General features: G+C 37.5%; 1 long non-coding RNA gene across 1 annotated transcript; it reads left to right on the top strand.

Annotated features, from left to right (window-relative positions):
• The first annotated feature begins 30,182 nt into the window (after nt 1-30,182).
• On the top strand, nt 30,183-59,211 carry LOC307186756. Its single transcript, XR_013828457.1, has 3 exons — nt 30,183-30,406; nt 39,583-39,700; nt 57,840-59,211. It is a non-coding gene; the product is annotated as an uncharacterized lncRNA (long non-coding RNA).
• Nucleotides 59,212-62,281: the final 3,070 nt, after the last annotated feature.

Raw genomic sequence — 62,281 nt, forward strand, 5'->3', positions numbered from 1 at the left:
ATTAGTCACAACCAGTTTATTTTCTTTTAGATTAAAAAATATGTAAATGTTTACCATATGTTCCATTGTACAATTACACTTACATAAAAAGCATTTAATAATTTTGTTTCGCAACTTTCCTCTATTTGTAGAGTAAGGAAAGGTAGCTTTTAGGAAGTATATTAACATAGGTATTTTTTCTGGGTGAATATTTATGAGAGAAATAGTGGAATTTATATCTTAAATAACTTTAAATAAGATCCATGATCTGACTTGCAGTGTTTCAAATTAGTTATTTCATATATCCATAGTGCTTTCTTTGTTTTCTCAAGACGCAAACTTCATAATGAAAATATCTTACTCCTTGAGCTTTCTAAACCATTTCCAGCTCTAGAACTGTGGGCACTGATGAATAATAGCAAAAGAATATTGGGTGAGTGCAATAAAGCTTTTGCATATATTCAGTCTCATATGAATCTGAGCTTATTCATTTTTAAGTTTCAAGGAAACTATGATCATGAGATAAAGACAAAACAAAGGATTCCTAGACCACCAAAATAACCCTCCAGACCTTATCACATCAGGACGCACCAAATCAAAATATGTGGTCTCCAGAACACATACGCAGCCACGCCAACTACACAGGAACAGCCATTTTCAATATGAAACTTCACCATTTTGTATTAAGATAATCATGCCCCATAAATTCATAGATTCCATGTTATTTTGCTATTGGTAATTCAATCAATTCTAAACAATTAAGCAATTCTTGCTAAAAGAATTCCTAAGATAAAAACTCTCCCGTCAGAAAATGCTATCAGTTTGTTTGCCAGCAAGTCTGTCATTAGCATGTTTACAAGTAGGTTTGATTGGGTTGCTTTCTTCCCCAATGAACAAACTCCAATAAAGGAAAAGAATGTAATTCATGCCTGCTGTTTAACTATTTATTTCCTAGTTGGGAAGTACAATAAAAACAAAAGTTTGCACATAGTAGGCCCTTTAAATGAATGAAGAGCCAAGAGTGAGCCACATATGGAGACATTCAGCCCACGAGGCTGTAGATAAATTGTGATCACCAAAATGGTGCAGAGTCAGGACCAACACCCAGAGCCGAGATCAAGACATGGCTGGAGAAGAGGCAAGTATGCAACCAGGAATGGAGGTTATACCAGAAATGGAAAATGAGACGAAGAAGTATATCTAATTAGGCAAAAAAACCAGGAAAACTAGAAGGACATTGGCATAGGAAGGAAAGACCAAGGATCTAAAGAAGTCAGAGGGTATATCAAGGTAGTGCTCAAGCCACCTGGGCATCAATGGCACTAGAAGCAACAACCTTCTGCTCTTCATGCTGCTAGAGCAGGAGCCCATATCAAGCTGGTGTGAGCAGATACGCAATCACTCCAGCCTGAGAAGGAAACAGTATACATAGAAACTATGCTTTTATTCCAAGCCTTTTCAACCATATACCATACAATCAGCAACGAATAAAACTGAGTTTGGGGAAACCCCAAAACAGAATTTTCCTTGATTGCTCCTCCTTTGCTCCTGTTTCCTATCTTATGCCTGTGTTTAACTGTATACCTCCTTTTCTGGTAAGATTTAATCTTATTCATAGTACGTTGCTAATCATTCGACCTTTACAATAGACTCAACTTCTCTAGTCTTCCATAGAGGTTGACACTCACACAGAAGGTCCTAGCCACCTGGGAATCTGTCCCATCCTACATGCCCCATGAACCTGAACTCCAATCTATATTTAATTGATGGCATCTCTTCCCCCAGAAATGAGATTTTCCCAACTGCCTTTGAGGAAAAATCTGACTTTGGCCTCAGCCTGTCTACGTAGGCTTTGATATATTTATTAAAATTATAGCTGTATAGTCTTAGGTGAGATGATTCAGAAACACACCTTCACTGAGACTCAACTAAATGCCAAGTTCTAGCTACTGCTTTTATGTATATTATGCAGGAGCTCATTTTCTTCTTTTTTCTCTTAAGGAAAGAATTTTGTGATGTTTTCCCCTGTTTATTAAATTAAATTTCTAAGACATCTGAAATTCTGTGTGAATTTTGATACTCTGGGGACCCAGGACATGACACTAATTGAATAGATCCCTCAGAGACCTACAAGCTGTCAACTGCATATAGATTTCTTTTTGTAATGCGATGTTTCAGTTCATTGCACACAACATCAAAACCCCAAGATCAGAGAGAATGCGAAATATATTTCAACTGATACTTAAGAAAAAATACATTCAACCCCTCAAAGTGTTTGAAGAAAAAAAATTCAAAATGTTTTGTAAACTCATACCCAGAGTCCTGTGGTTAGCCTTCACTTAAAATAGGGACCTGGCAATTATCACCGACTCTTTGGTGAATATTTTTCTTTTCACTATTATTATACAATGAAAGCCTAAAAATATATAAAGTCATCTACCTACAAAAGCAAAAACGAATTGATAGTATGAACCCAAAGGACTACCTGGAAGAAAGTCAGAAGCACCAAACACATTTGCATGCATTTGACTACCTAGTGAGGCAGGCCAATTATACAGTTCCCAAAAGGTAGCTTAGTGACAGAAAACTACTTCAAACAGCTTTTTGGTCTATTTGATTGATTATGTATGACCCAGTGAGAGTAGTCTCAATTTTAGTCTAGATTGAAAAGTAAAAAAAAAAAAAAAAGACAAAAGCAAACTCTGAGATACGTTATTCAAAGCGCAAACATATTGAGGTCTATATATGCAATTACATAATGCTGAAAATTTGTTTTTGATCAACCACAAAAAAAATTTCTTTGTATTTTCATACACTGATTTTAATCTGAGGAATTGAATGACCTTGTGTCAACCTGGAGGAAACACCAAGTAAATAGCATCACTACCACCTCAAAACTCAAAGGAATTTGCATGCAGAATGGCTTAACAAAGATAGACGCCTGTACAAAGAGAAGTTAATTCCTTTGCTCATTTTTAAGTTATAGACTTAGAAGAAAATTCACTTAAGTTCCTGGATAGTTTTATGCCACTTCCAGCTTTCATCCTCTCTCTGCTCTGAAAGCAGATTTTGAGGACCCAGATTCTACTTTAGGATTTCATTTGCCAGAGGAATTACCATGACTCTTCTCTTTACCTCACAGGACCCAACTTCACCACCATTCTAGCCTTTTCTTGGTTCAACTTCTATTCTTTGTTTTCACTGAAGAGGTTAAGGAAATAACAACTGTTTAAAAAATAAAGGACAATAGGCCAAAAATGGTGTCGCTTACGCTAACATTTTTAAGAATTAGATTTTTGGATTGTGACTTGTGAATTTGCTCTCAGGTACCTATTGACTGTGAAGGCTTTCTCTCTCGAGGACATCCATTGCCTTCCTGTTTGTCTCATTTTATGCTTGGCAACCGTCAGGTTGGTGTAGCCCAGAAATATGACCTACACTCTTGATCACTATACCAAATTGTCTTGAATATCGGTCAGGATATGAGAGAGATAGCATAATGTTATCACAATAGGCATAATAAAAGAAAATTTGGTAAATATTGTTTCAAAAGGAATATTTTAATTTTGTTTGTAAGGCAGAACGATATAAGTAGACTGTAAAGAGAGAAAGGATTTCAAGCACGTATTGATTTTACCTGCTGTGATCATTAATTTTGTGTGTGAACTTGATAGGTCCATGGGGTACCCAGATTAAACATTATTCTGTGTGTGTCTGTGAGGGTGTTTTTGCATGAGAGCAACATTTGAATCTGTGGACTAAGTACACTGCCCTCCCCGTTGTGGGTGAGCATCATCTAATCCACTGAAGTCCTTAATGAAATGAAAGGCAGAGGAAGGAAGGATTCATTCCCTTCCTGTCTGTCTGACTGAGCTAGAACATCATTTTTCTCATTCTTCTGCCCTTGGATGGGGATTTACACCATTAGCTTCCCTGGTTCTACAGTCTTCTGACTCAGGCTGTAACTATACCACATTTTTTTTCCCCCTGGGTCTTCAGCTTGCAGAGAACAGATGGTGGAACTTTTTAGCCTTCATAATCATGTGAGCCAATTCCTCATAATAAATTCAATATATTCTATTTTTCTTTTTTGGTTCTGTTTCTCTGGAGAACCTGGACTTAATACACCTGCCTTATTGGGGATATGCATCTTAAATCCTTGTTCTTATTCCTTTTTCATCTTGGAGAGAGGATTCTAATAACATCGGATGTCACCGTCCTTTAGACTTTTCCTATTCATTACTTTTATCAATGGAATAAAGATATGAACTGCAAACATGTTAGATTATTTAATTCAAGATTCAAAAATAATATGCCTAAGTATAATAAAACCAAATTTAGTTGCAATAAGTATCAAGTTCTGTATTTAGGTTTAAGAAATGTAAGTATTTAAGATACCCAAACTTGAAACATGTGTCACCGTGTTTGTATAAGTTTTGGTTCATTTGTCTTGTTTTCCCTCTATATAGTAAGTATAAGATTTTTATATTTTTTTCAGTATCCTTAGCAGCTCTAATAGTAATTATTACCTAGAATAATTGTTCAACCATAAATGTTGGATGGGTTAATGCGTTAATAGATGAATACAGGATGGAAAACTTAAAAGTATTTTATTTTGCAAAGGTCAGAATGAATTAGCTCACTGTAAGCTAAATTTCTGCTAATACTGCTAAACTTAGTATTAAAGGATAAAACTGCAGTAAGCTTAATAAAAGTATTTCATCACAAAAGAGTGATTAAAAAGTTAATACACTGTCAGAGCACAAGCCAAATATTATGATCGTTTTTTGGCCCTCTCTCAAGGGATATGCTAACACAATGCAGAGAGTGAAAATGCTTCAAAATACGATGAATGCTTTGAAATTCATAAAAGATGTACACAACTTTAGGGCATTCCATGTTTAATTCAAAGAAAAGAATAAGAAATTGGTCCATGCATATGTAAAGGCAATTTGTCCTGGCATATTTAACCCAGAGAGGTTTAGAATTTTGTGGATCTCTTAATTTAAAAATGATTGATTGAAAGTTGAAATTTAAGAAGAAAAAAATGAAATAAATCTCAAAAAGCCAATTAATCTCAAAATATGAAAGTCACTTCATAAAGAATATTAGTAGCAATTATATCGCTATTTCAAGGTTGTGCAGTTTTTAATAGGATTTAAGCAGACCACCTTTCACTAACGTCACAGATGAGATCTGTTTTCTACTAAATGACCTCTAAATGCCTCCCAACTCCATATTCAAAGTTGTGTGATTTCATGATCTGAAAAAGTATATAGACTCCTAATGAGTTCATTCTGCAGCCTATGGTTAATACTGGTACTTAAATGTTGTGAGATGAAGGCAATGGATTGTTGGTGTGAGTACAGTAAGTAAGAGAACATATGGTTAAAACAGCTTTTAAGAGGAGTTTTTAATATACGGGAAAGTTATGGATAAGGAGTGTCATGAACCTACAGATAATGATGTGAGGTCAGAGATATGGGACCTGACACAGAGATGTGGACAATAAATAGGGGAACAAAATATTTTTTAAATGGTAGTATGGTAAATGGTAAAACTATTCTACTAACTGCAGATTGGCAGGACTAACCATAAGGAAGAATGAAAGCAGAAAATTAAGCAGTAGCCACTATTCCTTGACTGAACATTTTGAACACAGCACTGGAATAACACTGTAGTATAGTATACATCGAGGTGTAGTACCCATGTGGGGAAGGAGGTGCAAACTAGCTCAGATACAATATGAGATTAAATCCCAAATGATATTACAAAAGTAATTGTAATGATTTCAATCACCAGGTATCATCTTTCTATAACTTCACATTATAATTGATTAATCTTAGTCAGTATCAACTAAAGGCCAAATAAGAACTGATAAACCTCACTGGGTTAAGAGAGTCAGGAAAGTTTTACGTCTTTGAGTCCGAAATGGCATGCGAAATGCTTAGGATACTGCATGACACACAGTAAGTACTTAATAGAGTATTAGCTCTCCTTACCATTACTGTAGTGTTTAAGGAAATAGGTGACCAAGCCTTATATCAATATGCGAATAGCAATAATGGAAAAAACAAAGAAAAAAGATTTGAATAGACACTGTTTGTAAAGAAAAACAAGAAAAGTGATTGATTAAAAGTTGAGGCTTAGGAGAGAAAAAAGTTAGAAACAATAAAACAAGCACACAAAATCCAAGTAAACAAGCAGAAAAGAAAAAAAATCAGTAGTTCCGCTAACAAATGGTTAAGAGGGACATAACTTCCTTGTTTGATATTCAGTGTTAAACTCATAGGTTTAAGTAAATAGATTCTGAAAACTGGCAAGAGGGATAGTCTAAAGGTGAACTTGAAAAAATCAGTCTCTCACTAGGTACTGTCGAAAATGCCAAGGAGTGAGTGACACTAAATTTATAAGGAAGCTGAGACCAGAATTTTGTAAAATGACAACAGTAAGTGCAATAGCATCCTCAGTGGTAACAAAACATGATGGCTCAGGATTTAGTCAAAAAAAAAGAGCATGAATGAGACCAGTGGTAGAACAAGAAAAATGCAGTACTGAGGACACAGCCGTTAAGGATTCCTGAAAGAAGGGAATGGTTAGGCATACCAAGCATATGACATAAATCATTTTATTTCTGCCTGACTAATTTTTCTTCTAATCTATCAAAGAAGCAATGCTGACCTCCTCCCAAGAACATGCTCTGGAAGTTAAAGGCATTTAAATCTTTTTGAAGTATAATGAAACACACTGAACTAGATTTTGAAAAAAAAAAAAAAAATAGAGCTATAGGCAATTGATATTTACATGAATGTTGTTTACTTCAAAGTATTAATGTTTAAATCTTGCCAATGAGTAAAATAATTTCTGATGAACACAGTGCAAATAAAAATGAGCAAAGATTTGTTAATCTAACCAATGAGTATGATTAGAAGTATGAGTCAGAACTGTACTCCTGAGATTTCAGTAATAAAAGTAACTTTTATTCACTTATTTTTAATTTTTGAGCACCTATTTTGGGGTCAGCATCATTCTCAAGGACCTTACATTCCAGAGTAGAAGTGAGTGAATGAATGAATAAGCAAGTAAGTAAATATAAATAGGACAATATTGTATGATATTCCATGGGGAAAATAGAGCAGGGAGACAGATCAGGTAGAAGGGGCTATTTTCAATGAGGTGACCAGGGCAGGCCTCTCTGAGAAGAGTTCATTGGAACAAAGGTGTAAATGATGTGAATGAATGAGCCATCAGGACATTTAGGAATAGCACCTATCAGATACTGTGAACAGCAAGTGCAAAGGCCTTGAGATGGAAGCATGTTCCGTACGTATATGATCAATGTGCTGACAGGAAGCAGGTGGCACACATGAAAGGGTTAACTTAGAGGAATTTAATGAAAGAGCTATGTCAAACTAATGAGCCTTGGTGAGGGACACCCAGGGACTAACAACCATGTGGGAAACACTTAACACTCCTAAATCTACTGGGTCAAAAAGGAGAAACAGTGTCAGTGGAAGCGGCAAGAGTCAGTGGCTTGGGAGAAAAGTTCCAAGAGCTATAGCTATAAAGAAACACAGCTATGCCAGAGTGAGGTTAGGGAGGAAGAGTAGGGGGATAAATATCCCAGGCTCCCTCCTGTCCAGTCCTCTGTTCTCCTGCTCTGGCCTCCTATTTGCTGAACTTAAGAGAAAGCCAGAAGGCAAAGGAGCCCAGGTGACTAAATCACAAAGGGCAGCCTAGAGAGCAGGGAAGGGAGAAAAATGTAATGTACTGGGGAGAGAAGCGGGGGAGCACATTCAGCACAGGAGTGTGAAGAAGCATCAGAGGCTACTGTGGCTGCAGCTCAGGGAGCAAGGGGCGTCCTCTCGGGCAGGAGCCAAAGTAGAGCCTTACCATCTTGATGGGAAATCACTGGAATGTTTCATTTTAAAAGATAACTTTGCCATGGTGTCAAGAAAGAACTGCAGAAGGACAAGGTTTTGAAAGCAGACAGACCAGTTAGGAGTCCATGGCAGGCTACAGCGAGCAGGGGAGGTGATTAAGAGGTGGGCTGGACTTTACTTTGACATCATCTAACCCTAAGTAAGATCAGATACAGAATTCTATTTTGTATAATACCTTAAAATCGGCTTAAAAATCTTTTAATGAGTATCTACTCTGTTCCAGGCAACAGGATACAATGAGGACCTCAGAGCAGAATAAAACAGAAACACTGTTCTTTTCTTAAAAAGGAGCTCACAGCCCAGCAGAAGAGAGAGATAAAATGTAACAAATACAATAAAGTGTACATGCTTCAATATATATATATATATATATATATATATATATATATATATATATATATATATATATATATATATATATATATTTTGCAGTATGCGGGCTTCTCACTGTTGTGGCCTCTCCCGTTACAGAGCACAGGCTCCAGACGCACAGGCTCAGCGGCCATGGCTCACGGCCCCAACCGCTCCACGGCATGTGGGATCTTCCCGGACCGGGACACGAACCCGTGTCCCCCGCATTGGCAGGCGGATTCTCAACCACTGTGCCACCAGGGAAGCCCATACTTCAATATTTAAAAAGAGAAGTCAAGGGCATTCTATTGCCTCATGTGGAGGTGTGTTAACGACACTGACTTTTCAGCTGTTTTAAATACAACTGAAAAGCAGATTACTGAAGAAGAGGGACAAGAAGTGGGAGGATAACCGAGAAGAAAGGGTGTGTTGGCCAAGAGTCAAGAGTGAAGTCACAGGGGCCTGAGTAAGTGGAGGAGCATTCAGGCCCCTATGTAACAGCGGGGGGCGGGGCGTGGGAAAGGTGAAAAAGGACCGAATCAGAAGTGCTCCACTCTTTCTGCCTATTTGGATCTCTCGTGTGTTTTAGAAATACTGGTGCATAGACCCTACCCCAAACCAATTAAACCAGAATCTCCGGAAGAGTGTCCTGGGAGCCTATGTGACTAAAAACTTTCTCAGGTGTCTTGGATGCAAAGCCAAGGCTGCTAGCTGACAGCTCCAAAGCCTAAAAAGCCTGCATTTCAGAATAAGAGCCTTGGTTTTATTACCAAGATTTGAGATAAAAGGTTGTAGAAAAAGGTAGACTGTAGAGGAGTAAAAATGGAAAAAAGAATCAGATCAGTTAAAAGGGTACATGATACGATCCAGGTGAGAGGCAATGAGGGATATGCCAATAGCAGGGGAAAAGAGGACAGACGGGGTGAAAGATCTCAGAGGTAAAACCAAGAGCATTTGGTGGCTCACTGAATGCAATGAGGCAGGGCTTGAGATGAACGAAAGGAGGTGATCTTGAAGCTGGAGTGTCTCGTGTTGATGACCAGGTGTGTGGCCCCAATAACCAGCAGGTGGAAAGGAGGAAGGGAAGTGGGCTGAAACAGAGGTGTGGCGGTGGGACAGAGGAGTTCAGTATTGGCATGTTGAGTTTGAGAGCAGCCTGGGAATTCCCACTGGAGAGATCCAGAAGCGAGTCACACTTGGGTATCTACCTGAGATGTTGAAAACACAGGTACGGATTCTAGAGTCTTAAAATTGCAGGTGTCTCTGAATCATGATTGTAAATAAAATCTCAAAGGGAGTACATATGATAAAAGTAGAGAATGGAGGGCCAACTCTGGGTGGTGCATGGGGAGGAGGGCGGGGGGAGGGAGGTTCAGGGCATCACAATTTAAGAGCAGATGAGGGAAGAAAAGACTAGAAAGAAGAATGATGTGTGGCTTTAGAGGCATACAGAAGCCAAGCCAAAGTGGCATCACAGAAGCTTAAAAGTGAATTTAAATGAGCGGCCAACATCCATTTATTTACTTACAAAACAGAAATTTGAGTTTGTAAACAAATGAAGCCAGGAATCAGGTTTGGCTAACATTTCAAGGCTGGCATTAGGCATCCTGGGAGGGACAATGTTCATATCAGTTGAAACTGTCTTCTGATTTACCAGGAATTCAGCTACAGGGCACGTAAGATCAACTTCAAGCAAACTAAGGTCAATGATTTTTGAATTACTCTGTTTTGGCCTGTCCCCTGTCCCCTCAATATACACCAGAACACCTGACGTATGGTGAGTGATTAATACATCTCTATAACTTCTGTTTTTCAGTGGCAGAGTGAAATGGCCAAAGGAATAGATCCAAAGTGTTAGCCCTGTGAGCAGTTATTTCTCATTCTTCCGTCCTGAGAAACATTTTTGGAAACTTCAGCTAGGAAATCATGTATTCCTGATCTTAGGAATCTGAAGTTACAGTAAATAAGAAGACTGACTTGCCTAGAAAGTGAAGTGCCTGTGCATGTTTCATGTGGCGGAGGGAATAAAGAGAATTGTCTAGTTAGAATTTGAATAAGCAATATGGCTCATATTTTTATACAGAAGAAACTGCTCTAAGACTTCTCGGTAAGGATTTAACTCTGATTTCTTGAGCGCACTATAGTGAATGAGGAGGACAATTCTTTCATACCAGTCATAGGAATGACTCTTGTAGAAGGAGCTCTCTTGAAATTGAAATCCTACCATCCAGTATGCTTTCAGAGAAATTTAGCATTCATTAAAATGCCATGCTAAGTCTTCTATATGGTAACAATGATAAATGTATTTGTCACATATTTCAGCGTTTTAGCAGCCCCCCGCCCCTGCAATGTTTGTTTCAATCCATTCTGGTCCTCAAGATATTAAGAATTTTAAGGCATGTTTATGGGTTTCTTTTTGACCAACTGACCATGTTTTTTTAGTTTTTTAAACTTTTTTGTCCATGTATAGTTACTATTTGTATTTTTAAACTGGAAAAAAAAAGAATTGTGAATTATACATGTAAAGACTCATTAATCCATATAAATTGATGAGTTTAGAATATCAAAATCAAAATATGGATTAATATTTAGAATATTAATCCATATAAATTGATGAGTTTAGAATAGTTTAGAGTTTATAACTCAAAGTTATAAATGTAAGAAATAAAGTGATAATTTATCTGCTGAATCTCTTTTCCAAAAACAGAGCAATAAATTCTATACGATTGTGAAATAAATGAGCTGGAAAATGCTTCATGTGCCTTGAATAAAATGCTGCTTAAAATTCAAGGTATAGTCTGTAACAAAATACGTTTTCCAGATTCAGTTTTATGGCAGGATGCATTCTCACTCATTTATATATTCTCTGCATTTTCTGACTCGAGATATTTTGTAATTCTAAAGGAGAACCAAAATAGAATAATTACAAAATAAAACAAAAAGAAATTGAGGACAATAATTGAGCAAATTACTCTCAGCTACTAGATTTTTAAGAAGCAAAAATGCACTGAAAATGCTGTCTAGTTATTTAAAATAGGCTAAGATCTGAGTGTATGCTCTGTGTGTGTCATAGAGAAAAAAAAATTACCTTTGGGGGAAGAGAGCGGTTAAATTTCTAAGATTTACTGTTTAACCTCAGGACGACTTTCAGTAACTTTGTATAAAATGTATATGTTTAATGGAAGGCATGCTATGCTTCTTATAAGAATTTGTTCCAAGTCTTTGTGTATAATTAAAGGCTTGCCTACATATTTTTTCAATAAAACTATCCATGCAGAATTTTAAGTAGGTATTTTCAATATGAGAATGAATGTATCTTTGTGAAGATACCATTTATCTACCATAACATCCAAAGCATAATGAGGAGACTTTGATACACTACGGATTTAGAAATGACTTGGAAATAATTTCAAGATACCGTCCAGTCAGCAAAAAGTAAATAAATTCATCACAGTAAGTTGAGATCTAAATTCTCAAACTTACCAGCAATGAAAAATTAAAGTGATTTTTTTATAAGTTTCTTGACTCCAGATTATATGGTTAATAAGAATTCACTTTCTAATCAATTAACTGATGCATATAAAACTTGAAATGGAGAGTCTTGCCTTTTAATTAGATACACTATAAGCAAAGAATCACTGAAGCAGCATTTGAGAATTACCTTATTCTTTTTTGGCTATTCTTTACATAGAAGACATCTAGAATTTATTTTTATAACAGTAGAGCAGAAAATTTCAAATCTTCAATTAATTTAACTTATAATTTTGTACTTTGACAAAATTATCAAAATATGAAAAGAAAAATTTGCTTTTTCAATACACCAGCAAGCAAAAGTTGCTCTTTTATTCACATTATCTGATAGAAATAATGGTCAAAAAGAGTCCCAAAACTGGAAGTACAAAAATCATACATAATCTGTGAAAGAAAACTAATATTTTACATGGTGAGCTTCAGGAAGATGAGGAATATACTATTTGGAGATGAAGGCCCCTTTCTTTTGACAGTTCCTTAGTTCCTCTGAGAAAGTACAGTTGTTAATGCTGCAGCTAAATATCTGGCCCCCCAAATATGAAAGCCAAACTGCTGAGATTAAGTAGTAAATTAGCATTTGTAAGTCATAATGCTTAAAACCTTTAAATTACAAGGACACACAGAAAGGGGACTCTTAAACAGGGATTCATCAGTAGAACGGCAAAGGCTTGTCAAAATCTGTTTACAAGCATTTTTTATTGTTTGAGGGTACCAGACTCAATACATGTTCAAAGATATCCGTGCCCTAGTAAAAGTTAATAACTGTTTTCTGCTTTGTGCTGGAGCTGGCTTGTGCTGGCCTGTACCCACTTGTGTCAGCTGATAATTAAATTTTCAGCAATTTTGTGAGCTGGTTGTTAAACTACCAGTAGCTTGAAATTGGGCGTGGTGGTAGTATCCACAGCATAGAAATGGGCTAGCTCTGTGAATCAGGGCTTCCTTCCTCTCCTAGCCAGTTTGCCAGCACACCACTGATTGCTCTTCATTTTCAGAAGAAAAAAGAAGTCTAATATGAATAAAGTTAAAATATATACTTTTTTGTTTCATGCCTTTCCACATCCACTTAAGTTTAATGGCATTTTAATAATATCTAACTCAATACATTCACAGTTAGATGCAACTAATAACAACACATCTTTGTTAGTTATTTCCCGAGTGGGAGAATAAAAATATTGCACCAATGGCTGCACTGAACAATAAAAGAATGTCAGACAACTCCCCAGAGATTTTTTTTTTTTTAGGAATTTGTACACAAGGTTTTAACCTATAAGCAAATATCTCACAAAAAGTAAAGGTTTTTTGAAATTATAAATAAACTATTCCACTCACCAAGCTGCTGAGACATTTTACATTCTGGTATTTTAAAATGAAAACAAAACACAAGAACGTGTCAATGAAGCAAGTGAAAATCAAAAGGGTACAGACTTTTGCAAGTTTCATGAGCTAAAAATAAAATGAAAAAGTTTGAAGTCTTAAAAACAAATCTGTAAGGGAACTAAAAGCCTAGGCAGATACAACCACAGTAAATTATGAAAAGCTAGGGGAAAAAAGGAAGTGACAAACAATAAAGTGAAAATCCCTGATAAAGCCAAAAAAAACTGGATGACAGTCAAAAAAAATGGAAGGAAAAAAATAAACCTTACAACAAGGCAGAACTATGGAAATGCATCCTCTGGAGAAATGTAAGAGTTGTGAATTAGTGGAGGTGGATGGGCAATGCTGGGTGACTCAAGGCTGTTAACATAATTAAAAGAATGGGGGAATTCTGCAGCTGAAGATGAAAAGCCTGAAATATATTATGATATTGTAAAATGAATGTCAGTTCAAGTATATGCATCTATTTTAAGGGTTGAAAACACAAAGTAAAAAATTAGTGCATAATGTTAAAATTTTCCATTTGTCAACCAATTTATTTCTGTAAGTATTTTATAGTAATTAAAGAGCCACCAAAACAGAGCAGACATTCAGAGTGTCCAATTTGCATCACTGTACATAAATCTAGATAGTTTTTCAGGGTATAACCAAAGTCAGAGCCTATGTAATATTTTAAGAAACTAGAGAAGATTTATTTTTAAACATTAGACTACGTATACATTGATATCTGAGATACTTATTCTGAAATTCAGTTCAGAAGTTGCATTTAACTAGATTTGTCATTATATGACAAAATGAAATAAAACCAAAACCGCCAGCCACCAGTGGCATTGTTGTCATGGAGCATGTACATTTGCATAAAGTTATTTATATGTAGAGTTATCTGACAATATTTGACAGTTTTTGCATTTTAAGGATGTGTTTTAAAGATTTTGATTGATAAATTTCTCAGAAACAAAACTTTAAGCTCCTGTTTGAAAAGAGCATATACATTAAATTATTGCTGAACACATTGACAGATATGAATGACAGTTATCTTCACACCATCAGTTGTTCTTGCATGGAATCAACATTTTCTCAAAAAGATAACACTTTTCAGGTTTATTTTCTATGTCCTCAAGATTCCCTTTCTGAGCCCTTTTCTTCCATGGATATAAACTTTTCCCTAACTTCAGGCATCGGGGAAAGTTCTGGGGTCCTTCCCCACCCTTCCCACTGTTATGGATTGGAAATGATCAGGTAGCAGACAGTTATTAAAACTGCATTTGACCAATGAAGTATGTTTTATTTTTTTTCTTTAATGTTAACTCAGTCTCTTTTTATATAAAAATATGTGTTATGTTCCCATAACATAGCCAATAACATCTGTGCTTTTAAAAAAAGTTGGTCACTCAAGGCTATTAGAATACATTTTAAGGATTTTAGATTATCAGAATGTACAGATATAACTCCATATAAACTGTAGTCAAAGGGATTTAAATGTCCTTAAAATAATGGGCCTGTTAAGCCTTTTATCTCTACTTTCTGAGTGAGGGTATTTGTTCATTGAGCTTAGAAATCTCAAACCCTTGTCAGCTCTCCGGAGTGACTGAATTTGGTCCAGATGAGAATGCCAAAGGTCTATTTCAAGGGGCTCATAGAAATAAGTGTTTTCTCAGTCAGCAGATTCATCCAGCATTTTTCCAGCACTGGTTTTCTCATAGGTCCTCCCCTTCCAAATGCACTGATTTTCAGCCCCAGAAACAGACTCCATGGGTTTGAATCTAAGCTATGTTATGAGAAAATAACTTTAACTCCATTCTCATTACCTCCATCTGTAAAATAAGGATCATGAGACAATGTACAGGTAGGGGCCAGGTAGTTCATGTGTAACAATGGAGAGAAGGCAATCTATATGGGTACAGATATAGTAAAGTTGGTATAAGTGGTTTTAGGAGTCTATGAAAGTTCTCTTCTGCTTGATTCAATGTTCTCAGGGAAGCAGGAACCAAAAAGAATGGTTTCTGGGGAGGTGCTGAAAATGTAAGATACAGGAAAAGATGCAAAACTATTACCTAGGTGAATTAGACAGTGAATGGATTGGGGCATATCTAGATGATTGACTGATAGGCAGCTCTGAGGTTCTCAGTTATAAATTTACATGCACGATTACAGCATGCTTTACTCCATACATCCATTTTCTCAGGAATAAAGGAAGGTTAGATGGAAATTTGGATCTAACTAGGACTGATTATTTTCCAGGCTGGTTCAAAAAAGTGAAAGAGAAACATGGAAGTTGAAGGTATATGCAAGGGAATGACTGACCATGGAATTCAGGCAGGAAAAGAAGAGAGGACATCAAAGGAGTAAGGGTCATGTTGACGTGTTAAGAGAGTAATTTGGAGGTCTCAGAGAGATTGAAAGATTGTAAAGTAAGTACTAAAAGAAATGATTAAAGGAAGAGCTCTGAGACTGGGCTACACATAATTGTGAGCATGGGGAGTTACTGTTGAGGCAATGTCTTAGAGAGTCATTCTGAAAAGTGTGGCCTCTGGACACGCAGCATTAGCATCGCCTGGGGACTTGTTAGAACTACATATTCTCAGGCTCCCACCGAGATCTACTGACCCAGAAACTCCAAGGACAGGGTCCAGGAGTCTCTATTTTAACACAGTTTCAGGGACACACACACACACAGTAATTAGAACCACAGATCTAGGGTAGGTCCCGTACGAGAGAGTGAACAAGATAGGGTGGTGTGATATTTTGATACAGTAAGAAATATACAGTTGGTTTCTGTCCCTAGATCCTAGCATAGAGATCCTAAAACATTGTAGTTTTCTGAGTGATAGGGGTAAGAAGACTATTTCAACCATAGGTGAGGTTATTCTAAGTTTACATCTAATGAGATGACTAGTATAGCTGGGAGGCCTCTAGACAGCTTCAGGATGAGTGCTGGTCACCAGAAAGACCAAGGCACAATCAGAGAGTGTTGGGATTTTCATCCCTGCCCCCTGAACTCTGGAGAGGTCATTACCTTGAACAATGATTTAATCAATCACACCTATGTAATGAAAACTATAAAACCCCCTAAACAATGGGGTTTGGAGAGCTTCTGGGTTACTGAACACCTCAAGGTGCTGGTAGGGTAATACACCAAGACTAGGCATTATCAAACCTGTGGAGGGAGTTGTAGGAACCCCTGATTTATAGCTGGTGTGTCAGAAGTACAGAAGCTCTAAACTCACCATTGGTGTCTGAAATGGAGGGCAGTCTTGTGGGGCTGACACTAACTGCAAGTAAGTAGTTTCAAAGTTGAATTGAATTGTAGGACACCCAGTTGATCTCTGGAGAGTGGAGAATTGGCTGTTGTGAGGAAAAAATCCCATACAGCTGGTATCAGAAGTGTTGTGAGTAGTAGAAACATTGTCATTGGAGTAGAGGAATTCAAGGAACTAAGACAGAGATTCAGTACATGCAAAGGGTCATCCATGACAATACCATATTGACATAAACTAGAATTAAGACAGGAGTGTGTGGGACAGTTACATTGAGCCAGGATTAAAAATTGTTAATATATGAGGGACAGATGATTGGATTTATCAATTAGGATTTAGTGATTTTAGGATTTGGATTTTTTTTAGTTTCTTAAAAATTACTTCCATTTTGACTTTAAATTTTAAATTGAAAAATTGCTATTTTATCTAAATCATCCTCATTCTAGATCTCTCCAGAAGTGGAAACTGCAAGAGAATAGCAAAAAGCTTTGACAGAAAATCTGCCATTTTAATTCCCAAGAGGAAGTATGGCCAATTACATTGTGCACAGTTAAAGACATTTTGTAATTTTTTCAGTTGTCATATTTGATAACATTGAGCAAGATGAATTGTTAACCAGACTCCCTGGAGAATAGAGTTCTCTGTTTAATATATTTTTCTTATTATTTAGACAAGATCTTTGTTGTTGACAATCTTAACCTTCCTTTGATAATTCAGTTTCAGAGACTGATAATTAATGATTCATGTAACTCTCACTAAATGCAGCTGTACATACGATTTGGGAACCATGAGGGAGATTTCTGGCCAGGTATTCAGAGCAATCTTACACTGCTGTGTCACTAGACATATGTCCTAGATACTCATGTCACTACTTTTAAATTTAGTCATGAGTTGAGACTTTGCTATTTTATCTTCAAAGTTTAAAGATAATTAATTTTTCTGATTGAAAATTTTGGTTCTCTGCTTGCACAAAATTTTGGTTCTCTGTTCAGTACAAAGATATGAAAGCATGTGACTTGTTGAGCCTGACAAACCTGAGTTCCGCAAACCTGACTTCCACTGTGGTCTGTGAAATCTACAGCCAGATTAGTGAATCTTTCAAAGCATGGAAACAATAACACTAATTGGAAAAATGAGTACGATAATTAAAAGAAATAGTATCAATACAATTTTTGGAACATATGTCAGTCCTTATAAAGGAAGAAAACTAACATTTATGTTTCAACATCTAAGGATTCTGCACCCAATCCCAAAGTGTGAGTTTTTGCCCACACCAAGCAATTCTGACACCAGCTAGGCATCCTACAATTCAACTCAAATCTGATACTACTTACCAGAGATAGCATCAGATCCCACCGGCTAAGGGCTCAGTCTCACAAAACTGCCCCCTAACTTCAGATGCCAATTGCAAGTCCACATTGTCACCCATGTTTCTGACCAACTGGCTATAAATCAAAGTTCTCATGACCCCCTCCCTTGGTTTCGACTAATTTGGCAGAAAAGCTCACATAACTCACATAACTCAGGAAACCAATTTACTCACTAGGCTATGGGTTTATTACAAAGAATATCAAAGGATAGGAATCAACAGCCAGATGAAGAGATGCAGAGAGTAAGGTATGGAAAAAAGCTTTCACGCTCTCCAAGTGCACTACTCTCCCCAAATCTCCATGTGTTCACCAACCCAGAAGCTCTCTGAACCCCATCCTTTATTGATTTTTTTATGAGGCTTCATTACGTACTCATTCTAATGGCCATTAGTGACTGAATCAACCTCCCAGAAATCGGGATATGGGACTAAAAGTTCCAACCCTCTGTTCCTGGTAAGTTCCCCCGGCAACCACAGTCATCTTTAAGGGGATTCCCAGAAGTCACTTCATTAATCTAAACTCAGGTGTGCTTGAAAGGTTCTTGTTATGAATAACATGACACCCATTTCACCTTTATTGCTCTGAAGCAATTTCAGGAACTGAGGACAAGAGACCAAATATAAAAGATGCTCTTATTGGTCAGGAAATTCCTAGGGTTTGGGGAGCTGTAAGCCAGGAACCATGGACAAAAACCAAAATATATTTATAAATCACAATATCACAACATCTAAATAGAAGCCAGCTGGCAACTGCAAGACAGTATGAAGATAAAAGTTTGTTGACTGACCTTCAACCGTTGAGACCTTACTTTATAGGAAGCACAATTAACAAACATTTTTTCCTCACAGTCACATAAACTCTAAGGAGACAGAGAGGCAGTGCTCCCACCAGAATGGAGACAGTATTCTTCCATGTACTCATAAGGAGAAGATTATGAGAGAAGAATGGTTTTATTATCAGGTGCTCTCCTTTTACTGGCAATAACAACCGAAGAACTTAAGGGCATATGAAATAGACCTTAAATGCACTTAAGTGCTGGGAAATTTTCATAAGGGTGTTTTATTTCTTCTATGGTAAATCTGAGAACCAATAAAATTGCTCTGATAATTCATTATGTTCTCTGTCGAAGTGAAGCTATTTATATTCTAAACGTTATGCTATGTTTTTACATTAATAATTATAATGTACCTCATTCGTGAATGCATGAAAACTAGCTATATAACAAGGGAAATGTAATTTAGAGACGTCTTCAAGGACTGCATAATGTAACAGATAGTTATGAATTCCTGTTGCTACTGTAAAAATATATATATATCCTAAATATGACTGAAGTAAATGATCCCCTTAAGGAACGTGTGAAATATGTTTTTATTTCCAAACAAACTGTAGCTGTGTTGTACTATGATTAAAAAGAAGTCACTTAAAAGTGAGAATAAAGATGTAGCTTATTAACACCTTGTTTTGTGAATTGGACGTGCAAAATTAAAGCTTTCTTCCAGGGACAAATTGAAGTTGGTTGTGTATATGGGGTGTAAATGAATAGTGTCCATCTAATTAAAGAGAAATATGTAATTTTCTTTTCAAAATCCCATTCCAAATTAGCTGTGTCCTAAGCGGTTATTCAGAAGCATTAACGTTATCATTAATTATCATATAGGCCCTTGGCTCATTATAATGAGATGTTCCTATGATCCAAAGTTGCAAGATAAAGACAGATCTAGGATCTTCAACCTGTGGAAAATCAGCAGTCCTGAATAATTAGAGCAATACTTCCAGAATACTATTTCTACTCAAGCGTATTTTCATTTACAATGCACTTTTAAATGTTAACCACACACGTGTCTGACTAGTAGGAACAGCTGTTACAACTATGTACAATTATTCAAAAATAAACAATGTAGATTGAAAAAACTTTCAAGGGTCACAAGAATAAAATTTATATCAAGAATTTCTTGATCTAGTGATATATTTGAGTACCATTTTCTGAAAATTAAAAAAACATGAATAGCTTGATAGCCAGTTACGTTATCAAAGGAAAAGATATTCAAAAGCATGACTATTTTAATAAATGACGCATATGTGTGAATCAAGAGCGTGAAACCTGCACATTTAAAATTCACTTTAAAAAAGAAAGGAATCAGGGAGAGGACTGGGGTTGGCAGCGTGAACACAGCCTGCAGGGGGTTAGTGCACCACGGCTAGCCGGGAGGGAGTCCAGGGACAAGTCTGCACCTGCCGAAGAGGCAAGAGACTTTTTCTTCCCTCTTTGTTTCCTGGTGCGCGAGGAGAGGGGTTCAAGACCGCTGCTTAAAGGAACTCCAGAGACGGGCGCGAGCCGCGGCTAAAAGGCTGCTGCTGCCGCCACCAGGAAGCCTGCGTGCGAGCGCAGGTCACTATCCACACCCCTCTTCCGGGGAGCCTGTGCACCCCGCTACTGCCAGCGTCCCGGGATCCAGGGACAACTTCCCCGGGACAACGCACGCACGGCGCGCCTCAGGCTGGCAACGTCACGCCGGCCTCTGCCGCTGCAAGCCCGCCCCGCATGCCGTGCCCCGCCCCGCCCCGCCTGAGTGAGCCAGAATCCCCGAATCAGCGGCTCCTTTAACCCCGTCCTGTCTGAGCAAAACACAAACGCCCTCCGGCGACCTACACGCAGAGGCGGGGCCAAATCCAAAGCTGAGCCCCTGGGAGCTGTGAGAACAAAGAAGAGAAAGGGAAATCTCTCCCAGCAGCCTCAGAAGCAGGGGATTAAAGCTCCACAATCAACCTGATGTACCCTGCATCTGTGGAATACCTGAATAGGCAACGAGTCATCCCAAATTGAGGAGGTGCACTTCGAGGGCAAGATTTATGATTCTTTTCCCCTTTTCCTCTTTTTGTGAGTGTGTATGTGTATGCTTCTGTGTGAGACTTTGTCTGTATAGCTTTGCTTCCACCATTTGTCCTACGGTTCTATCCGTCCGTTTTTTTTTTAATTTTTTTCTTAACATTTAATTTTAATAACTTTATTATACTTTCTTTATTCCTTTCTTCCTTCCTTCCTTTCTTTCTTTCCTTTCTTTCCTTCCTTCCTTCCTTCCCTCCTTTAGACAACGAATCATCCCAAATTGAGGAGGTGGACTTTGAGAGCAAGATTTATGATTTTTTTTCCCCTTTTCCTCTTTTTGTGAGTGTGTATGTGTATGCTTCTGTGTGAGATTTTGTCTGTATAGCTTTGCTTCCACCTTTTGTCCTAGGGTTCTATCTGTCCGGTTTTTTTTCTTAATAATTAATTTTAATTTTAATAACTTTATTATACTTTACTTTTTCTTCCTTTCTTCCTTTCTTTCTTTCTTTCTTTCTTTCTTTCCTTCCTTCCCTTCTTTAGACAACGAATCATCCCAAATTGAGGAGGTGGACTTCGAGAGCAAGATTTATGATTTTTTCCCCTTTACCTCTTTTTGTAAGGGTGTATGTGTATGCTTCTGTGTAAGATTTTGTTTGTATAGCTTTGCTTCCACCATTTGTCCTAAGGTTCTATCCGTCCCTTTTTTTTCTAAATAATTATTTTTTAATTTAATAACTTTATTATACTTTATTTTATTTTACTGTATCTTCTTTCTTTCTTTCTTCCTTCCCTCCTTCCTGCCTCCCTCCCTCCCTTCTTTCTTTCTTTCTTTCTTTCTTTCTTCCTTTCTTCCTACTTCTACTAATTCTTTCTCTCTACTTTTTCTCCCTTTTATTCTGAGCCGTGTGGATGAAAGGCTCTTGGTGCTGCAGCCAGGAGTCAGTGCAGTGCCTCTAAGGTGGTAGAGCCAAGTTCAGGACACTGGTCAACAAGAGACCTCTCAGCTCCACATATCAAATGGCGAAAATCTCCCAGAGATCTCCATCTCAACACCAGTGCCCAGCTTCACTCAACTACCAGCAAACTACAGTGCTGGACAACCTATGCCAAACAACTAGCAAAACAGGAACACAACCCCACCCATTAGCAGAAAGGCTGCCTAAAATCATAATAAGTCCACAGACACCCCAAAACACACCACCAGACGTGGACCTGCCCACTAGAGAGACAAGATCCAGCCTCATCCACCAAAACAAAGGCACTAGTCCCCTCCACCAGGAAGCCTACACAACCCACTGAACCAACCTTAGCCACTGGGGACAGACATCAAAAACAACAGGAACTACAAACCTGCAGCCTGCAAAAAGGAGACCCCAAACACAGTAAGATAAGCAAAATGAGAAGACAGAAAAACACACAGCAGATGAAGGAGCAAGACAAAAATGCACCAGACCTAACAAATGAAGAGGAATTAGGCAGTCTACCAGAAAAAGAATTCAGAATAATGATAGTAAAGATGATCCAAATTCTTGGAAATAGAATGGACAAAATGCAAGAAACATTTAACAAGGACCTAGAAGAACTAAAGATGAAACAAACAACGATGAACAACACAACAAATGAAATTAAAAATACTCTAGATGGGATCAATAGCAGAATAACTGAGGCAGAAGAACAGATAAGTGACCTGGAAGATAAAATAGTGGAAATAACTACTGCAGAGCAGAATAAAGAAAAAAGAATGAAAATAACTGAGGACAGTCTCAGAGACCTCTGGGACAACATTAAACACACCAACATTCGAATTATAGGGGTTCCAGAAGAAGAAGAGAAAAAGAGGGACTGAGAGAATATTTGAAGAGATTATAGTTGAAAACTTCCATAATATGGGAAAAGAAATAGTCAATCAAGTCCAGGAAGCACAGAGAGTCCCATACAGGATAAATCCAAGGAGAAATATGCCAAGACACATATTAATCAAACTGTCAAAAATTAAATACAAAGAAAGCATATTAAAAGCAGCAAGGAAAAAATAACACACAAGGGAATCCCCATAAGGTTAACAGCTGATCTCTCCGCAGAAACCCTACAAGCCAGAAGGGAGTGGCAGGACATACTGAAAGTGATGAAGGAGAAAAACCTGCAACCAAGACTACTCTACCCAGCAAGGATCATATTCAGATTTGTTGGAGAAATTAAAACCTTTACAGACAAGCAAAAGCTGAGAGAGTTCAGCACCACCAAACCAGCTTTACAACAAATGCTAAAGGAACTTCTCTAGGCAAGAAACACAAGAGAAGGAAAAGACCTATAATAACGAACTCAAAACAATTTAGAAAATGGGAATAGGAACATACATATCGATAATTACCTTAAATGTAAATGGACTAATGGACTAATGGACTAATGCTCCCACCAAAAGACACAGATTGGCTGAATGGATACAAAAACAAGACCCATATATATGCTGTCTACAAGAGACCCACTTCAGACCTAGAGACACATACAGACTGAAAGTAAGGGTATGGAAAAAGATATTCCATGCAAATGGAAACCAAAAGAAAGCTGGAGTACCAATTCTCATATCAGACAAAATAGACTTTAAAATAAAGACTATTACAGGAGACAAAGAAAGACACTATGTAATGATCAAGGGATCGATCCAAGAAGAAGATATAGCAATTGTAAATATTTATGCACCCAACATAGGAGCACCTCAATACATAAGGCAAATACTAACAGCCATAAAAGGGGAAATCGACAGTAGCACATTCACAGTAGGGGACTTTAACAACACACTTTCACCAATGGACAGATCATCCAAAATGAAAATAAATAAGGAAACACAAGCTTTAAATGATACATTAAACAAGATGGACTTAATTGATGTTTATAGGACACTCCATTCAAAAACAACAGAATACACATTTTTCTCAAGTGCTCATGGAACATTCTCCAGGACAGATCATATCTTGGGTCACAAATCAAGCCTTGGTAAATTTAAGAAAATTGAAATTGTATCAAGTATCTTTTCTGACCACAACGCCATGAGACTAGATATCAATTACAGGAAAAGATCTGTAAAAAATACAAACACATGGAGGCTAAACAATACACTACTTAATAACGAAGTGATCACTGAAGAAATCAAAGAGGAAATAAAAAAATACCTAGAAACAAATGACAATGGAGACACGACGACCCAAAACCTATGGGATGCAGCAAAAGCAGTTCTAAGAGGAAAGTTTATAGCAATACAAGCCCACCTTAAGAAGCAGGAAACATCTCGAATAAACAACCTAACCTTGAACCTAAAGCAATTAGAGAAAGAAGAACAAAAAAACCTCAAAGTTAGCAGAAGGAAAGAAATCATAAAAATCAGAGCAAAAATAAATGAAAAAAAAATGAAGGAAACAATATCAAAGCTCAATTGAAATAAAAGCTGGTTCTTTGAGAAGATAAACAAAATAGATAAACCATTAGCCAGACTCATCAAGAAAAAAAGGGAGAAGACTCAAATCAATAGAATTAGAAATGAAAAAGGAGAGGTAACAACTGACACTGCAGAAATAAAAAAGGTCATGAGAGATTACTACAAGCAACTCTATGCCAATAAAATGGACAACCTGGAAGAAATGGACAAATTCTTAGAAATGCACAACCTGCCAAGACTGAATCAGGAAGAAATACAAAATATGAACAGACCAATCACAAGCACTGAAATGGAAACTGTGATTAAAAATCTTCCAACAAACAAAAGCCCAGGACCAGATGGCTTCACAGGCGAATTCTATCAAACATTTAGAGAAGAGCTAAGACCTATCCTTCTCAAGCTCTTCCAAAATATAGCAGAGGGAGGAACACTCCCAAATTCCTTCTACGAGGCCAACATCACCTTGATACCAAAACCAGACAAGGATGTCACAAAGAAAGAAAACTACAGGCCAATATCACTGATGAACACAGATGCAAAAATCCTCAACAAAATACTAGCAAACAGAATCCAACAGCACATTAAAAGGATCATACACCATGATCAAGTGGGGTTCATTCCAGGAATGCAAGGATTCTTCAATATACGCACATCTATCAATGTGATAAACCATATTAACAAATTGAAGGAGAAAAACCATATGATCATCTCAATAGATGCAGAGAAAACTTTTGACAAAATTCAACACCCATTTATGATAAAAATTCTTCAGAAAGTAGGCATAGAGGGAACTTTTCTCAACATAATAAAGGCCGTATATGACAAGCCCACAGCCAACATCATCCTCAATGGTGAAAAACTGAAAGCATTTCCACTAAGATCAGGAACAAGACAAGGTTGCCCACTCTCATCACTCCTATTCAACATAGTTTTGGAAGTTTTAGCCACAGCAATCAGAGAAGAAAGGAAATAAAAGGAATCCAAATCGGAAAAGAAGAAGTAAAGCTGTCACTGTTTGCAGATGACATGATACTGTACATAGAGAATCCTAAAGATGCTACCAGAAAACTACTAGAGCTAATCAATGAATTTGGTAAAGTAGCAGGATACAAAATTAATGCACAGAAATCTCTTGCATTCCTATACACTAATGATGAAAAATCTGAAAGTGAAATCAAGAAAACACTTCCATTTACCATTGCAACAAAAAAAATAAAATATCTAGGAATAAACCTACCTAAGGAGACAAACGACTTGTATGCAGAAAATTATAAGACACTGATGAAAGACATTAAAGATGATACAAAATAAATGGAGAGATATACCATGTTCTCGGATTGGAAGAATCAACATTGTGAAAATGACTCTACTACCCAAAGCAATCTATAGATTCAATGCAATCCCTATCAAACTACCACTGACATTTCTCACAGAACTAGAACAAAAAATTTCACAATTTGTATGGAAACACAAAAGACCCTGAATAGCAAAAGCAATCTTGAGAATGAAAAACGGAGCTGGAGGAATCAGGTTCCCTGACTTCAGACTATACTACAAAGCTACAGTAATCAAGACAGTATGGTACTGGCACAGAAACAGAAAGATAGATCAATGGAACAGGATAGAAAGCCCAGAGATAAACCCACGCACATATGGTCACCTTATCTTTGATAAAGGAGGCAGGAGTGTACAGTGGAGAAAGGACAGCCTCTTCAATAAGTGGTGCTGGGAAAACTGGACAGGTACATGTAAAAGTATGAGATTAGATCACTCCCTAACACCATACACAAAAATAAGCTCAAAATGGATTAAAGATTTAAATGTAATGCCAGAAACTATCCAACTCTTAGAGGAAAACATAGGCAGAACACTCTATGACATAAATCACAGCAAGATCCTTTTTGACCCACCTCCTAGAGAAATGGAAATAAAAACAAAAACAAACAAATGGGACCTAATGAAACTTCAAAGCTTTTGCACAGCAAAGGAAACCGTACACAAGACCAAAAGACAACCCTCAGAATGGGAGAAAATATTTGCAAATGAAGCAACTGACAAAGGATTAATTTCCAAAATTTACAAGCAGCTCATGCAGCTCAATATCAAAAAAACAAACAACCCAATCCAAAAATGGGCAGAACACCTAAATAGACATTTCTCTAAAGAAGATATATAGGCTGCCAACAAACACATTAAAGAATGCTCAACATCATTAATCATTAGAAAAATGCAAATCAAAACTACAATGAGATATCATCTCACACCAGTCAGAATGGCCATCATCAAAAAATCTAGAAACAATAAATGCTGGAGCGGGTGTGGAGAAAAGCGAACCCTCTTGCACTGCTGGTGGGAATGTGAATTGGTTCAGCCACTATGGAGAACAGTATGGAGGTTCCTTAAAAAACTACAAATAGAACTACCATATGACCCAGCAATCCCACTACTGGGCATATACCTTGAGAAAACCAAAATTCAAAAAGAGTCATGTACCAAAATGTTCATTGCAGCTCTATTTACAATAGCCCAGAGATGGATACAACCTAAGTGCCCATCATTGGATGAATGGATAAAGAAGATATGGCACATATATACAATGGAATATTACTCAGCCATAAAAAGAAACGAAACTGAGCTATTTATAATGAGGTGGGTAGACCTAGAGTCTGTCATACAGAGTGAAGTAAGTCAGAAAGAGAAAGACAAATACCGTATGCTAACACATATATATGGAATTTAAGAAAAAAAATGTCATGAAGAACCTAGGGGTAAGACAGGAATAAAGACACAGACCTACTGGAGAACGGACTTGAGAATACGGGGAGGGGGAAGGGTGAGCTGTGACAGGGCGAGAGAGAGGCATGGACATATATACACTAACAAACGTAAGGTAGATAGCTAGTGGAAAGCAGCCGCATGGCACAGGGATATAGGCTCGGTGCTTTGTGACCACCTGGAGGGGTGGGATAGGGAGGGTGGGAGGGAGGGAGATGCAAGAGGGAAGAGATATGGGAATATATGTATATGTATAACTGATTCACTTTGTTATAAAGCAGAAACTAACACACCATTGTAAAGCAATTATACCCCAATAAAGATGTTAAAAAAAAAGGAATCAAAATAGACAAGTGTGCAGCAAGTTATGGGTACTATTATAAGACTACCCTGATCATCTAATAACAAAAGGATCTTTGATACTAAAAAGTCTAATTAGCCACTTTCCCCATGACGGCCATCATTGCTGCCATGATGTTTTATTCACAAAGGCAGGTAGTAGAGATAGAGACTGATATGGGATGCCATGTGTATTTAAACCAGAGATTTACCACTTAGCCCTTAAAGCCAACTTAGAAGACACCATCTAGAGATTGGAAGATTTGTCCTTCTTCTGGAAAAGCTTCCATTGAGACAGGCAGTTCTAAGTCCACACTGGAGACTCAATTTACTATTTGGGGTTTTAAGGTCGTTCACTCTTAAATCTCTTGGAAATGATACACATTTTTGAGAGAGGAGAAATTATCCAACTATCCTTGAACTATTCTAGGTTTTGTATTAATACATTCAAATGCCAAGTAGTTTATCATTATAGATGCACACATACCAAATTAGCTCTTGTTCTAACCTCAAAATCTGGGATAACTCCTGGCAGCTGAAGAAACGTTCCGTGGTTAGGGATATGCATTCAAGGTTGATGACTGGCACTTTCTAGTAAACTATAGATGATGGCATATGCCCTCTCACTGCCTAGATTCACCTTATAAAACATTGTTAAATAAAAGTCAGAGCTGAGTGACTTTTTTAATGACAAACTATTACACTGAAAAAGTAATGTAACCATTATTAACACCTGAAAAAAATATACAACCTCTCACTATATGATTCTGGTTTTAAACACAATTTTTAAATTATTACTTCTCTTTTATTTTCAAAAAGCCTTAAGAGGACTCTGAGAAAGCATCTAGATAATTTGATAAATATGAAAATAAATTTAGGCATGCTGAATTAAGTTAGTAATCCAACTGGTAGATGGTAACTTACAAGTTTTAAAGTCATATAAACTGAAATAAAAGGAACATTTTCCTGAAAATGTTAAAATGCATGAAAATTAGCTGGTATATCCTAAAACCCACACAGCCTGGTATATTCTATAGCTGTAATTTAAAAAGATAACTTTATATACCATCTGGAATTTATCCTTACACTGAATTTAAGTAAGAAATGTACCACTTGTTATTGGAGGAGGATAATAAACTCCCACCAGAACTGACTTACATGAATGCCTATTAAAATATCACTGATGTAGAAATTAAATAATTTTTCAGCTCCAGATGTGTGAAAGACAGAGACAATTTTCAAAGGAGTTTGGCTACTAACTTCCGCCTCCCAAAGGTCTTTGAATCAAGACAACTTTAGCCATTACTTATCCTCAAGTCTCACGTTCCAAACTACATACCATTGCAACTTTAAGTTAACCAGACATTTTAAAATGAACAAATATTTAGGTAGATAGTAATGGTGAGGGAGGTCCATCTACAAGTGGGCTGGCCATGCCAGGGGTAGGGAGTGAGCCAAATGATAGTAGGTTACAAGAACATGGGGAGAGATGAGCAGCAGAGTCCCAGTTATAATTAGAACCCAGGTATATGACATGGGATCCCTATTTCTCTCAGCAGCTAGGATTTTATTACCCTGTGAGGCAGAGAGTGTGCCCTTCATTGTTTAAAATTTTAATTCTCTGCATGGTTTAGGACTGTGAACTTAATATCTGTTTGTTGAATAAGTGAATAATTAATGATGACTAAAATCTGTCCACAGGTCATGTGTAGTTCTGAGGAAAGACTTCAGCTATTAAAGGATCTATTAGAAGTCTTACTTTCTAAAAAGACTCTAATTAATTATTGATATATATTGCTGACCATTTCACTCTCACATGGTAGAGAAAGCAGTGAGGTTCTCTTGGCCCTCTTCCTCTGCGTTCCACAGCCCTCTCCCCTGGTCCACGAAGGGGCAGTTTTGTGGATCTCAGTTCATTTGCACTTCTGCTAGAACCTCCTTCCATTCTCCAGTGTAGCCACCTTCGCTTCTACCCAACATTCACTGGGGGAGTGGGGTGCGGGGAGCAAGAAGAAATCACCCTCTAGATGTCAAAGGGAAGAGAAGCATCATTTGGGCCACCATGACTGTCTCCTAAGCGCCAACAAATATTTCTACTGGATCTCAATGCTGTTTTCCATTGAGCCCAATCCCAAATCGGCCCCAAGTTACACAGAGGAATAAAGACTGGGAAATCATTTACCCAAACTTCCCTAACCAAACTACCAAAATGAAAAAAGTAAATGCTCTACTCACGTCCTTTTTTCTCCGTCGCATGGCGGTGCCTCCTGGTGTCGGAAACTTGACTGACAACAACCCGTAGCTCAAAAGCGTTGGTAATTTTGCCGAACCTTCTCACCTTGTCCAGTTACACCTCCAGGCAACCCCTGAGCCGGTCAGTTTAAAGCCCAGATGAACAGCCAACTTTAATTATGACCAATCAAGACTGTACCAGAAGCTGGAGTTCCTGACTACCTGATTTGCAGCCATCAGGAGGGCTAAAAATAAGAATTTGGCATCGAGAAAAGCTGATATGTAGGCAATGCCCAATGGAGACCATTTTTTTTTAAGTTTCAAATGTATAATATCATCAGGTCCACACACCTGGGATAAAACCAGGCTTACATTTAAAGAGGCTAAAATTTTTTGACGACAATGGTAACTAATTTTACACAGGAACTTTCTTTTTAACACGCTGCTCTCCTTTTGAAACCGTGGGTTAAAACCATTTCACCTGCCTTCACTAATCAAGGTCATTTTACGACTTGCAAGTACTCGGAGCTGCACGCAGATAGCTTAAACAATAAGATGCTCGCCGGAGTTACTTTTCAGGAACTTGGAGTCAGCTGCGTCTAGTTCCAGCGGAGCTGGTTGAAACCAGATAGGACCACCAACCCTTCTACTGAGCATGCGCGGGTGTCCGCTCATTGACCTTTTGACGTCAGAGGGCCGAAAACTTGATGATTAGAAAGTGCGGAGGCCTGTAGCCTGGTTACGCATGCGCAGAGAGCGATTACGGCACCTTTTTCCAATCACGTTTTCTGCGCTTCTGAAGGGTCAGGGTGCCCTGCTTCGTTAGTGTTATACCCTGAATACTTAGAACCTCTTACCTTCAGAGAGGCAGATTTGAAATTTGTTTTCCTGGTTCGTCGCTTGGCTGCTTTGCGAATAATTACTATCTTTGCTGCAAACTTCGGCGGCTCAACATCTTGTGTTCCTGTGAGTCGGGCAGAAGGAACCTGGTTCAGGTAACACTTGTGCCTTAAATTTTGTGAGTTGCTAATATGATGCTATCTTTTTTAATGAAGTGTCCTTTTTTAAATAAAAAGGGAGTGGAAAATATACTATAATGTTTACATTATCAAAGCTGTAGGAAGGCTGTGTATATATTCCATAAGTCCCCATCATCCACCTGGTGGCCGTTTACACAAGTCGAAATTCAAATACCAAAAAAGGTAAATAAAATTTGTGTTTTCCTGGCCTTACTGGCTTCTGAGCCCAAATCTATAAAATGAGGAGTAACTTCCTAATTACTCACACTTTGCTCTGTGGAATCAAAACAGATGGATTAGAAAGGTGATTCCGTAGTAAACAACTAAATGTGATCACTACCTTCTGTGCTTTCTTGGTTCATGTTTTTATTGTTTTGGGGTTTTTTTCCTTTATAAGCAGATAATACTTTTCCATAGCAATGTAAAATTTGCAGCTGCATTAGAAATGTCAATTTATTTTTTTATTTAGGTGTCTTTTCCAAAAGGTGTACAAAACAAACGAGAAAGTCTGGTGTTGGAAAGGATAAAGAAGAATAAAGCTTGAAAAGGAAGGAAAATTAGTTATATGAAACAAAAGTTCTTGAGATAAGGGAGCTAGTTACTTAGATTAAGGTTCTGTTCTAGTTTTTATTGTTTGTTCCTCTCTTAGAAGACAATATTGATAGCAGATAAGAAAGAAGCGTTTAAAAAGAAAATACCAAGGTGTATTGAGATTGACAGTTTCATGAAGATGTTACAGAAGGTGTCCCTTTTCCAGCATTTGTCAGCATGGTGTTATATATGTGTGCAATGTGGAGAAGAGTTCACACACATTGCTGGGTGGGTGATCAAATCGTGATTCCCAGAATAGAATCAGACACTGATTCATTTTCCTCTTGAGATTCCATAATCTTAGTATCAAAAGCTGAAAATTCAGAGGAGGTGAATATATATATAATCTTTGTAAAATTAAAAATCAGGAGCCTATTACAGATAAATGTGCTTTGCTTCACAATCAATACTTAAGAACATTATAGATTTAAACAATATATACATGGTTAAAATAATATAGTCTAATATTGGATGTGTAATGTAACATTGTTCAAAATGCTTTTTAACCATGGAAATTGATCGTTAAAGCGATTATCATGGTAATTTTGGAGGTAAATGGTATTGTGGGTTATGGCAAAATGTCTCTGTTCAAATTACATGATTCTTTATTTTTTTGGCCATGCAGTATGTGGGATCCCCAATCAGGGATCGAACCCTCGCCCCCTGCAGTGGAAACGCAGTCTTAACCACGGGACCCCCAGGAAAGTCTGAACTACATGATTCTTAACAAAATAATTACCTCAAAGAAATATCTGTATCCCATGAGTACAAAAAAAAAGAGCATTCTCAAATTAAGATAACTTAAATCTTGATTTAAAAAGAGACTACTTACAAAGGTGTGGGGTGATAGGAGTAGAGGCACCACAGTAAGTAGTACAGAAACTCTGTCTTAGTAGTGGCAGAGAATCCTGGGGAAGAAGCCACCTTGAGACAAGAAAGGAACATGACCTTCTTAAGAGACACAGATTGGCCAAGGAGACCTAGTAGGGAGGGACCTTGTGGAATAACCCCTGACCCCTCTCTTCCTCCCCACTAATCTCTTGAACACAGACAGAAGCCAAAGAGTAAGGGAGCCCACTGTTATATTCAATACAGGTCATTCTACTTGGATAGAAGCGGGGTAAAGTGTGGAGTACAACTCGGAATAAGAAGCAAACAGAATATTTCACATGTGCCAGTCTAGATCAATCATGTCAACAATGGGGATTTTCAGTATTTGAGTTCTCCAATGAAACTTACATGCATCGCTGTATTGTTTTGCATTTACAGTGATTCCAGATATGGGTGCAGACATGAAACTTTTATTACCTTCATTGTGCTTAAGTATGCAAAGGCTTTGGCACAACTACATACAATTTATCATATAAAATGTTTTATCATAAATTGATTTCAAATTACTTCTTCATATTAATTGGGACATCACATTTTTTAATGACTTGAATACATATGTTATGCCTTCAGTAACATTTTAGAGTAGTGAAGAGGCCATTTAAGAACTTGTTATGAAGTGGAGATATTGGATCAGATAGAGCTGAGAACCCTTGACTTAGATTTACCACTATTCATTCTAGGGCCAAGGAGGGCCCACTGAAGCTCATAGTGTCCAATTCCTACATAAAATAGGGGTTCTATTAACCAGAGGAATAAAGAATGTTTCTTATGAAAGTAAAAAGTATATCCTCTATGGCTTATAACCTATGCACTGTCTAATAATCAAATAATTAAAAGTTAAAGCCTCATAATGTGAAAGACATTTGATAAGTACTTTGAAACAAAAATATGGTCCCTGTTTTCAAGTAGTTGGCAGTCTGATTGCTGAAGCAAAATAACAGGTCTTTTGAAGAACATTAAATGGAAGAGAATGTAAGAACATCTTCTCTGTGTGTCTGCAGTGTGAGCTTTTTTTTGCTTCCTGTTAAGGGCACATTCATATGATTTAATAACTGAGCATAGAGCACCCTAAAGGATAGTTTATTATTTTATTTATTTGCCAACCAACAACTTTCTAGATCAAAAATCAGCCATCCTTTCCTCAGGAATCAGCCCTAGGAGAAGCTGTGGGCAAAGGCAAAGGGCAATTGTAGCCCCACAATAACTTTACTCTGGAAATATCCAGGCTGTCAGTGTCTAAAGCCTACTTTTTTCTATCAGTCAGGTAACGATGTAATTGAGGTAAGCTTGGCATGACTCGCTCTTAGTGAATCTCTGCCGCCAGCTTTTTATCCTAAGTGCTCTCAAAACACCTATTTAATGGACCTTCCTGAAATCGTGCTCACAATCAATATGAAGCTCACTGATATAGTATTTTTGGAATTCACCATTTGCTTCTTTATTAAACCTGGAATACTTACCTATCTTCAGGGTTCTAATATCTCAAACACTCTCCTCGAGTTTCTCAAAATCACCAACATTTTTTTCCACTAGGATTCCTAGAAGACTTCTTAATAGTGTATTTTTCTGACACATAAATTATTTTATAGCAAGGAGAATATAACATTATCTTTCCCAAACCTAAACTCACAATTACACGTCTTGTATCATCGTTGAGGACCTTATCCTTAATACCAGAGATCTCTTCTTTTATAAATTTTAGTCTTGGAAATAATTTCTAACTTCTCTATAAATTTAACCAACATTCTTTACTTGTATTCTGCTATTAAGAGAATTACATAATATATTGAAGACTAAAACCTGCCCAATTTTCTGATGGGACTAGGAAGGGTTTTTTTTTTCTCCTAACTAGGCAAAGATCCTGATTTTTCATGCCAAAATATAGGCAAACTCAAGCATTCAGGCTCTGAGATTCTAAGAAACTTGACACAAGTTGGCTTTGGGTAGTTCTAGTTTCTAAATTATAACATGGGCATGTAAACATGAAGGGGAAAATCAACTATTACTATGTAAACTTCATGCTATTCAAAGGAAACTATGTATCCATGTGTTTGGGCTCACAGAGCAAGAATTTTAGCTTGCTTGGATGTCACAAATGAAAACTTTTATTGCTATTCATAGAATTCTAATACAGTTAAGCCATCTCCAGAGTAGCACCCATGGGGAAAAGAACATATGGAAAACTAATTGTTTTTTGATTTGGCATTCCTCTGGATTAAATTTAGCACTTTCTTTTTAAACTCTCTCCTTTTGCCGGTCATATGTAATAAACTTTCTAGCAGTACAAGAGCTACTTCCATAGGAAAGGATGGAGAGCACCACACCCAACAGGGATTCTTTGCTTGATACAGCCAAGCTAGAGCAGCTTCTAAAGGTGTGTCTGAACAGTGTTCTTCTGGATTCATATTATTCACCCAAGTATGCCCTGAAAATCCTATCTGTTTATGCCATTTATAAAGCTAAACTAAGAGGCCACAAGTGTAGCATTCACAGACTTCAGACTCTGACAAAAATTAATAACTGTGCAGTTCAGAGGATTTTTTTTCTTATTTGTTTTATCCTTCTGCACACAGTCATAATGCTGTCTTGCTGACTGCCCTCTGGGAGCAAAGTCATACCAACCAGAAATACATACCTTAAAGAGAGATGTCTATTACTCTGCTATGAATTCCATCTCCTATTATGCTTTAAGGATGCTATAGGGCTTCCCTGGTGGCGCAGTGGTTGAGAGTCCGCCTGCCGATGCAGAGGACGCGGGTTCGCGCCCCGGTCCGGGAGGATCCCACATGCCGTGGAGCGGCTGGGCCTGTGAGCCATGGCCGCTGAGCCTGCGCGTCCGGAGCCTGTGCTCCGCGGCGGGGGAGGCCACAGCAGTGAGAGGCCCACGTACCGCAAAAAAAAAAAAAAAGGATGCTACAAACTTGAACCATTACTATGTAGATGACATTTCCAGCAAGCCTCCAAATAACATTTTATGAGATTTCAAATGCTAAGATTATGAAGCAGTAAAAGATTTCAGGAAATAAAAGAAAGAACAATATATGTATAGATGGTATTAAAACACAAATTTGCAATTATGAAAGCATATAATGAGTAGCAAGCTTTATTTTAAACACCAGTTAAGTCAGAACCGCCACACAGGGAATAAAAGTGAATATTAAATGATTGTACCAACAATAACAAAACTTTCTCTTGCATGATGGAATTTAGTATTTACTGAGGAAAGTATAAAATAAGATGCCTTTAAGAATTCGTCTACCAGAGACAGTGTGGAGAAAAGGGAACCCTCTTGCACTGTTGGTGGGAATGTAAATTGATACAGCTACTATGGAGAACAGTATGGAGGTTCCTTAAAAAACTAAAACTAGAACTACCATATGACCCAGCAATCCCACTACTGGGCTTATACCCTGAGAAAATCATAATTCAAAAAAGAGTCGTGTACCACAATGTTCATTGCAGCTCTATTGACAATAGCCAGGACATGAAAGCAACTTAAGTGTCCATCGACAGATGAATGGATAAAGAAGATGTGGCACATATATACAATGGAATATTACTTAGCCATAAACAGAAACGAAATTGAGTTATTTGTAGTGAGGTGGATTGACCTAGAGTCTGTCATACAGAGTGAAGTAAGTCAGAAAGAGAAAAACAAATACTGTATGCTAACACATATATATGGAATTTATAAAAAAAAAAAAAGAAATGGTTCTGAAGAACCTAGGGGCAGGACAGGAATAAAGACTCAGACGTAGAGAATGGACTTGAGGACGCGGGGAGGGGGAAGGGTAAGCTGGAATGAAGTGAGAGAGTGGCATGGACATATATACACTATCAAATGTAAAATAGGTAGCTAGTGGGAAGCAGCCGCATAGCACAGGGAGATCAGCTCTGTACTTTGTGACCCCCTAGAGGGGTGGGATAGGGAGGGTGGGAGGGAGACGCAAGAGGGAGGGGATATGGGGATATATGTATAGCTGATTCACTCTGTTATAGAGCAGAAACTAACACACCATTGTAAAGCAATTATACTCCTATAAAAATGTGGAAAAAAAAAAGAATTTGTCTACCAAATTAAGAAGTGCATACACTGGCCAATAAATAAATAAATAAATAAAAAGCAAAATGAATATTAGTCAAACAACAAATTACATTTATTACCTTTGTATTAATAATATGTTGAACATTATTAAGCATTAACATTTCATTCTTTGAGCCAAAACATACTTAACATCAACCACACACAGCATTGATATACTATTGAGAAAATAAAAGCTTACCATCTTCCAGTTCCTACTAAAGCCTTTATGTGTTATTTCATGCAATAATTACAATAAATCTATGAGGTATACACTGACTTTATCATTTTACAGAGAAGGGAATTGAATCGTACAGAGTAAGTTGTAATGACATCCATATAATCAGTGGCATAGTTGAGACCTGAAGTCATCAACTAGTAGAGTTGAATTTATGAAAGAAGTACAAATGATGGTTAAAAGCATGGGCTCTGGATTCAAATTCTAGCTCATCCCCCTTAGCAGCTGTGTGATTTGGGAGAAAGTTCCCTTACCTCTCTGTGTCTTATTAGTTTTATCTATGCATCAATTTGTGCCTCTTTTGTGAGCTGGTGAGTATTATGCTAATTGATGCTTATAGAACACTTAGTGCCTGGCTCTTGATAAAGATTAGCCATCTTGTACCATTTTCTTTACCTTGAATAGTTCATGGCCTCATAGAAATCAATGTCAATAAGGATAAATGCTTATAAAGGCAACAGGAAGAAATATAAAACCATATAAACAACTCCATTTTACTGGAAAGCATATTTGAAATCTATGTTAAATTGAGAAGGGGAAGGGAAGGCCTCTAAGGATGAGCTCATAATGGGGGATCAGTGACTGGAAACTGATGAGGCTTGTCTAGATCATTCTCTTGGAGACCCTGAGACTTAAAAGTTTTGATAAAGGAGAAGAGATGATTGAATAGTGTTGGGAAAAGACATTTCTGAAGCCAGCAGATATGACAGTTCAATAACAAGAAAGACAAATGCAGTACAGGGAAACAACATAACGTTATTTAATAAGTAATAACGTTATCAGGTATCAGTAATGTCTGTCCACAGCTGAGCAGACCCTTACAGCTTGGGTGAAATTGATTGTCTTTAAATGCAACTTTTAAGATTTAAAAATCTATTGTCAGTGAGTAAAGTGGGGATTACCATCAACACCTTTACCTCTAGTGGGTTCTCAGATCACATTACAATGTAACTCTCTTTTATCACATTCCAGACATTCCTTCTTCCTCCTGAAAACATCTTCTTTGAAAACTGTGGCATCTCTACGCCTTTTATGTCTGTCATCCATAGACCGTCAGCCTCTTGCTTAGTCTTCCATTTAATCCTGAATTCTGTTTATCCTACGTCACATGCCCTCTCCCCCAATGCAGGTTCTTGACTGTATTCTTAGCACTGACTGGGTTACTTGGCTCTGTAACCTACTCCATTCCCCGAGCTACATCTTCAAGTATTTCTCTCTGAACTTCACCTCTAAGCACCTAGGATCAATTTCTTGCTTTCCAACTATACTTTCCCAGTGCTCCAAGTATCCCCTATGACCTCTTCTACTCTTGCTTTTCATCTACACAGATGCCAAATTCATTGATCCCTCCAATTTATCACATTTTTTGCTTATTCCAAGCCCTTATGTGTCCCTGCAATCTGTATATTTCCTCAGGAATTATGGCCCCATGGTGTATTTATGACAGTAGACCTATGTTAGGCACTATAAAAATAAGAATAAATCCTGGCATCTGCCTATAAGAAGCTAGTTTCCAGCCTAAAATACTGACAAGAAAGTAAAATGCAGAATGATAAGTCTCCAGAAGCTGATGAGCACGTACCCAATTCAGATTGGGAAGATCAAGGAAGACTTCTTGAAAGTGCTGATAACGTGCTGTGACCAGAAGAACAAACAAAAAATTTAGAAATAAATAGAAATAGAGGATTATATGGATATGAGTGTAGAGAAAGGACATCCCTGTAGGCCAAGGAAGCTTGGAGATGAGAGAAGGCATGAGAACATATAGGAAAGTTCATTAGCTCAATATGGTTGGAGAAAACAGTATGAAAGGAAAAGCAGGAGAGAAAGCTATAAAGAGAATTTTATCACAATAGGGTCTATATAAAATGCTAAGCTATTTGGACTTCTTCCTTATGGCTACAGGAAGACCTAGAAGAACTTGATGTAAAAGAATGGCATACTTAGATGTGTGTCTTAGAGCACTCATACAGCAGCGTGGAAGACTTAGAGAGGAGACAAAACTTCCAACGACATGAGATTGTGAAATCAGGTACCATCAGTGGAGATAGAAGCAAAGGGTTATAGAGGTTAAAGAGTTGGAATAGATTGGCTATGGAGGACAAGTGTGCATTGGAGTAGAGGAAAAGATGCTGAGTATGACCCATGGCTAGAGGTGGATGACCCAGTGGCTGGTGGTGGCTTTCACAAAAGATTGAGAAGTAATAACCAGAGAAGTAAGGAGAAAATTATTGGAGTGTTATATTTCCTTCTTGGTAGAAACCTGAGTAAAACGTATAATCAAATACTTGATCTTTTAACTGATCTCTACTTAATATTGCTCCTGAATTAACGTACATTTCAGTCTGAAAAACTGCTCAGCACTTTTGGCTGGCAGGTTATCTATTATACCCAGGTATTTTTGCTAACACCAGCTGAGGTATAGGTTTACCAAGGGTGCCTAACCTGTTCTCTACCATATATACCGTATTTTATCATTGTATGTACAAGATTATTTAAATATTATGAGCATCAATAACAATATAAATTTAGTGATAAATACTGTGAAGATTAAATGGATGCTTTTTCAATGGCTGTCACATCTTAGATGCTGAGTTTGCAGTATGTGTTTCTAATAAACAGAATAATTAAACAAACTATCTGATTCATGATTGTCTATAGGGGAGAGACTTTAATATTGCCCTGAAACTTAGAAAACAAAGGACCATCAGAGGAGTGAATGGTGATCCAGAGTCTGTACAACTTTAGCATAAAACACAGTTCACCTGAGTCAAATATTATTGCTTTAGGGAATTACACTTTTTAGTCAATATCCAAAATTTATAATTTCAAAAATAAGGCATTGGTCTAGGAAAATTACCATTGCATATATAAAAAAATGGAGAACTCTTCCCAAGTGTAGAAATTCTAATGATTTCCTTCATCAACTGTTTCCAAATGCAGCCCATGGAAAGCATAGGTTAGGGTTATTTGGAAGGACATGCAAAAGTAATACATATCCTCAGCTCCCCAACCCAGAAATGTAGGAGAAAGGCTAAAATCCTGCCCAATCATAGATAGATATCTCTATGTTATAGTGTTGTCAGTAAAGGCTTCTAACAATGCCTCATGGTTACACCAGATTTGATCATTAAAATGACTCATAAATGGTTCTTATTATTCACATCACATATTAAAATAATATTTCCCAAACTAAATATTGTCTTTCCTGAAAATTAGCCAGAAATTCATGACCCAAGCTTAGTCCATAATAACTGCAGAAGCATTCAAGGCATACCAATGCCTCCTGTGTTGAGAGATTAACAAGAAATTACATGTTATAATGTAAAATTTTATCTCATTTGATAACAGGTGATCTTCATTTTGCAGCAATAGAGAATTCTAGAATTTATGAGATTCCAGTTTCTCAGGAAGCTGACATTTCAAGAGGAAGCCATAAGGGAAGGAAGAACGTCAACCCTCATTTCAGGTAATCAGAATTTAGCAAATATCCTTCCTTTGTTGAAGTCGCAAAGGGCACTTCAATGCTATCATTAATTCTTTCATTATTAGATAATACTATGGAAACTTCATGGGAAATAGGCACTATAGCTCCATCACAAATCGAAACGAGGTCTTTTTTATGATAAGCATCCCCATAAAAGCACAGTTGCAAGATCACAACTCCTAGATAATTTACTTATTACCTCTACAGATCATGAATTGTCTGATCAGCTTTCCTGTATCTTCACTTGTTCACATTTGATTCCATCATTCTATCAGTTGTTACAGAAGCATCTTACATTAACTTCCCAACTACTGTTTCGTATAATGTTGCCTTGCCATCTTGAGCAACAAAATATAGGGCTCACTCAATGAGGTGACGTAGACTCTGGCCTGTGCAGTCTTGCTTATATATGGCACCCTTTTCTACCAACACCAAGGGCAGCCATACCTACAACCATCTAGAGAACACCGAAATGGAAGAGTCCATAGATCAAAAGGCAATAATAAAGGGTTAGTGCAGGATAAAAAGGCTACCTAGACTCCTGCTTAATCCAAATCTGAATAGATTCAAAATGCTGGTGCTATTCATGCCTCTTCAACAGTTCCAAATCTATTGATTTTTCTGGGCTACACCTTCCACTGCTAAAATTACTAAATGTATAGAAAATACTACTGCATGTTGATAACCTTGTTTTGTGCCTTTGAGCGCCCTTATTTATAGTTGTGTGTTTCAGTGATCTAACTTGGGTTTAGACCCTAAACTTTACTTGCCTTGATAAGGTAAAGTTGTTAAGATTCTGCTTATTTCTTGATTCTTATTATATCAACACTTGATTTACTGAATTCAACAGTGAGAATAACAAATAAATACATTCTGTAACCTGGACGCATCTTAACCAGGCATGTTCCTTGGTCGTGCTGTGTACAAAAGTGTGTGGAGATAGATGACCTGCAATGCTGCATTTGTTGCCTGTGAAACCAATGGGAAAGGCAGGCTACTGAGGTTTATTTATGCAAGGCATATTTCCCACCAGCAGTTTTGGGAAGCTTTACCCACAGCCCATGTATCTTTTGATATGTGGGTTACCTCTAAGGGAGAAAAACGGAACACAAGCATCAAATTTACATAGAGCTGGACCTGTCCCAGAGCTTTTGCATAAATTTTCTTATTAAGCAACTGTTGTATGTCAGCACATTCACACTATCAAACTTCAAAACAAGAGACCAAATTGTATATTTTGTGTTCTGTAAAATTTGATAAAAATATTTTTAAGCTTATACTCTTACAAATGCTGTTATTAGATTTTTATGGCATATTAGGATATGCCAATTAGGAGATTACTTTCAATTTAATTTAACCAGCCCCCTGCGGGTGGGCTAATTAGTTATACATCACAATTATATTGGTGGCCATGGGTCTCACAAGAAGGTCCTAAGAGTGTTATTTCACCTACAAGGGCATGAATGAAGAGACTTAATGAAAATCAGTCATTACAAAGGAAGAACTGTGGTAGCCTAGCTTTTCACTTGTAAAATCCAATTAATTTTAACCATTCAATATTTTAACCTAGCAGGCATTCCTCTTATAAACATGTAAGAATAGTAGAACTTGAAACTTGCTAAAAATCCAACTATAAATGTCCTATACACTTTGACGGAGGTAGCTGTTTGGAGTTGAGCTTTTGCCAACTAGACACCCCTAGAAAATCTTGGAGGGGGAGTTTTCAGGAAGTCATCACACCCCCTAAACATCAAGGTTATTGCTTTTAACATAAATATAAATAATTTATCCACTATCAACCACTTTCAACAGTCCAGTAAGTAGTCTTTATTGCTCATTGCACTGGCATGATATACATAAACAGATGATCCATCTTCTGTGGTACATTCAGAAAGTTCTACCTGGTAAAGTCAAGTTTGGAAGTTACCTTCCATGTGATATTTTTCTTATAAAAATATGTCCACTTAAAGGCCTATTTCTATTTTTTTCTCATTTTCACCTCCAGCCCATCTTTTGTCTCCTGCCTGTACCTCATGATCAGTGCCCTGTAGCATTAACTATTTCTGGAAATGCTTCAACATAAAGTTATTAGATATAGAAAAAAAAGTACTTTACCAAACTTTGTTTTATTCATGGATATCTTTACCTACTCAGCTATAGATAACTATTTATAGGTTCCATATGCTATTTATGTGCAGTTTAGAAGAATTTTCTTCAAAATCAAAAGTTTTACGTAATTAGAATTATGTGCTGTTGTAACTATACAGTGCTTCCACTTGTATTTCAAAATTTAGAAATTGAAGGAATCAATGTCCAGGTGCATAGGATTTATAATACAAGAACAAAGGTTGCTACAGAAAGCTGTCTGCCTTATATATGTGTCTAATGACTGTTTATATGATTTTGTATATACCAGTAACTGGAGACCTGGACTGGTCAATAATTATATTAAACAAAAGAAAGAAATATTGCTCAAATTTCAACAACCAGCCAAACTGAGTAGGTTAACCCTTTTAATTAAACAGACACTAGACAGCCTTTACAAATTAAACATTTTCACTGTTTTAAAAAGTTATATAACCATCAGAGTATGAGGAAAAAAATGAAATAATCTACTTTAACTTTTTAAATTATATTAACCAGAGAGTGCTTATATCCTAACTTCATTAGTGTCCTTTGGCTTTAAAAAGAAATCTTTCTTTGAAAATTCACACAAACTAATGCTGGCATTTACTTGAGGTACTCTTTAACCTTTCGGACAACATTTTGAGAACTCATTAGCCACATATCACCATAATACAGGCTAGGAATACACAGAAATAATGAGGTCATTGTAAAGTTTAAATCAGTGATAGCGTGATCAGGAATTTTCGTTAACCTAAAATGCATAATTAGCTCTAGAGGTAGAATGAAAGACAAAAATCACCACTACTGTTCTTTTGCTATTAAGAATCAGTGAAATCTATAATTAGGGAACATTAAGGAAAGGTTAAAGATGAGAATACATGCAGTCTATCTATAGGAAACCTAAACTGTTTAGGTTAATGAAATGTCTACTAATTAGCAAGTTCACAAGAACCTAACTTTTATTTTATAAATGCCATAATAGAAAGTATTAGAGCTCCATGCACACACCTGTGTGTCAACTAGATTACTGCACAGTGCTACCTCTTTCAAACTTCTATTCATTCCATTCCCCCCCCCCGCAATTATCTGGATGCTATTAAGTATCACACATTTCTGGCAATTCTTCATAAAGTACAAATTTCATTTAATGATATGGATTTGAAGATGTTGAGAAACAGTAGAAACTTCCTATTTTTTAGAAAAAAGAATTGTTGAATTTTCAACGTTTCATTAACATAATGTTATAAGATGCGATATTTCCTTACTTTCCTTTGTCATTTCTAATGTTGACCAAAACTATTCCTTTCATTCAAAGATGAGAATTTTACCCATAAAAATCCAGTTTAGGGCTTCCCTGGTGGCGCAGTTGTTGAGAGTCCGCCTGCCGATGCAGGGGACGCGGGTTCGTGCCCCGGTCTGGGAGGATCCCGCGTGGCGCGGAGCGGCTGGGCCCGTGGGCCATGGCCGCTGGGCCTGTGCGTCCGGAGCCTGTGCTCCGCAGTGGGAGAGGCCACAGCAGTGAGAGGCCCGCGTACCGAAAAAATCCATTTTAAACTGGAAAACAGAAGGCTAGAATCAAATCGTATATGAGGGATTGATTGTATAATAAGTAGCAGGGCCAGAAACAAAGACAAAACCAGAATATTATCAGAATCAATCATTACCACAACACCAGTTCCACTTCTATACCATGAAGTTAACCACTTATCCACAGAAAAACAATCACTGAAGGCAGATTTTTTTTGGTGAAAGTTGATTATTGTTGTCCTTGCCTGCATCAGCTAAAATGATACCTGCAAATAATACCTTTTATCACTGTTCTTACTTTCAAATGTATGGGTATATCTGATTAGCTGAGCCTAAATTTTATATGCACATCTGCCTACATGGGATATTGGAACTTCAGGCCTTGATTCTGTTTACAGAGGGATTTACAACTTGGAAATTTCTTTAAATACAGAGAGGTCTTTTCAAAATATGATGTACAGAAGTTTAAATTACAACGATGTGGTAGTAGCTCATATCTGCCTAACTCAAATGCAGAGGAAGAAATATAAACTCAGATCAAAACATTTGAAAGACATTTGATATCATAGAATGAAAAAGTAAATAGGTAGAGATATCAGAGTATGAAAGAAGATGACAGCATTAGTTAAGTTCGCATTAATTCAGTTTTATATCTGATGAGACTCTGCAGTCTCTGAAGAACTGGATGACTATATGAAGCAGTAAAGTTTTTCTAACTTGAGGAATAAGTAATAAGTACCGAGTTCCAGGCTAAAAGAAAAGGAGGTCTGGGAAATCGAGTGGGGTGGGAGAGAATCCCATACAATTGAAAGCCACAGAGGAGAATGTCACAGATAGTAAAGATCTGAACTATGCATATAAACACCATTCAGATTATGGGTGACCCCTAAATTACACACCCATAGGGGAAACTCCATTAGACCCCAGCAGAAAGCAATAGCTGGGGAATTAGAGCAGAGATTTCAATTACTACCCACCACAAAGGAATGAAAATTTGATGTTTGGGTACAGATAGATGCATAATACTAGAAGAAGGTCACTCTTCAAAGGAAAATAACAGAACCCAGAGTCTCTACAATGTATCAACCACAAAATCTAGTATATAATTAAAAATAGCTAGACATAAAAAGAAACAGGAAAATATGTCACATTAAAAAAAGCAGGCAATGGAAAGAGACGTTGAGATGGAGTACATGTTGGAATTTGAAGACAAGGACATAAGTATGTTCAAGATTAAAGGAACAGGTGGTCATACATATGAATATATGGGGAATTTCAGGTGAGAAATAAAAATGGAGAAATGAGGAAATAGAAATTCTAAAACTGAGAAATACAATATCTGATATGAAAATTTTACTTGATAGTCTTACCAGAATGGCAGAAGAAAATATCAGTAAACTTGAAGACAGGTCAAGAGAATTTTCCAATATGAAGAATACAGAGGAAAAAATACCAATTAAATTCTGCAATGGAATGTAATTTCTCTAAATTGACTGGACTGTTCATTGTCACATCATATGCCTTTTTCATCACTTTAATCCAGTGATTTTCAGACCACAGTAGATTTGCTTAAAATTTAAAAAATATCTTTAAGAGCTGAATTAGTGTCTTAAGGAGTAACACCCAGGCTTCTAATTTTTTTTGTTGTCAACTCCCCAGTGATTCCACTGTGCAATCTGGCTCTGCCTTATTCAACCACGTGTACTTCATTAATTTTCTCCAAACTCAATTTTCTTTTGTATGTGAAAGCCAGTTTTGACTATAAACATGACCACTTAGTTTCTTTGCAACTACAGTATATCCATTTATTTAACCAATATTTATTGACAACTGACTATATTTTCAGTTGCATGCTAGACTCAGGAATGTAGCTGAAAATTACCCAGGTAATTTTGCTGTTTGTTTGAAGACAGAGAAGTACACTCAGTCTAGAATCAAAAATGAATGTGGGGGCTTCCCTGGTGGCACAATGGTTGAGAGTCCGCCTGCCGATGCAGGGGACACGGGTTCGTGCCCCGGTCCGGGAAGATCCCACATGCCACGGAGCGGCTGGGCCCATGAGCCATGGCTGCTGAGCCTGCGCGTCTGGAGCCTGTGCTCCGCAACGGGAGAGGCCACAACAGTGAGGCCCGCGTACTGAAAAAAAAAGAATGTAAAGTTCCAACAACAGAACTACATTATTCTATGAAATTCCCAACTGCTTTTATAATTTAGGTTGAAATTCTGCTAATACACAGGAAATTAATATACCATGTCATATAGAAATGGTTTAATTTTTAGGTTAATAATCTTCAACTGTTAAAAATGTACTATCAATGCCTTTTTAAAATATTTAATTTATAAGTACTTCTCTTGGAATTTGCTTGTCTAAAAATCTTTCAGTCATAAATTGATAAATAAGTTTATCTAATTACATTCAATTCATAAAATGCTGATTAATGGGGCACAAGGCTTTGAATTATAAAATAGAGGTAAATTTTTAAAAGCTAGCCAAGTTCATAACATACATAATATATATATTTTAAATTATTGTCATTAATAATTCTCTTCATCTTTAATCAGATTTGTTCTAATAGTTTGAGACTAAAGTGGACTGTGGTGATTAGATTAAATGCTTTATTATGTACAGATGAAAATTGTTCAATGCAATTTCACATGATATTTTGCTGATATAATATCCAAGTTCCCACATAATTTATAGTTTAAGGTTTCGCTTTTAGTTTTTCCAAAGAAATTAATGAGTTTCTTCCCTGATATAAAGTTTAATGAAGCTCAAAATGCATTGAAATATTTATATTTTAGATTGAAAATTGATGAGTTACTATGATTTTTATCATCAGGAGGTAAAAGGTAGATTTTAAAATCTTACTAGTTTAAATAAATGCCACTCTATCTCACATAAAGATTAGCTGTGTATATGATATCAATATTTAGGGGTAAAGAACATAGTTGCTCTGTGTTTACATCTGGCTTGACAGGTGTGTAATGTTTCCCATCATTTTTTAAATTTATGAAGGCAAGTGTCACTTTATATTAGAAAGTTATTTTCTGCTGGTGACAAGGCTGAGAATTGCTGTTAATTGCCACCAAATGGATGACAGTGGCTGATGCATGTACACGTCACGTGCACAGCCACTGGACGGCAAAATTTAATTGTCAGTTCACATTCCCCTTCATCTCCCCAGAATTGCATCTAGATTCCAGGGACCACGGCGGGGTTTTCTGTATTGTTGAGATTTTGCGGTGGGTGGGAAGTAGCACCAAAGTTAACCATCAAGATAGACTTACTCTTATTGGGTCTTTAGTCATTAGTCCATGAAGATCACTGCTGTGTCCACTTTGTTCCAAGGACAACCATAAGACCTCTTCAGATCTGCCGGGTCTGTGGAACACATATTTCTGATATCAGGTCCACAGGCTCATGATGAAGCTCCCTTGTCATTCTACCTGCTGCACAAAGTGCACTAATTTGACTAAGCATCTCACTTTTTTCTTGAGAGCAATGTCCAGGATAGGGTCCCAGAGAGGCTTCTCAGGCCGATCTGATTCCACCACATTGCAGACATTTCTCCTGCTCCTGCAGGAGCTGGTACAGGGGAACTTTAGGATCTTGTTTTTAACCACTCTTCTTGGATTCTCCAAATCCATTTCCAACAGTCACTCCCCAATACCAGTTTCAACCTGAAGTGAGGAGAGGTTCTCACCATCAATTTCTAAGCTCTCTTAGAAATTGCTATCTGTGCTGCTTCTCCTCTGTCTTTTCTCTTCCCTACCCACAGCCTAACCTAGGGGATCAAGGGGAAGACAACTTCTCTACATCTGTGATCCCAAAATGTTTGGGTCCTGACCTAGGCTTTAAAACCCAAGAGCCTGACAAAAAGTTGACTGGTTTGGTTTTTTGCCCTATGCAGTGTCATCCATATTCAAATAAAAAACATATAAATTATAATTATACCACATCACCCGACAACTGGTCTTTGTAGTTTATTCTGTCTCTTATGATTTTTTTAAAATACATAAACAAATTTTAAAAGGGTATAAACAGTGACATAATTTAGTTTCCTCTCAACGAATGGATTTTTTTTTTTTTTTTTTTTTGCGGTACGCGGGCCTCTCACTGTTGTGGCCTCTCCCGTTGCGGAGCACAGGCGCCGGACGCGCAGGCTTAGTGGCCATGGCTCACGGGCCCAGCCGCTGTGTAGCATGTGGGATCTTCCTGGACCGGGGCACGAACCCATGTCCCCTGCATCGGCAGGCGGACCCTCAACCACTGCGTCACCAGGGAAGCCCTGAATGGGTGTTTTATCTGGAGTCCTAGAGCAATACCCAGACTGTTTCAAGAGTGCTTAGTTGGTATCAAAATTTTTTTAATTAATTCATTAATTAATTTTTTAATCTATTTTGTTTCTGGCTTGTGTTGGGTCTTTATTGCTACGTGCTGGGTTTCTCTAGTTGTGGCGAGTGGGGGCTACTCTTCATTGCGGTGCGCAGGCTTCTCATTGCGGTGACTTCTCTTGTTGTAGAGCACAGTATCTAGGCACACAGGCTTCAGTAGTTGTGGCGCACAGGCCCTAGAGAGCATGGGCTTCAGTAGTTGAAGCGCACGGGCTCAGTAGTTGTGGCACACGGGCTTAGTTGCTCCGCAGCATGTGGGATCTTCCCGGACCAGGGCTCGAACCCATGTCCCCTGCATTGGCAGGCAGATTCCTAACCACTGTGCCACCAGGAAAGCCCCTGGTATTAAATTCTTAAGACCATCTACAGTGTCCACTTGCAACCCAAAAAAAGGCAAATTAAGGGGAAGAATAGTTCTTCACTAATTAAAAAAGAAATTTTCATATATGTATGCATAAATCTGATTCACTTTGCTGTACAGTACAAACTAACACAACACTGTAAAACAACTATACTCCAATAAAAATTAATTAGAAAAACAAAAGAAACTTTCAAAACTCACAAACCAGTGAGTATAGTTGAACAATTAAAGATCTATCAGGAGAGAAAAAACAATTCTTTCCTGCCCCTTTACACTTTAATTCTATATGTAAGCCAGGCTTATTTCAGTTTGTGTTAACCCCAGGAACTGTGCTGACTCATGAGTGTTATCTTGGAAATTTGTGAGGCAAATCTAGTTACTGGAAACCAAGCTAGGTAAAAAGGGAAAGGCCTAGCTCTGACATAAACTCCACACAAGGAGTCGGTCACATGCTATTAGACAGACACCCCCAGCCCCCTTCAGGGTTTGGTAAAGAAGGTCCTTGCTACTGGGAGATAATACAGATTCAACTATTTCAGTTACATTCAAGGTAAATGGATTGGCAAGGGTGTCTAAGATGAAAGAGTATATTACCCACAAAAGGACATTTCGAATAGTCAGTACTTGAAATTCAGAAAGAGATTAGGCCTTTAGGTTGAGTGAAACTTGCAAGAAAAGCGGAGATCCAGTTTTAGAATAAAATTAGGCCCTAGGAAGGTTTATAATTGAAAAATTTAGAAGAAGCTAAAGCAGAAGGCTGTCTGCCGGGGCTTTCAGGCAGTGAGAATGATTGGACCACTAAGCCAATTACCAAAACTGGAGCTCAGGAATATGGATTCTTAGGGGACAGAAACTTACTTGCCAGATTATTGAGGTAATTATGAGGTAGACAGTGGTAGAGAGAAAGAGCATGAGTCTGGAAATAAATGGGGTAACCTGAGATCTTAATTGGAAAACTCCATAACTGTCAGAGGTGTTGCAGAAATAAAACTTTAACTGTGAGCTCTTTTAATCCCCAGGATTGGTTCTAGAGACAGGGAGAGGGATATAGCCTACAGATAAGTGTGTGTTAGTAGCAGGGGATGAGACTGTGGATGGGAGAGAGGTATTGGGTTGACCAAAACGTTCGTTTGGTTAACGAATATGCTGTTCAATAAAGTTCTTGGTGAAAATGAAAAATGTGTCTTTTATCTTTACTTCACACCAAATGAACTTTTTGGCCAACCCAATGTTAAGGCTGAAAACTGGATGCAGTCTTTAAACTACATGGAGGGATTTGACCTTTGTTGTTCCCCGCCAGCAGCTGCCAGTAGTTCTCAATCATAATCTCCTGGAGGGCTTGTGAAACCACAGTTGGCTGGGAGAGTTTCCAGTTCTGTAAGAAACCCAAATTGGAGCAAGATGGGGTAAGCTGGACATTGATGACACTGTGGGCTGCTCCTGGAAAGAACATTGACTTTGAGAGAGGTAACTATTCAGCTTAGGACAGGGGCAGACGGACAGGGAGGGGTGCTGACAGTGATGATCTGAGCCATACACCAAGACATCTTACAATTTACTCTTTATCAATATATCCAAATGGCATTGTGTCTTTAGACGCTTTAAGAGGTTAAAAATTAGAAACATACATCCAATGACATTCATTTGCCCCTGGGTAATATATCAGTCTGGATGCTTCCAGCTTGCCCTTGCTTGGTTAGAATTTTGGGTAGCTCAGAGGAGAATTTCACATTTGATCACATGAAATTTTAATGGATTCAACTCAGCCACTGACCTACTGTTGACATTTAAAAGATACACCTATATAAACCCATCTTTCTACATGAGACAATTCAGCTCTTGTTTTCCTTGTGGATTTAAATATTTTTCATAGTAGTAATGCAAAACAACACGCATAACGCAGAAAGCTGCTTGAATGCTTTGTATTGTTTTATCATTATTTAGTTATGTGGATCAAAGTCACCTTAAAATTTCAAGGATTGACTATAGATTGAGGAACAATTCATGTTAAAAGGCTGCCCTCTTGTGACAATGTGTTGTGTGTTTTACTGGTAAAACGACCTTATACCCTTTAGAATCCAACTCATAATAGTATTAAAAAGAAATAAAACCTGAACATATTTTGAGATATTTTAATAATACTTTGCATATATGGAAATTTCGGATAATGGATAGTTCTGATTAGATAGATGTTCCAGGGAGATGAAGGTTTAAACTTCTCTCATTATTTAATTTACTTAATGGATATGTTTCTAACATTTATAAACCACTTTTCTGTTTCTTTTAAAAAAATTAGTTAAATTTCACTATAGATCGAGGTGTCAGTGGCACATATCATAGAACTTAACAGCTTAAGTTGTCATCTATGTTCCTGTAACCATGAATATCACCTCCAGATTGAAGAATCAGTTAATCAGTAAACATCAGTAATAGAATGATGACTAGTACATATCTTCTGGCTTTCAAATGCTCTTGGCCTAATGTAGGAGAGAGATGATATAAATAAACAATTGCAAAGAAAGACTGTAATGTTTTGTGATATCAATTTGGGGGGTTCTTTTTTATTTCCAGTATTTTCTGAGGTCTTCTTCCCCAGTTCTAGGAGCAAAGCTATTCTGGTCTCACTGATTTAGAGAAATAGCAAAGAAGAAGGAAGAATTTCATGGAAAGGCATAAAAACCTGCAATTCTTTCTGTCTTTTGACTTCTAGAAGCCTGAGCCTTAGGGACAGTTTAGAAGCATCATGGAACTGGTGGAGAGCAGTATTTTGCTGAGTGAGAAAGACTTGTACACATGTGAAAGGAGAAAGCTTGTCCCCAGATTAGGAAAAAATCTACTGTCGATAACTCTACACTCTCTCCCCATGGTTGAGATGAGGGGAAAGGAGGGGCCCCTTGATGAACAGTAGAGATCTAGGAGCAGTTCTCTAGAAATATCCTAGGAGATGTAAAGGTCCCAGAAAAAAAACAGCAACAAGGGTGTCTAGGTGGAAGGGGCCAAGGGGAGACTCATGGAGGATTTGTGCACTCCAAGTACGATAAAGCAGCAGCAGTGAGCTTGCTGTCCTCAATGTGTCATGCAGGAATGGACGAAGGAGAGGCCAGCAGCAGACTGTGTGGACAGATGGCCAAACACTAAATGCCTAACCCCACCTCCATCCCCCATGCTCTGGCTCTGCTCACCAAGGCTATACTCTGCCACCCTGATGCCATCTTCAGGACTACGGCATCATTCTTCTAGCTCCTGGGAGTGTTGACAGCTGACTCCTTGCAATAATGCAGATGAATATGCAGATGAATAAAATGATCTCATCCAAGTTCACAACCCCTTTTCAGGGACAGTCCATATCCAAAGACTGGTCATGTGGACATAAAAGGTGTGGCTTCCTTACTCTGATTTAGAAGAAATTTTAGACCCTCTCAGAGTCAAAAGAGGAGTAAAATAATTTTATCAAAGACTTAATAAGCAATCCCAAGAGTGTAACATCAAAATTGCAGTTAAACATGGTACTTCATGATGACTTAAAATGAATAGTTTAACTCCAGGTACGAGATATCTGGGATATACAAGAATTTGTTAATAGTTTTGTCTCTAGAGCAGGGAACTCTGGATCTATGTCCTTTTAGTGCATTTTTATTCTGTATCATATTGAGAGAGAAACCCTTACACAAGCAATAGGAAATTCCCTGTAACACTATATACAGATTCCAAGAGTTCTGTAACTCAGACAACTTAGACAGGAAAACTATGGCCTACAAAACCCTGTAAGATAACTTTAAAGAGGGTTTAATTGATTAAAAAAAAACATATTTATGTAAAAAAAATGCACGTGAAGAGTTTGGGTAAATTGTTTCATGAAAAGTGAGAATTTCTATATCAGCATATCATCTTATATAATATGTATAATTAATACATTTTATAAGTAGATGTTTGACTTTTATCCACAGCATAACTTCTGTATTCAATTTATACATTCGAGTTTGCTCACGTGAAAAACTGGATCTTCTCAATGGGAAAATTTGGGAGATCTGTAATACCCTCCCTTTCCCCACCCAGGGACATAAGTAGATACATATAGTTATTAGTCAGTGATTTTTTCCCTAGGAAGAAAGAGAAAATAAAAATAACATTTAAGACGCTTATCATGATCTCTTAAAAAAAAAAAACTGAACAAAGAAAAAATACCCTTATTTTGGAGAAGGAATTGCCGAGATGTGATGCAATTTGGGCCTAGACAGTATTGATCTAACTCATTTGGGACCTCTGTGTTTGGCAGGCATGGATTTTCAAACCATCACTACTAGTAGTACTTCAAATAGCAGGTCCCATTCAGATTTTATCTCTATTATGTAGATCAACTAAATCTGCCGTGTTCTTCAAGTCCCTGCTATTGCCAGAAAGAAACACTATAATACGGTCTTTCAAAATAAAACGCATACAGTTTTCAGGTGGATGGTATATAGCAATCCTTAATGGTTTCTCTTATGTTTTTACTCACTCCATTTGAGGACTTTTTTTTTTTTTTTTTTTGCGATACGCAGGCCTCTCACTGTTGTGGCCTCTCCCGTTGCAGAGCACAGGCTCCGGACGCGCAGGCTCAGCGGCCATGGCTCACGGGCCCAGCCGCTCTGCAGCATGTGGGATCTTCCTGGATCGGGGCACGAACCCGTGTCCCCTGCATCAGCAGGCAGACTCTCAACCACTGCGCCACCAGGGAAGCCCATTTGAGGACATTTAACAGAACTCCCACTGGGTTTTCCCTTTGGAACTCAAAAGGGGTCGCAGCATGTATTAGAGAAGGGATGAAGAAACTTATGTCATGTTAGAGGGCCACATCTACACAACACATGAACTTTTCCTTTGCTCTTTCCAGGCTGTTGTGACAAAACTCCAATGTATCACTGTGCTGAATCCCTCCATCTTTTATTTCCCTTGCTTACCTAACATCTCCTTTTATTATCCTACCTCAATATGTTCAGGGCTCCAGCAGAGGGGTTGGTAATGTCCTCTCCAATAAGGCATATGAGAGATATGTCTTTTTAATAACACAAGTATGCTCATGCCTTATTGTTACCTGATAATCTTAAATAACTCCTGACTAGAATAACTCCTTTTCTATGACATACAAAACTTCATATAATCTGACCCAGCTGTATAACATCTGTTCTCTCTTCTTGCCTCATACTCTACAACTGTACCAAGCTACATTCTCCTCTATAGGCCTCTCTTTGCATGAGCTAATCCCTGAACATCCACCAGGAACCAATTTAATCATCTCTATTATCAGTCAAGCTTTCCCTAACCTCCACTGCAGCTGATACTCAGCCTCTGCTCCACACCAGCCCTCGGAGTAATCATTATTTCTGCAATAATCACAGGGTATGATAACATGTATTTAACCAGGTCGCTTTTCTAATAGAATATAACTTCCTTGAGTCTAGGAATTCAAATTTCTCCCTTTTTATATTCCAAATACCTAGCATACTTGAGCAAGGCTCGTTGTTAAATACACAGTAACCTCACTCCTTTCAAGGAGATGCATGAGGAACTCTTGAATGTTTACAAATATTTTAAAGCTGCAAAAGTAAGTCTTCAGAGGTACACTCTCTAAAAAATGTTTCAGGAGATAGCTAGCACAAAATTGAAGGAGATGAACAAAGTTGGAGGACTGACATTACTCAACTGTAAGACTTACTATAAAGCTACAGTAATCAAGATGGTGCAGCAAAAGGATAGCCAACTAGATGGATGGAACAGAACAGACAGCCCAGAAACAGACCCACATAAATATAGGACAAAGGAGCAAAGGCAGTAGAGGGAGCAAAGGTCACTTTTCAACAACAGTGCTGGAACAATTGGACATCAATATACAAAAGAATGAATTTAGACAAAGACCCTACCCTTCACAAAAATTAACTCAAAATGGATCGTGGACCTAAATATAAAATGCAATGCTATTAAACTCCTAGAAGATAACATAGAAGAAAACCTAGATGACCTTTATCATGGCCATTGCTTTTTAGATAAGACAACTCCCAAGGAATGATCCATGAAAAGAGTAATTGATAAGCTGGACCTCATTAAAATTAAAAACTCTGCTCTTCAACAGACAATGCCAAGAGAATGAGAAAATAAACCACAGACTGGGAAAACACATCTAATAAAGGACTTATGCAAAATATACAAAGAACTCTTAAAACTCAACAATAAGAAAATAACCCTATTAAAAAATGGGGAAAAAAACCAAACCTTAACAGACACCTCACCAAAGAAGATATAAGGATGATGAATAAGCATGTTAAAAAATGCTCAACCTCATATGTCATCAGGGAAATGTAAATCAAAACAAAAGTCAGATTCTACTATACATCTATTAGAATGGCCCACATCCAGGACACTGATAGCACCAAATGCTGGTGAGGATGTGTAGCAACAGGAACTCTCATTCGTTGCTGGTAGCAATGCAAATTGGTACAGCACTTTGGAAGACAGTTTGATGGTTTCTTATAAAGCTAAACACACTCTTACCATATGATCTGACAATTGTGCTCCTTGATATTTACTCACAGGAACTGAAAACTTATGTCTACACAAAAACCTACAGGTGGATGTTTATAACAGTTTTATTCATAATCGACAAAACTTGGAAGCAACTAAGATGTCCTTCAGTAGGTGAATGGATAAATAAACTGTGATCTATCCAGACAATGGAATATTTTTTCAGCACTAAAAAGAAATGAGTTCCCAAGCTATGAAAACACATGGAGGAAACTTAAATGCATATTACTAAGTGAAAAAGCCAATCTGAAAAGGCTACATACTGTATGATTCCAACTATATGGCATTCTGTGAAAGTACAGCTATGGAATTTATCCAAACCCATAGAATATACAACGCTAAGAATGAACCATAATGTAAGCTACAGGCTTTGGGTGATTATGATGTGTCAATGTAGATTCATCAACTACAATGTAGATTCAGCACATTTTCCACCCTGTGGGGAATGTTGATAATGTGGGCGGCTCTGTTAGTATGTGAGCAGGGGGCATATGGGAAATCTCTGTACCTTCCTCTCAACTTTGCTGTGAAGCTTAAACTGCTCTTTTAAAAAGTCTTAGTAAAATAAAATTTTCCAGCAGTATTCAAATTGAGACCCTCTGGCTCACAAGCAAGCCAAATGAGCAGCTTCCAATGATGTCAGAGCACAATCTTACCCTGACATATATTGCCCATGCAGCATGGCCGCTCTGTAACTCCTGAAGTAGTTGACACCAATGACCAATGTCCTGCTTCTGGTCTCTACCATACATAAAGATAACAGTTAGAATAATTACTATGTCTCTGTGAATTCTGTCATTATGTTCTAGACATTATAATTATTTAATCCACACACCAACCCTGTGAAGAAAGTATAATTAATACTACCACTTCTCAGCTAAGGAAATGGAGACACAGGGTGCTTAAGTAGTTAGGTGAAAAGCACCCAGATGGGAAGTGGCAGATCCAGGATTTGAACTCGGGAAGACTATCACCCAGGCTTGGATTGGAAACCACTCTCCAGCACCACATCCTCCAGCAGAGTCAGAACCCCAGACACTCTGATTCTGTGAAATGCATTCAGAAATGCTTAAGACATGAAGTCCTGTGGGATGACCAATTTCCTTCTGTAGCTTATTTTGCAAGATGAGATTTCAGGGAGAAAATATAGTGACAGTGATAGCGACATTGTATTGTTTTCCCCTATACATGTATTCATCACAACGTTTTATGCCTAAACAGGTAGTTTGCATGTTCATTCCACACTTAAAAATAGATGCACTCAATCTGGTAAAACCCAGAGAAAGTGGGCAGAGTATATTTACAATCTTGATAAAATGTTTCAAAAATAACCCCATTCCCAGGCTCTTTAGGATCAGATGCACAGCCACCCATGGACTGGATTCCTTAGCTTTAGCTTGGTAGCCTTGAATGTGGGTGTTCCATGTTGAGTTTAACTTTGATTGCTCCTAAACCATAACAGTTGGTACATACAGGACTCCACAGAGTTCTCACTGATTTAGATGTTCTGATACTCCGGCAGTTCTCACCATGAAGGGATGGTGCTTCATGGGCATTTCTGTTGAGATTCTCTTTTTTTTCCAATCAGAAATCAATTCCTCCTGCCCCACCTACATTTGAAAATTTACCATTGAGTTCATTTATTCTAATCTCTTTTTCTTTTTCGTCTATCAATTTTACAGCAGAAAATAATCGCTACACTGTTACAACTAGAAATGACTGGCTTTATTTGTACGTCACCTCACAATATATTGTTATTTTTTTCTTAATACTATAAAGTTCATATCTCATAGTTATTATAATTATTACTATTTAGAGTGGTACTAAATAAAATCAAATTTATATTAAGCTTCTAGACTCAGAAATTAATTTTTAATACCATATCAGAATATGATAGCACATTAAAGGCATAGTGTTATGTATTTTAAAAACTTGTTGTTTTTCTTTTTTTGAAAAACAGGATTTTGTAGGCGGTGGTGGGAGGAATGTAGATACAATTTTGGGGTCTCTTTCGTTTCTGCACAGGTTGCAGGCACTGACCTCCTAGTTCTTGACTGTCTTTGAGAATGTCTATAAAGAAAACAGCCGTAGAATATAAACCATGTCTCCTTCTGGAGCAAAGAAAAGATTTGTTTACTATACAGTATAATACAGATAATGCCTCCCTCTGGGGAAAAGTTCTGCAAGTGAAGTGCATCAGCGTCCCTAAGCTTGGGTTGCTCTCCTGCACTGCAGTGTTCACGCATCACTTGGCCCACTTTGTGTTGCCCTGTGAGAGCTGGAGCTGTCAGAGTTGGATACTCAGCCTATGCTATTGTGAGGTTATTTTTTTCTCTGAGTCAGAAATCATATATCTTCAGCCAGCATCCATGAAACTATAGCAGAGAAATTTGTTAGCCTGCAAGTAAGGAAATGTCTCAGGAATTTCTAAGTTCCTGGCAAATATGATCTAAAAAATCTTTCAATGTACCTTTTTATACAGAGATACATGTTTGGAGTGAATCAGTGAAGTGGGGAGAGAGAAATTAAGAAAAATGCTCACAGGGATAAGATTTTATGATTGTAAATTTTACTTATTTTTCCATTTTTCTATAATTGATAGGTTTATAAACATAAAAATTAATGTTTTATAAAAAATAACAAACTAGGTATACTATACTTCATTGCAAATGTGAAGTAGATCTCTTTTATAATTGTATTTTCAATGTTTTCTAGCTAATAATATAGGGAAGTTATTAATTTCTGTGTATTCTTTTATATTCTACCACTCTACTACATTCTTACGTTATGAGGGTAGTTTACTCTATTGTGTTTTGTTTGTAGACAGCATTATCATCTAATAACTTTGGAAAGGAGAACTCACGACATTGTTTGCAGATGGTGGTAATATATTTTATTGTAATATGTTATACTAAAGTATCCTATATAACATTCTTCTATAAGATACATATTATATTTTGTTTGTTGTCTAACAATTATATATATAAAATACACAGTTTTTCTTGCTGTCATCCATGCTCTGCCTATTTCAAGTTTCAGAAAGTATATTGCTTAACTTTTGCTGTATAACAAACCGTCCCAAAACAGTGTCTAAAACAACCACCGCTTTATTTAGAGTTCATGACTTCTTGGGTTGGTTGTGTGTTTCTTCAGGTCTGGGCCAGCTCTGCCAGCCTCTGTGTCTGTGGTCAGTCCTTTCGATGGCGTTTGTTGGCTGGGGTGTTTCAGTTCTCCTCCATTTGGTGTCTCATCCTTCCAGGAGACGAGCTTGGGCATTTCCACTGAGGTCTCTGGGATCCAATGGTATCAGGTACTTTTCAGGACTCAGCTTGCATCACATTTCGTTATTGTACCAGTGTCCAAATTAAGACATATGTTCAAGCCTACAGGAAGGGTTTGAGGGGCTTATCTACAGGAATGGTTACAGGCAGATTTGAACAAATTGCGGGCCATTACTGAAAAAAAAAATTTACCACAGGTGGCAGACCATCATTGCCTGTCTGTATTTGTTTCCAACAGCATAATTTTCCTGGACTTGGGGACTCCTGATGACTGGAAAGTGAAATAATGGAAGAGAGTGTGAAAATTTTCTTGCTCTCAGAAAGTAATTACTTCCCAGTAGATAAATGACCATATACCTCTAGTTGGAAAGTGAAATGGAATCACAGAGCAGTGGGTCAACCTCTTCCTCCTTATTCTCAGCTCAACTGTCTGCCTCAGTGTCCTATTTGACTTTGATTATCATAGTTTCCTCCTGAAGTTTGGAAGATTGTGAACAGTTTTCCTAGATTGCAGAGATTTTCAAACCTAGATTCTGTGTATTTCCTTGACTCGTTCAATGGGAAGGGAGATAAGGGTGAATCCAGCACTGTTGGTTGCCAGCACCCTAACACTGGGGTGTCTTTCAAATAATTTTCATTTACCATATGTGAAAGACTGTGCCTATATTCAAATCTATAAATATTGATCAAGTGTTTTTTTGGTACAGGCTGTGGGAAAATAAGGTTGAAATAAGATAGTCCCTATGTTCAGTAACTCATTATTTAACAGAAACCGTATCTTGGCATTTAGATGGAAAGTTTCTTGTGGGAAGTGACCCAGGTCACATGGTTCTGAGAATACATTTACTTTAAACATTAAAATAATATTACTTTTAATAAATTCTGATTCTCTTTGTCACTCTCTCTCTTTCTCATCCCATATCCCCCATTTAAAGAGTATTCTGCTAGGAGTAAACCCACTTTCTAGTTCTTCACTCTTCATTAATTTTGACAACTCTTATCTTGAAAAAGCTTTTTCCATAGACATTTTCCTAATTAAACATCTCTACTACCAAGTGTTAAAAAGAAACACAACACTAATAAATATTAGAGAGTAAAAACTCCTTTGAAAACTTAGGACAGGTTCCACTGACAAAGTTCCAATGATTTCAGGATCTATGCCTGCAGTAGACTTTTTTTTTTAACCTTCAAATTGTTTCTTTTCCTAGAGAGTTATTAAGGAAAAACCTAAAATTTATAATTCATCTGTGTTTAGAATGTTAATATTTTAATACTTTAACAATATATGTAAAAGAACTTTTTAATTCTAAATGCAAATTATTCTTAAATACTATAATTGTCTTGACTAACATTGTCTAATATTAAAATCAAATCTGGTTTTACTACATTCTTAGAAAAGAATGTAAGACAAAAATAATCTTAAATTATCTTCGTGAGGGCTCTCTGATCTCTAACCAGAACCACTTGAAACATTTTGTTCTTCTAAGTAGCCAGCAATCATTGGTGTCTGCCCACTCCTACCCAGCTAAGCCAAAAAGAAACTTACTGCTTCATATATTTAATTTTGCATTTATCATCCAACAGATGTTTATGGAGCCCCTGAAACAAACCAGGCATTCACCTAGACCCTGAAAATACAAAAATGTATATATAACACAAAATTCCTTACTCTCAGGAAGATCACATTCTAGTGATGGATATGAACAAGTAAGCAAAGAGTTATAATACCCTATGCTGTAACAGAGACATGAAATAGCATCTTTGGGGAACAGAGGAGGAGGCAAAAGCAAAGGAAGGAGTGAGTTTGGGAGAGATAACAAGTTAACCATGGAAAAGGCCAAGAAAGGGCCCAAGCGTGAAGGAAGGTGCAAGGGTAAACCTGAGTTAAAGAGCTGGAAGGTGCTGATGGGGATCAATAGGAAATCTGGAAGAGTTTTCAAAGGGTCCTAGTGAATCTGGGTGAATGATCTGTTGCTTTGAATCTTCAAACACTTTCTGCAATATTATGTTCCATTTAAAGCACTTTAATCATGACTGCTAGCCTACATGCAAACACATTGTTCCATGTCCCTGTGAGATATGTAATCCTACCCCCAGCCAAGAGCCTCACATTCCAGAAACTCAAGCCATGGTACAGAAATCCAAATTCAACTCATCAACACCATCTGCATAACCAGCTGTTCAACCTCCCATATATCCTTCTTTTTTCATGTACCACATGTTCATAGGATAAAAGAAATTATGAATGAAAATGCTCTCTGTGCACTGAAGTCCTACATTTCATAACTCCAATGGCATCCCCTAATGTCCTCTGACAATTCTGTTTATGCCACTTGGAGAGGCAGGTTATACTATCTTGGGGAAGGATTCAGGTATTTGGTAACTTTTAGCAGCATCTTCATCCTAAGATCCTGAAAGCACAGACCAGAAAACCAGCACATGTGTCTTATGACTTGCTGGGATGTTCCCGTGCAGCAAGCTTCATGGCTGTTGGCAGGCACTCACTGGCCACATCACAGTTTCTCAGGGCCGGGCTTCCCCCTTTGTCCTGTGCTTTTTATTGAGAGCATTTGACTTCCTGTTCACCCATTCACAAACATTTACAGGATGCCTAATAAATACCCAATAGATAACTATCAAAACACAACAAATATATCTTTCAAGTATTGAAAGTAATAGTCTGAAGGATTTTTTTTTTTTTCTGTTTCTCCCCTTAGTCACTGAAGATGATAAAATAACATACCTGATAGGGCATTTGTAAGGACTAAATGAAATATTGCAAATGAAAGACTTAAAACACAGACTGGCATATAGTAATTACTCATTATGTACTTGCTATTATTATTATTAGAAAAAACAGGATTAATGCATAGACCATAAATGTTATGACTCGCGACAACACTTTTATGATTACGGCTGATTGTAAGCTTACATAATTGTGCCTTGTCAATAATGGGCACACACACACAATTAAACAATTATCCAGTAAATTAGATTGGTATTGCAACTTATCTGAATGGTGCAATTTTTTTAAATTGTAGTTTGTTAAAACAAACAAAATCTAGTTGCCCTTTGATTATGTCCACTTAAAATTTCAGTCAACTATTGTGTGTAGCAAAGTATGATTTGTTGCTGTGTTGGGGATTTATTTTTTTAATAAACTGTTTATTATTCAATGGAAACACAAAGAGGGCACATCAGTAAAATATGGAACATGTTATTTAATTAGATAAATCCTCAAATTAACTTAAAAATACACTATATGTTGTTGAGAGGACTTTGAACGACAATGTTGAGTTCGAGACTATGACGCATGCCAAGTAGGCATCCTGAAGGATAAAGAACTTAAACAACTCCTCTCTCTGTAGCTTTCTGTATCTGACCCAGAGCAGCATGTCTTCAAAGCAGCCTGGTGTAACGCATTTTGTGCGTAATGGCTATCTGTTCCTTCTGTTGTCCTAGATAATTGCTATAAAAATACCTGTGCTTCATCACAGTCGTTCAAACAGTTAATTTTTTCCCTCTTACTACTATTTTTGATCTATGATTTCTACAAATTTGGAAAAAAACAAAGATGATTAAAAGTATTGCTTGAAGACTTGTGGATCAGAGGAGTTTACTTCCCTCACCCTGAAGACAGGCTCCAAAGGTTTCCTTTCATTGTTCATCTTAAAAAAAGTAGAGGGTATTAGGACACTGGTGAAGGTAATGCAATAGGAAAACCTATAAACATTTCATAAGTTTATATCTTCAACTTATCTGTGAAAGATTCCATCACTTATGACAAGGAAGTTTTCTTACGATGATTACAGGGCCCTAATTTAATGTGCTGTGGGACAAGTCGGGTACGGTTTCTCTGCTACCCAGAGGTCCTAAGCAGTCACAAATACTGGAGCAGGATTTCTGCCCCTAGGAATGTATCTCGAATGCATTTTATTTAATTTTAAATGTCACACACTGAGATTCAAAATTTCTGGGGATATCTGACAAACTATTTGAGGGGGATTAGAAAAGTGAAATTACATAAGCGTCCGTGGTTTTGTTTAAGAATGTGGGAAGTTTGTGAGCAAATGCCCAAGTGACAGAGAGGAGAGAGAAGTATCTATTGCTTGGAGTCAGAGGCCTGTAGAGTGAAGGGCTGAGGCAGAACCTGAAGGAGCTATTTTCAAGAAGGACTGACAGACAGTAGAGGTGCAGGCAGCACTGCTTAAATCCCTAAGCAAAATGTGAAGAGCCTTCTACTTGTTTCTGCCTGGAACACACATATAATACATCAAGGGTCTTACACGTCAGTGTTTTCCAGGTAGGCACCAA

Source organism: Stenella coeruleoalba (genome assembly GCF_951394435.1).
Source record: "Stenella coeruleoalba genome assembly, chromosome: 5".
NCBI lineage: Eukaryota > Metazoa > Chordata > Mammalia > Artiodactyla > Delphinidae > Stenella > Stenella coeruleoalba.